Below are 72,089 nucleotides of genomic sequence, written 5' to 3' on the forward strand. Positions count from 1 at the left end.
GGTAGAGCGCTTGCCTAGGAAGCGCAAGGCCCTGGGTTCGGTCCCCAGCTCCGAAAAAAAAAAAAAGAACCAAAAAAAAATTAAAAAAAAAATCAGTGTACCATTTTTGGCTGTAGGTTTTAGAAATATAAATCAACATAAACAACATTACATTTTGTTTTCTTATGGCAGGGTAGTTAGTAAACGGCCAGCTTGTATAAAAGAAATAGCTGGACTAAGAGAGCTGTAGGAGTGGCTCAGTGATTAACAATGTCTACTTTTTTTGTTACAGAGAACCTGGGGTCAGACTACAGCACTCCTATTGGGCTACTCACAACCACCTTTAGCTCTAGATCCAGGTGAATGAATGCTAAGCCTTTGGCATCATTAGAAGTCTGGATACATCTTCACAACACATAATTGAAATAATAAAATAAATATTAAAACCGTCTTTAAAATATGACTAGGAAATCAATACAAATATAACAGCAGAGAAACTAATAAATCAATAACTTCTGTGGTTTCTTATTTGCAATACTTCAGTATGCCCATGGATGAGATAGGGGCTGGTAAATGTCTAATAAGTATGAATTACACCCAAAATCTTCATTTTTAGGTTTTCTTTTATTGAAATAATATCAGAAATCAATATATGGATAATATGACTCTACAGACAAAGTTCTTCATCATGATTTCACCCATGCTTCTTCATGAGAATGAAGTAAAAACAGTTAAGATAAAAATAATTTATATATGTTGAACATGGAAAGTATAGTATTTCTATGAAGCTATTAAGAAAATGAATTCTGGAGCTAGATACACAACTAAGGGGCTAAGAATGCTTGTTGAGATCTTAGAGAATATGTTTAGATGCCAATCCATGTAATATGTCAAGCATCCTTCAAATAACTTTAACTTTGGAAAAAGCAAATGCCTTCTTATTGTCTCTGCACACACAAAAGGACATGAATGCCTACAGCAATGTTAATAAGCAAAGAAATAAAAATCAGTAAATATCTTAAAAACTAATTTTTAGATTATAATATAGTGGAATCACTCCCTTTCTTTTTTTTTTCTTAAATCCCTCCCATATATTTTTCTTCCTCTCTTTCAAACTCATGGCCTCTTTTTTCATGAATTGTTGTTTCATGCATATATATTCATAAATATATAAATATTTGTTTTATATATAATTGTATATATGTATGCATTTCATTGCTAAACATTGGGTGCTACATAACCAATTGATGTGGTCTTTCCTGGGAAGACAAATTCACCCGTTTTCAGCATCCTTTACTTGCTTGTAGTTCCTTGTATATGGTTGAGGCCTCTTGGCTTTCTTCTATGCACTTTAACATGTTTATTATGTTTTGTTAGTTTGTTTTTCCATGCTTAACACATGTCTAAGTAGTCACTCAACATAAAGAGCCATGAACAGTTGAGGCTGATCTTCGTCTTAAAATATTTCCACCCTCTTTTCTGCAAAAATACCTAAGTATTAAGTGTAGAAGTTGTTTTGTGTATGTATTTCCTAGGTCCTGGTACCACAACTCTGTCTTTGGTTGTCTTTTTCTGTAATGGTGTTTGTCTGTTGCAAAGAAAGTTCTCCTTCATGAGCAAGAAAAACTACACTTATCTGTGAGCTTAAGAACAAATGTTTAAAATTTAGTTTAGTGCTCTAGTTTAGTAAAGTAGTTGTTCTAGATTATCTTTCAAGACCAGTGACTTCACTAATGCTGAATAATTGGCCATATTTCCACTGTTGGGCAAGATTTCCTCTTATTAAGCAGCTGTGAAGTCCAAGTAGCTTTTGGTTGCCCCAGGAGTGAAAGATAAGTCACTATTGCTGAAGACTCCATGAACTTCAGACCCAAGATACAGAGCTCCTGAAGCAGAACTGATCAGAATGCCTCCTGCATGAAGTTTACCTTCCATGGTACCAAGTCATGTCATACAAGCTTTCACAGGAGGGAAGCAATAAACAATCCTACTTGGATATAATGCCTAAGAGCTACAACAACAATCAACACAGCATGATTGTGCTAATACTTGAATTTTATTTACATAAAACCTACCAAAATAAGTATATATATATATATATATATCTTTATGTGCATATACATGTGAGTGTATACATTATGTCAAGCCACAGCAATTGGCTGACAGTTTACAAACTCATTTGTCATTACCAAGTCTAGATATATATTATACACCAAAAGAAAATAAATACTTTAATTTTCATAGCATAACATTAATAGAAAAAAGAATCCTGAATGAATATGACTGAATATGATTCAATTGATCTAGGTCTATAACTCAGTTGGTACAGTAATTACCTAGCAGGTGAGAAGTCTTGGGTTCAATTCCCAGTAGATCAGATAATTGATGTGGTAATGGACACAAGTAATTCCAACACTCAGAAGACAGGAATATCAGAATGTCAAGGTTATTCTCTATTTCAAGGCAAACTAAAGTCTAACCTGGGATACATGGGACACTTTCTTAAAAATAACTAAACAAATAGATGGATGGGTAGATAGATTGAAAGATGATAGACAGATAGGTAGATGGATACATAAATAGATAGATATCAAAAGAAAGAAAATAACTATTGTCTCATTCCATTTACTTTAAACCATCATAAAGTTCTCCTTTACAACATTAAAAGATATGAGAAATGTAGAAAGTGATACAATTACGAAAGGAGATAAGTAGTAAAGAAGGTGTAATTCAAGATTGACCTCTATAATGGCAGACAAGATCTTTTTCATAGAGTATATGTCTCAGCTAGTATTTCTATTTTGCAAAAATGTGTGGAAGCATAAAATGAAGAATCATGTCCCTTTGTATTTTGTTTAAGGAGTAAATCAGAACGTTGCTAAAATATCAAAAATCTTGGAAAAATAAGGAAGTTATTGGCATTTATACCAAGTTGATTTTGAAATTCCATTTTATTCTGCAATGGGGATGAAGGCAGACTGCCCTTGTGAATGGATAAAATAGAGAAGAAAGAGAGAGAGAGAGAGAGAGAGAGAGAGAGAGAGAGAGAGAGAGCAGAAAACATAAAAGGTAATGTCAAGACCAAAACCAATAGAAAACATTCCAAGAAAAGTTTAAAGTCCATATGTTGCTGACAACTCATATATAGATGAGAAACCAATTTGCTTAGAAAAATGTGTTACTTTAGAACACAAACTCACAAAACTTCAAGATTGTCATTAGAATTCTAAAAAGGTATCAGTGCAGCTAAATCTAAATTGCCATATGTGCAGATGTTTCTGATGTTTATCCTATGCTGACTCTAATTTTAGTTTGTGATATTTCTTCTCTTCAGACAAAGCCTATGACGCTAAGTAAAGTTTCATAAGAAACACAACCTCTCAAGGTTCAAGCATATAGCATGGAAACCAAATCCAAGAACTCTGAAAGTTGAGGTCAATGGGACATCACTACATTTGGCTCCATGATTTAAATATAGTCCACATGATAACAATGCCAAGTCATCTTGTTGGATCTATTACAAAATTTCTGCACATAACATGATATCGGTCTAATTCTCCAGACTACTTGCCTTTGAATTCACTATGATTGCTACACTACCTACCCCCTTTATGCTTTTCATAAACTTATATCTAAGGTATTATATTATAGCACTGTGATAAGTGCTATATCAGTCTGCTCTACCCTTTGACGACAATTGCGTTACCAAGTACCCAGTTTTAAGTACATTGTGTTAAGAAATTTGACAGCTGAAGACTATCAATTTTAATGGAATCTCTCTAGGTAACACCAGTTCTTAACTCTGCCAAATAAAAGCGATGAATTCAGGAATATAAACATCTCCACTTTAGATAATAAATCCTTTATCCTCCTTAGCACTCAGAGAAAGGACACTTTATAAGGACTTGATAACTAAGAACATGCCCACATGGAACATGATAATTAAAAAATTATCTTTGTGAACTTTTTTTATTTAAGTCTATAATATAATTATACGATTTCCTCTCCCCTTTTCTCTCCTAAACCCTTCGGTGAACGTTTTCTTGCTCTCTTTCAAATCCATGGTGTCTTGTTTCATTACTTATTGTAATACATATTGGTACCTGTATTTTTATATTCATCTATTTACATTAATACAAGTGCTTATATGCATAGCTCTCAATCTAAAATCGTGGGGCCTTTATTTTACTACTAATTAAAGTATTTTGAACCTGACAATTTATAAACACTCAAACTCAAAAGTTTCCATTCAGAAATCCAATTTGTGAAGCAATTTTAGTGCTATTTACATAGGGTCAAATTTTCCTCATATCTTACATTAAAATTTTTATTTTTATCACACCAAAATAATTCAGGAAGTGTCATTAAGCAAAGTTTTGTATAAATATGATCAACATTAATATAGCCAAAGACTTATGATCTTGTAAATGAAAGGAGAATGCACATTATACTACAATTCAATGAGGTAAGGATGCTGGGATACAATTGCTTAAAACATAGTGTTGAAGTTTATAAGGTCTTGAGTGGTTCTTTCCTTCCTATTACCAATGACAGAAAATACAGGGATGGCCATTAAAGTAATTAAAGCAAATGTAGCTGCAAGTATAGTGGATCTTCAGGTTTTATGTCCACATTCATCTATAAACTGGAAGCAATGATAATAATGAAATGATGTAATGTGAATGTATTGGACCATAAAGTAAGCCCAAATATGCAAAGTGCTTAAAAACGTTCCTGGGATAAAGACTCGATGTTATTACTATATTTTATTGTTCTTGCAAGTCACCAGAAAGTTAAATGACATTTTAATGCTATAATTCCTGTCAAAGGTCAAAGTCTGTCTTTGATGATGAGCTTCAAAAATACCATGTTAAAAATGATATGCTAAATTATCTTGATATTGCTCTCCTGACCTTAGTCTGGTCAAGTAAAGTCATTTAAAAATAATGTTTATGTATCAGTAATAATTCTATTATATTGGAAAGAAATTTCTAATCCAAATTTGAATAGACAAAAATGTTATATATAGAATCCTGAGAGCTCAGAGGGGACAACTACTTCTGCCCACATTACTGACTCAAGAGGAATCAGCCTAGTGCCCTCTGTGCCCTCTGGGCACAGGGACCTAGGAGCAGTCAGGAGCAGGACCCTTCAGGTTTCGCCTATGCCAAGAGCTGAAAGCAAGTCTCCAGGAGCACCTACACCTGACAGCAGAAATAAGACCAACTCTTCTGCACCAAGCAACCTGCCTGGAGGCCTCAGGTCACACAGACTTACAAGCAACTCTCTGTTCCCAGATCCAGCTGAAAGAAAATAGGTCTACAGGCGTGCTGACACATGGTCCTACAGGAGAGTCAAGTCACTGTCAGAGAAAACAAAACAAGCTAAAACCAGAGAAAACATGATGGTAAGAGGCAAGCACAGGAACCTAAGCAACAGAAACCAAGACTACTTGGCATCATCAGAACCCAGTTCTCACACCAAAGCAAATACTGGATATCCAAACACAACAGAAAAAGCAAGATTTGTATTTAAATCACATCTCATGATGATGATAGAGGACTTTAAGGAGGACATAAATAACTACCTTAAAGAAATACAGGACAACACAGGTGAAATAGAAGCCCTTAATAAGGAAACACAAAAATCCCTTAAAATTACAGTAAAACACAACCAAATAGGTGAATGAATTGATCAGAACCATCCAGGATTTTAAAATGTAAATAGAAACAATAAAGAAAGCACAAAAAGGGGCAAACCTGGAGATAGAAAACCTAGGGAAGAGATCGGAGTCATAGATGCATACATCACCAACAGAATACAAGAGATAGAAGAGAGAATGTCAAGGGCAGGAGATACCGTAGAAAACATTGAAACACCCATCAAAGGTAATGAAACCATGAAAACCTTCTAACACAAAACATGCAGGAAATCTAGGACACGATGAGAAGATCAAACCTAAGGATAAATAGGTATAGAAGAGAGTGGAGACTCCTAACATAAAAGGCCAGTAAATATCTTCAACAAAATTGTGTAAGAACATTTTCTAACCTAAAGAAAGAGATGTTCATAAACATACAAGAAGCCTACAGCACTCAAAATAGATTGAGCCAAAAAAGAAATTCCTCCTGTCCCATAATAGTCAAAAGACCAAATGCACAAAACAAATAATATTAAAAGCAAAAAGGGAAAAAGGTCAAACAACATATAAAGTCAGACCTATCAGAATTACATTAGATTTCTCAGCAGAGACTATGAAAGCAAGAAGTTCCCAGGAAGACATCATACAGACACTGAAAGAACACAAATGCCTCCCCAGGCTACCATAACCAACAAAACTCTCAATTAACATAGATGAAGAAACCAAGATATTTCATGACAAAACCAAATTTACACAACATATTTTCATAAATCCTTTCCTCTAAAGAAAAACAGATATAAAACCCCAACACAAGGAGGGAAAATACAGCCTAGAAAAAGCAAGAAAGTAAATTCCTTGAAACGAAACAAAAAGAAAAGAGAAAGAAAAAGATAATTCCACCTCTAAATATGAAAATAACAGGAAGAAAAATCACTATTCATTAATCTCTCTCAACACTAATGGACTCAATTTCCCAATAAAAAGACATAAACTACCAGATTGTATATGAAAAGAGGACCAAGCATTTTGCTGCATACAAGAAATACACTTCAGAGATGAAGACAGACACTACCTCAGAGTAAAAGACTGGAAAAAAAACTTCCCAAGCAAATGTTCTGAAGGAACAAGCTAAAATAGCCATTCTAATATTGAATAAAGTCGACTTTCAACCAAAAGTAATCAAAAAAGATAAGGAAGGACACTTTATATTAATCAAAGGAAAAATCCACTAAGATGAACTATCAATCCTCAATATCTATGCTCCAAATGCAAGGATACCTACATTCATAAAAGAAACCTTACTAAAGCTCAAAGCACACATTGTTCATCACACAATAATATTAGGAGATTGCAACATCCCACTCTCATCACTGGACAGATCATGGAAACAGAAAAGAAGCAGAGACATAGGGGAATTAAAAGAAGTTATGAACCAAATGGATTTAACAGATATTTATAGAAAATTTCATCCTAAAACAAAAGAACATACCTTCTTTTCTGTGCCTCATTGTAGCTTCTCCAAATTGACAGTATAATAGATCAGAAAACAGGCCTCAACAAATACAAGAAGATTGAAATAATCCCATGCATCCAACTTTATCATCATGGACTAAGGTTGGTCTTCAATAACAACAATAACAACAGAAAGCACACGTATACATGGAAGTTGAACAATGCTCTACTCAGTGACAACTTGGTCAAGGAAGAAATAAAGAAAAAAATTAGGACTTTTTAGAATTTAGTGAAAATGAAGGCACAACATACCCAAACTTATGGGACACAATGAAAGCAGTGCTGAGAGGAAAATTCAGAGCTCTAAGTGCCTGCAGAAAGAAACAGGCGAGAGCATATGTCACCATCTTGACAGCACAAAACAGGAAAAAGAAACTCTAGAAAAAAAAAGAAGCAAATGCACCCAGAACGAGTAGAAGGCAGGAAATAATCAAACTCAGGGCTGAAATCAACCAAGTAGAAATGAAAAGTACTATACAAAGAATCAAAAAAAACCAGGAGCTGGTTCTTTGAGAAAATCAACAAGAAAGATAAAACCTTAGCCAGACTAATCAGAGGGCACAGAGAGTGTATCCAAATTAATAAATTCAGGAATGAATTCAGGAGACATAACAATAGAATCTGAGGAAATTCAAAAAATCATCAGATCGTACTACAAAAGCCTATATTCAACAAAACTTTAAAATCTGGAGGAAATGGACAATTTTTTAGACAAATACCAGGTAACAAAGTTAAATGAGGATTAGATAAACCATCTAAATCATCCCATAACTCCTAAAGAAATAGAAGCAGTTATTAAAACTCTCCAAACCAAAAAGAACCCAGAACTAGATGGGTTTAGTGCAGAATTCTATCAGACCTTCATAGAAGACCACATACCAATACTGTCCGGACTATTCCAGTATATAGAAAGAGACAGAGCGCTACACATTCCTTCTATGAAGACACAATTACTTTTATACATAAACCACACAAAGAAAGAGAACTTCAGAACAATTTTTCTTACAAATATAGACACAAAAATACTCAATAAAATTCTCACAAAGCAAATTCAAGAACACATCAAAATGATCATCCTACATGATCAAGTAGACTTCATCCCAAGTATGCAGGTATGGTTCAATGTGTAGAAATCTAGCAACGTAATCCACTATGTAAACAAACTCAAAGGAAAATCCAAATTAACATGTCATTAGATGTTGAGAAAGCATTTGACCAAATTCAACACCGCTTCATGATAAAAGTCCTGGAAAGATCAGGGATTCAAGGTCCATACCCAAACATAGTAAAAGCAATATACAGCAAACCAGTAGCCAACATCAAACTAAATGGGGAGAAACTTGAAACAATCCTAGTAAAACCAGGGACTATACAAGGCTGCCCACTCTCTCCCTCCTTATTCAATATAGTAATCAAAGTCCTACCCAGAGCAATTGGACAACAAAAGGTGGTCAAAGGGATACAAATTGGAAAGGAAGAAGTCAAAATATCACTGTTCGCAGATGATAAAATAGTATACAAAAGTGACTCCAAAAGTTCCACTTGATAACTATTAAGCCTGATGAACAACTACTGCAAAGTGGCTGGGTATAAAATTAACTCAACCAAACCAGTAGCCTTCCTCTACTAAAAAGATAAACAAGTTGAGAAGGAAATTAGGGAAAGGACACCATCAATGGAGGAGTTTTCCTCTTTTTCCACATCCTTGCCAGCATCATTTGTCACCTGAGTTTTTGATCTTAGCTATTCTGACTGGTGTTTGGTAGAATCTCAGGGTTGTTTTGATTTGCATTTCCCTTATGACTAAAGATGTTGAGCATTTCTTTATATAGTTCTGAGTCATTCAATATTCCTCAGCCGAGAATTCTTTTTTTAGCTCTATACCCCATTTTTATTAGGGTTATTTGGCTCTGTGGAGTCTACCTTCTTGAGTTCTTATCTAATTTGGTTATTAGCCCTCTATCAGATGTAGGATTGGTAAAGATCTTTTCCCAATCTGCTACATATGCAGCTGGAGCCATGGGCTTGTCAAAAAACCCAGGATCATGAAAACTATCCTCAAAAATAAAAGAACTTCTGGGGGAATCACCATCCCTGACTTCAAGCAGTATTACAGAGCAATAGTGATAAAAACAACAACAACAACATCAACATCAACAAGGAAACCAAAATGTATGGTATTGATACAGAGACAGGCAGGTAAATAAGTGGAATAAAATTGAAGACTTAGAAATGAAGACATACACCTATGGTCACTCAACCTTTGACAAAGGAGCTAAAATATCCAGTGGAAAAAACACAGCATTTTCAGCACATGGTACTGTTTCAACTGTAGGTCAGCATGTAGAAGAATGCTATTAAAAATGGGGTACAGAGCCAAACAAACAATTGTCAGGTGAGAAATATCAAATGTCTGAGAGACACCTAAAGAAATGGTCAACATCCTTAGTCATCATGGAAAAGCAAATCAAAAAAACCCTGATATTCTACCTCACACCAGTCAGAATGGCTAAGATCAAAAACTCAGGTGACAACACATGCTGGCAAGAATGTAGAGAAAGAAGAACACTCCTCCATTATTGGTGGGATTGCAAACTGGTACTACCACTCTGTAAATCAGTCTTGAGTTTCCTCAGGACATTGAATATTGCAGTACCTGAGGACCCAGCTATACCACACCTGAGCATATATTCAAATGATGCTCCAACATACAAGGACACATGCTCTGCTATGTTCATAGCAGCCTTATTTATAATAGCCAGCAGCTGGAAAGAACCCAGATGCCCTTCAACGGAGGAATGAATAGAGAAAATATTGTACATCTACACAAAAGAGTACTATTCAGCTATCAAAAACAATGACTTCATAAAATTCATTGGCAAATGGCTGGAACTAGAAAATATCATCCTTGGTGAGATAACACAATCATAGCAAAACACACATGGAATGCACTCACTGATAAGTGGATATTAACCCAAAAGCTCGAATTCCCCAAGATAAAATCCATAGATCACATGAAGTCAAGAAGAAGGGTGATCAAGGTATTCATAGGAGGGGATATGGAGATCAAATTTGGAGCAGAAACTGAAGGAACAGCCATTCAGAGCCTGTCCCATATGTGATATATAACCAAAACTACATAAGATTAATGAAGCTAATAAGTGCATGCTGACAGAAACCTGATATAGCTGTCTCCTGAGAGACACAGCCACAGTGTGTCAAATACAGAAGTGAATGCTAGCCGCACACCATTGAACTGAGAATAAGATCCCATTGGAGGAATTAAAGAAAGGATTAACAGTGCTGAAGGGCTTGCAACCCCATAAGAAGAACAACAATACCAACCAAACGTAGCTGCCATGGATTAAACCACTCCCCAAAGACTATACATGGACAGACCCATGGGTCCAGCTGCCTATGTAGCAAAGGATGGCTTTGTTGTGCATCAATGAAAGAAGCTCTTGGTCCTGCCCAGGCTGGACCCTTCAGTGTAGGGAATGTCGGGGGACGGGGTGGGTGGGAAGGGGTGAGTGATTAGGGTGGGGGGACACCCTTATAGAAGAAGGGAGGAGGATGGTATAGGGGGCTTATGTTCGGGAAACCAGGAAAGGAAATAACATTTGAAATGTAAATAAAAAATAACCAATTATAATGTATATAAAATAAATACATTTTTTTCTAATTCAGCACTAGCAAAATCAAAAGATTAAATTCTCAAATATAAAGCATTTTGTTCCAAAAGACATTATTTTAAGAAAACAAAGTATACATTTCTTATCTTTGAATCATAAATATTGGCTTCTTTAGAGAAAAACATAAAGGTTAAAATACAAGTTGATTAATACAGCAAATACGTGTTCATCACCATCAAATTAAACTTACATAACATACTTTTAAGTGTAAGAGTTCCGTCATCAAGATGGTGTATTATAAATTAGTCTCTACATCATATTGGACTTTAAAAATATTTATGTGTATGGGAGATGTGCCTGCATATGTGTGTGTGTGTGTATGTGTATGTGTGTGTGTGTGTGTGTGTGTGTGTGTGTGTGTGTGTGTGTTCACAAGAGTATTTGTGGCAACAGAGGCCAGAAGAGGGCATTGAATCCCCTGGAACTCTAGTTTGAGACATTGTCAGCTGTTGTGTGTTCTGGAAATTTAACCCAGCTGCTCTGTAAAAGCATTCAGTACCTTTAGCCAGCCCCATTTTATCACTTATTTTTAAATTGACAAATCACTGATCTTCAATGAAGTTAGGTCTTTTCAATCATGAAATCATTATTTACTGTGAGTTTCTAAAAGCTTTGCAAAGAGTTGTAACTTTATTTCTCACCAACGAAATTATATGTACATAATGTAAATAAGTCATGTCAAAGTCTAATAAGGTTCAGCGACACAGGTTTGTCTTCTATGATATATAACTGTGGAATATATAATGGCTTTGAATACATGAAGACATACTTTGTGCTTATATAGATGTCAAATATGTTTGGCTACAAAATTCATGAGTAAGCAAAAGTGAATACTAGAACAACAAAATATTATTATCTACATCAGATATTTTCCTATGCCCTCGAGTTGATGTTATTTTATTCCTGCTATTCTTGAGAAATTCTGGTTTGGTAAGATGGTTTAAAGAGAGTTGATAGGATTAATCTTCCCTCTTAAATATGAGTGTAAATAATTATTTTATAAGGCAGTGCTTTGAATCCAAACAAGATCAAAATGTAGCTAAAAGGATTTTGTAACCAGGAATTCAATTTTAATTGATTATCACCACTGCTAATATTAATTTATCAGGTAATTCATGGGGACAGAAATTTTGTTACAAAAGTATTGTTGGAGGATCAAGTACCAACATTTCATTACATAGTTTAACCTTGTGTTTGATTTCTTTTATTTTCCCTAAACATTTTTCAAATAAATATTATATTAAGAATATTAATCCAATCAGGGTTGCTTTAGATCAGGGAAGTGATAGAATATTACTGCAGAACACTTGTTTTAGCCCACAAGATTACTTCAACTTAATCATCACCACCTAGGGACTAGGAAGCTGATTTTGCATGCATCTGGGTACAGTATCATATTGCTACAACACTGATTAATAATCATAGTTATGAGGACATGACTAGATATATTTACATCTAGGTGCTAGTGGAAAAGGAGGAAAAATGAATATTTATTACATTTAGCTTGCCTTGATTTGAAAAAGGTGTTAGTTAATATCACAAACTATATGGGGGACATTTCTGAATACTCTGATGTAAAAATAAATTGTATACTTTGAGTCTCTGTGGTAGAGGGCACTGAAAAACATCAGAGGGCTAATAAACTTGGCAATTATATATAGAGAAGGCCTCTTCCTGAGGATAACTGTCCATCTCTTTCCTCCAGTACCTGTCAGTTGCCAATAAGGAAGAAGGGAGAGTCCTGAACTTTCTCCACTCTACACTGGGATGACGTTGGCTTGCTCGCATGTAGGTCTTACATATGCAGCATCGGCTATTCTGAGATCTGTGTGGCCTTCCAGGATCAGTAAGCGCGGCTTTGCACCAGTCCTGTGCTCTCTGTGGCTCTAAATTTTAATAAGGAAAAACATCTTTAATAATAAATAAGATACCACATACATACCCAATTAATATATTTAGTCTTAGATGACTTTAAACCTCAAATTCAGGAAAAAATATCGTCAAATGTTCTTAGTGTTTCAATCCAAGGAAACTGAAGAGCGTTTCTCTAAAAAGAAGTGATCAATAGAGCAATTGGGAGAGCACTTGAATATACTCCCCTGACAAAATAAGGAAATGAGAAGATGTCACTTTCCAGAATCATGTCAGTAGCATTGTAAGGCCAATATAAAGTGTTTTCTATACCAATTATTTTTCTATAGAGAATATGTGAAATAAAAATGATAGAATTTATCTTTTACTATGAGTCAAAAATGAATAGGACTGTTCCTCGTTCTTTTACCTTTACTTCTCTTCTCTGACACACACACACACACACACACACACACACACACAGACTGTATTTTCAAATGCAGGAAGACACTGCCCTGAATGGACTCTTCCTTTGTGAGCCTGAAGTAAATAACTCAGACTAAACAAGCAGCAGTAAGGTCCCACACTTGAGAAGAGACAAACAAAAATATTGAATTATACTTTGCCAAATTTCCCTGGAGTATGTGAGCATCACAATTAGGTAGTGGACTGATTTACTAATTATGAGACAGACAGCAGAACTTGGGAGAGTGAGTTAAAGGCGAAGTGGGACTGAGGAGAGAGGGAAACACTGAGATCAGGGAAGGTGAAAGAGAGAACATGATTTATTATATAACGTGGTAATTATTACTAGTCAACTATTGAAAAAGTCATCAGTATAATCAACCAGTAAATAATATACAGACAATTATTCGATAGTCACTTAGAGATAATAATTACTAAAACAGAAATTTGTCATTTAATTACGTTTCTATTTTGTGTATTGAAGTAATTATTATTTGACCACCACTACAGAATCTTTAAGATTTCTTCAAAGAGAAGCACACAGCACACTGAGGAAAATGTCAAAATCCTAGCATAAAAATGACTCACAGTTTAAATGGTTTTGTGGTTAACTTTCGCTTGTCTTTTTTAATTATAACCATTACAATTAGTCCATTTAATAAATACATTTGCCTTTTAAATTTAAGAATAATATTTATAGTAAATGCTTACTAAAGGTATATCAAACCTTACAGTGGTCTATAAATATTATTAATATTAAAGTTATTATATCTAGGCAAGCATAACTAGATGTTTTCTGTACTTTAGATGCTCCTCTAAATGAATGCTGAATTCAAAGTGGTGGGAAAATATAAAAAGATCTTAACTAGTCGTGCTTACATTCTAGTATGGAGAACAACCGACACTAGCATAATAAGATGCCAAAAGATGAGAAACTGGGGAAAACATGCTTTGTATTTAGAGGTGGAATTATGTTTGTCTGTCTGTTTTCTTTTGGTTTTGCTGCAAGAAGATTACTTTATTGCTTTTCTCTAGGGTGTAGTTTCCCTCCTTGTCTTGGAGTTTTCCATCTATTATCCTTTGTAGGGCTGTATTTGTAGAAAGATAATGTATAAATTCGTTTTTTTTTTCATGAAATATCTTGGTTTCTCCATCTAAGTTAATTGAGAATTTTGCTGGAGTTTGTGTTCTCTCAGGGTCTGTATGAAATCTTCCCAGGATCTTCTGGCTTTCATAGTCTCTGGTGAGACGTCTGGTGTAATTCTTATAAGTCTGCCTTTATATGTCACCTGACCTTTTTCCCTTACTACTTTTAATATTCTTTCTTTGTTTTGTGAATTTGGTGTTTTGACTATTAGGTGACAGGAGGAATTTCTTTTCTGGTCCAATATATTTGGAGTTCTGTATGCTTCTTGTATGTTAATGGGCATCTCTTTCTTTAGGTGAGGGAAGTTTTCTTCTATAATTTTGTTGAAGATATTTACTGAACCTTTATTTTGGGAGCCTTTCCTATGTTCTTTTTTGTTTGTTTGTTTTTGTTTTTTTTTTTCATTTTTCTTTTTTTTTCGGAGCTGGGGACCGAACCCAGGGCCTTGCGCTTCCTAGGCAAGCGCTCTACCACTGAGCTAAATCCCAACCCCTTTCCTATGTTCTATACCCATTATCCTTAACTTTTATCTTCTCATTGTGTCCTGGATTTCCTGAATGTTTTGGGTGAGGAGCGTTTTTCGTTTTACATTATCTTTGATAGTTGTGTTGATGCTTTCTGTGGTATCTTCTACCCCTGACATTCTCTCTTCTATCTCTTGTATTCTGTTGGTGATGCTTGCATCTCTGACTCCTGATCTCTTCCCTAGGTTTTCTATCTCCAGGGTTGTCTCCCTTTGTGCTTTATTTATTGTTTCTATTTCCACTTTTAGATCCTGGATGGTTTTGTTCACCTGTTTGGTTTTCTTTTCCTGTAATTCTTTGAGGAATTTTTGTGTTTCCTCTTTAAGGGCTTCTACTTGTTTACTTGTGTTATCCTGTATTTCTTTAAGGGAGTTATTTATGTCCTTCTTAAAGTCCTCCATCATCATCATAAAATGCAATTTTAAATCTAGATCTTGCTTTTCTGGTGTGTTTAGATATCCAGTATTTGCTTTGGTGAGAGAGCTGGACTCCGATGATGCCAAGTAGTCTTGTTTTCTAGTGTTTAGGTTCCTGTGTTCCAGTTTGTCTCTGGTGTTTGCTTGTCTTTTTGTCTCTCACAGTGGTTTTACCCTCTGTAGTCCTCTGTGTCAGCATTCTTGTAGACTTGTTTTCTTTCAGCCAAATCTGGGAACAGAGAGCTCTGCACGCAGGTATGTAGTCACTCCTGGCAACTGGCTTTCAGCTCTTGGCACAGGCAGAATCTGAATGGTCCTATCCCTGACTGCTCCTAGGTCCCTTTGCCCAGAGGGCACAGATGGAACTAGGTGATTTCCTCTTGGGTTTGGAATTGTTCAACTTTTTTAAATCATCAAATATCTATACACGCTTGCTTCCCTTCAATGTGTGCCTTCTTGATGACATCAGACTTCATTTAACAAACACAATAAGCTTAGTGTCTGCTTCAGGTACCATATACATAATGCACTGGTGACTCTATAGGAGTCAGCTACTGCCATGGCATGAACTCTTTGTGCTCTTAGTACCAGGTGTGTGATTATTCTCCTTTTGCCGATGCTATAGATATGTATTAATTGGTCTTTGCCTTCTGTATAAGTGAAAAGAAAAAAAAAACACTTGTATGATGCATGTCTAATGCCTTTCAGGTCAATAGTATCTTCACTGCTTCTGTGAAGATTGCAGTGTAGTACAGAATAGCCATTAAAGGATTGCATAGTTACTCAGTAATGATAATAAGTCCCTAAATGAAAAGCAGTGGATTCTTATATGCCCACAGCTTGAACTCCTTAAGGAAGGACCATTTGCAAAGTGGAGTATAAGTACAGATTCTCACAGAGTGAAGAACATGGAGGAGAGACCAATAGAACTGAGTAGAAGAAAGAGTAGTTCTGCTTCCTGGAAGAGGCTGATTACCATTAGGATCACCTGGAAAAAAATACTCTCCAACCTTTGTAGCTGCATGTACTATATATAGCCCAAGTTTCCAGCTTTGGTTACCCATTACCCATTACACCTGCTGGAATGAGCTTCATATTTCTTAATCCTTCAGCTGATATCCCATTATGTAACCTCAGTAAGACCCATTGGTTCACCAAGGTGGAAATTGTTGTTTTCTGTACTTTTTCATGTGTCATCACTTCCCTTTGTGGGTGAGCACAGTGTGTGTATGTGTATGTGTGTGTGTGTGTGTGTGTGTACATGTGTGTGCGTGTGCATTGTGTGTGTGTGTGTGTGTGTGTGTGTGTGTGTGTGTGTCTATGATGTGTTTTGTCTCCCTGGGAAAAATCTGTCACGAAGAAAGAATATGACAGAGAAATACATAAAACCATGTAAGAACACATTGGTTAATTTTATTCACTTATTCAGAGGTAAGGAAACTAACATTTCATCTAAAAGATTTTACTGCTTGAATGAATTAATCCCTATATTTTCAACAGCTTAAAATTTCAAGATGAATACTCAAAAACCGGATTTATTTAAAAAGTATCTTTGTGTATCACATTTTCCCATGAAACAAGAAGAGAAAAATGTGTTTGTGGGCTCCAACAGCCAGATAATTTGGCATGTCTTATGAACTAATGTTTAGCATCTTTAGTATGTTGCATCAGAATCTAGACTAAAATCAAACGAAAATTTAAAACAGGCATTTGATTTACCCAGAATTTCTCTTTAAGTCTATAAATATCTGGAGTTACATAATAGAATATAATACTAGTCCAACATTTTTTGTAACAATTACATACTGTATTATGAACCACATACAAAGTCACAGACTATGAAGTATATGTTAAACTTACGTTCACAAAAATTGTCAATTTCCCATTCAAATTCTGAAAGGCAGGGTGTGACCATCCTGTGATTGTTTTTTTTCCTCTTCAAATAATGGATCAAAATGAAACAATTATGAGTGAGATTCAAGGACAGATGTACTACACTGAGATGAGCTTATACAAAGACACATAAAGGGAAAATTTAGTTAAAAGCAAAGAATTTTAAATAAATAGAGTTCACATCACATCTGGTACAACAAGTGCCTAAAAATCTTTGTTAGCTTCTTGTAGAACAAACAAATGATGAATCAATGTAGTTTTGGAGCCTTCTTTTATTGTTAGGAGACTTGGGCATAGATACCGTCTTCAACAATTTTATTCAGTAGCAACATAAAACCCTCAGAAGACTGCCCATTATTGACAATTATCACAATTATTTTAATATATGAAGCCAAAAATGTGTAGTATTGATGAAAGGTACAATTTACAAGCAACAAAACATAGCATGTGTTAATTTACAACCCAGTTTTAAGGTAAATAAGAATTTGATTATCAAAGTAATGATACCTACTACTGAGGTTTATAGTAAAACAAAGATTGAAAGTTTAAATCATGGAAAAATAGAGACCAACTTCTAATCAATCTTGTTGCCTTGTACATAACACACTTCTGTTCTGTTAAATGGTCAACTTAACAAAATGCCTCCTAAGTATGTGTTTATAGCCAGAGATTGGTGCTTCTTCCAACCTTTCTCAGAGAAGCTTCTTGTTATACTATTGGTGATCAATACAGACATTCTTGTTCAGTGTGCTAAGAAGAACTTACTGGGAGTACTCAGTCATGAATGTGATATCTATACATCCACTCACCCAAGCTCAGGAAGAATGGGAGGGAGTGCTCTGAAAATCATTTAGACAGGACATGACTATTGAGCAAATGAACTCGAAGCATCACTGGTTATTTACAGAAGCCTTACATGAGCTATGCTAAGACTGAACAAGTTAAAAATTTCAACATGGAGATATGAAGAGTTCCTGAGGTCTGGTCTATAGCTGAAGAGCTAGTGGCACTTGATAGTAACTCAAGAAGTATCAACTGCTATGTTTTTTTTAACAGCTTAGCAATTTACACAATACTCATATGCCTTTGGAAAAAATAATTCGACTTAGTGCATTAAAAATAAATCAACATTATGGAAGGAGAATATAAGGTTGGGAAGGAGATGAGATAAGGTATCCTGTGAGTAATTGAGGGAGAAAAGAAGGGATGGAGATGATCAAAATACACCTTACACATCTATGCAGTTTTCAAGGAATTAATCAAATAAACCTAAATTGTTGTGCAGCCTGGTATATGGACATATGGGAAACCACAATACTCACCAGACTAGGTAAGAACTTCTCCAACTCAAGGCCAACTAGAGAAAAAAGAACATGAATGAAAGAGTCTGTCTCAAAAGACTCCCCCCAAAAATGCTGAGTAAAAAACTATAGGTTTAGTGATAGTAAAAATATGATGATAAATAAAATATTTAAGTGGCTTTACCTGAAACATGTTTTGAATGCTATCATAAATCACTAGTACCCTATTAAAATTTAAGACAGAGGGTACTTGAATGCATCTTAGATGCCAAAGATGATATAGAGTTTAAGTATCAGTAAACATAACAAACTAGAATCCTACTTCATCCAAAGCAATTGATAAATAAAATGACCATTTTATATTTCATTGAAATATTTATCGAAATAATTTATGATTGTTCAAATCCCTATTTTATTGTGCATTTTATTTTTAGACTTTCTTCCTTTCCTAATTAGTTTTCTTAATTAACTTTAATACATTTTAATTAAAATAGAATGACGTCATTTTCCCTTTCCCTTTTGTCTCCAGCCACACCCACGTATCCTCACTCCAAACCTCCCATGCCTTTCCACACTTAAATTGACATCAAAATAATTTTCTTTTATTATTTTTATTGGTTCTTGTATTTATTTACATTTAAATGTTATCCCCAATCCCAGTTAAAATCCCTAACCCCTTTCATCCCTTCCCCACCCAGCCCCCACTTCTATAAGGGTGCTCCCCTTCCCACTCACCTCCTCTTGCCACAGTGTCTTAGAATTCCCATACACTGGGTTATCAGGCCCATACACTGGGTTATCAGGCCTCCACAGGATCAAGGGACTCCCCCACAAGATCAAGGGACTCCCCTCCCACTGATGCCAGATAAGGTCATCCTCTGCTACATATGCAGCTGGAGCATAGGTCTCCCCATGTGTGCTATTTAGTTGGTGGATTACAACCCATGAGTTTTTGTTTGTTTGTTTGTTTGTTTGTTTGTTTGTTTGTTTGTTTGGCGGGGAGGAGGTCTGATTGCTTGGTATTGTTGCTCTTCCTGTGGTGTTGCTAACCTTTTCAGCTCCATCAGTCCTTTCCCTAACTCCTCCATTGGGGTCTGCATGCTCAGGCCCATGGTTGGCTGCAAGCATCTGCATCTGTATTGGACAGGCTGTGGACAGCCTCTCAGGGGACAGCTTTATCAGGGTCCTGTCAGCAAGTGCTTCTTGGCAACAGCAATAGTGTTTAGGTTTGGAGTCTGCAGATGGGATAGATTCCTAGGTGTGGCAGTCTCTGGATAACCTTTCCTTCAGTCTCTGCTCCATTCTTTGTCCCTGCACTTGCTTTTGACAGGAGCAATTCTGTATTAATATTTTTGAAATGGATGGATAGCTCCATTCCTCAACTGGGAGCCATGCCTTACTAGATATGGTCTGTACAGGTTTTGTAGCTAATGTTATCCCTGTTGGGAACTTCTTGGATTGCTGGCATTTGGGATTTTCCAGTAGCTCTCCCCAGTTTCCCATCCTCCATAGTTTCATATCTCCATGCAATATCTTGACCCTCTATACTTTTCCCTAGTCCCCACTCACACATGATCCTATTTTTTTATTATTATTATTATTATTATTATTATTATTATTATTGTTGTTGTTGTTGTTGTTGTTGTTGTTTTTTTATGCATCCGTCTGTATTTGAAAATTGATACTTATTCTAATAGAACGAGACAAGTGAGCATCCTTTTACAGACAGAGTTAGGTCTAGAATTTGATGAAGAAAGTTCCTAATCGTAGAAAGTACACTAGATGTTTTATATGAGATACTTATAATGACATCATTTTTATCTGTATTGGATTTTTTATACATTTTAAATATTATCCGCTTTCACTATATTCCCTCCAGAAATGCACTATTCATCCCCTCCTCTTCCTGCTTCTATGAGGGTGCTCCCTCACCCATCCATCCACATACTCCCACCCACTTCCGCCCTGACATTCCTCTACACTGGGGCATTGAGCCTTGAGAGGACCAAGGGCCTCTCCTTCCACTGATAGCCTACAAGACTATCCTCTGGTACATATGCAGCTGGAGCCATCTCTGTATCCTTGGGATGGTGGTTTAGTCCCTGGGAGTGCTGAAGGTTCTAGTTGGTTGATATTGTTGTTCTTCCTATGGGGTTGCAAACCCCTTCAGCTCTTTCCGTCCTTTCTCTAACTCCTCCAATAGGGACCCTGTTTTCACTCCAATGCTTGGCTCCAAGCATCCACCTCTGTATTTGTCAGGCTCTGGCCTCTCTGGAGACAGCTCTAACAGGCTCCTGTCAGCATGCACTTCTTGGCATCAGCAATATTTTCTGGGTTTGATGACTGTATATAGGATTGGTCCCCCAGGTGGAGCAGTCTCTGGATGGCATTTCCTTCAGTCTCTGCTCCACATTTTGCCTCTGTATTTCCTCCTGTGGGTATTTTTGTCCCCCCTTCTAAGAAGGTCTAAGCCATACACATTTTTGTCTTTTTCCTTCATGAGCTTCATGTGGTTTGTGAAATGTGTCTTGAGTATTCTGAGTTTTGGGGATAATATCCACTTATCAGTGAGTGCATACCATGTGTGTTCTTTTGTAATTGGGTTTCCTCACTAAGGACATGTTCTACTTCTTTCCATTTGACTAAGAATTTCATAAAGTCATTGATTTTAATAGCTGAGTAATATTCCATTGTGTAAATGTACCATAATTTTTTGTATCCACTCCTCTGTTGAAGGACATCTTGGTTCTTTCGAGCTTCTGGTTATCATAAATAAGGCTGCTATGAAGAAAGTAGAGCATGTGTTCTTGTTATATGTTGGAACATTTTTAAGTATATGCCCAGGAGTGGTATAGCTAGGTCCTCAGGAAATACTATGCCCAATTTTCAGAGAAATTGTCAGACTGAATTCCAGAGTGGTTGTACCAGCTTGCAATCCCACCAACAATCGAGGAATGTTCTCTTTCTCCACACCTTCCCCAGTGTCTGCTGTCACCTGAGTTTCCGATCTTAGACATTCTGACTGATGTGAAATAGATCTCAGAGTTCTTTTCATTTGCATTTCCCTGATGACTAAGGATGTCAAACATTTCTTTAAGTACTTCTCAGCCATTCGATATTCTGCAGTTGAGAATTCTTTCCTTAGCACTGTGGCCAATTTTTAGTTAGTTTAGTTGATTCTCTGGAGTCTATCTTCATGAGTTCTTTGTATATATTAGATATTAACCCTCTGTAGGATGTAGGATTGGTAGAGGTCTTTTCCCAAGCTCTTTGTTGCCATTTTATACTCACGACAGTGCCCGTTGCCTTGTAGAACCTTTGCAATTTATGCAGTCCCATTTGATGATTCTTGATCTTACAACACAAGCCATTGGTTTTCTGGTCAGGAAATTTTTCCCAGTGTCCATGTATTCAAGGCTCTTCTGACTTTCTCTTCTATTAGTTTCAGTATATCTGATTTTATGTCCAGGTCCAACACCCACCTGGGCTTGGTCATTTTACAAGGTGATAAGAATGGATCAATTTGCATTCTTCTACATGCTGACCTCCAGTTGAACCAGCACCATGTGTTGAAAATGCTCATTTTTTCCCACTGATGGTCTTAGCTCCTTTGTCAAATATCAAATGACAATAGGTACCTGCCTGTCTCTATACCAATACCATACAGTTTTTATTTCTGTAATACTGCGGGAGATCAGGGATACTGATTTCCCAGAAGTTCTTTTATTGTTGAGGATACTTTTTGCTATCCTGGGTTTTTTGTTTTTCCAAATAAATTCGCTCTTTCTAACTCTATGAAGAATTGAGTTAGAATTCTGATGGGGATTGCATTGAATTTGTAGATTGCTTTTGGCAAAATGGGCATTTTTATTATATAAATCTTGCCAATCCTTAAGCATGGGAGATTTTTCCATCTTCTGAGATCTTCAATTTCTTTCTTCAGAAAATTGAAGTTCTCATCATATGGTTCTTTCACTTGCTTGGTTAGAGTCACATGAAGGTATTTTATATTATTTGTGACTATTGTGAAGGATGTCATTCCCTAATTTATTTCTCAGCCTGTAAATTTTTTGAATAGAAGAAGGCTACTGATTTGCTTGAGTTAATTTTATATCTATCCACTTTGCTGAAATTGTTTATCAGATGTAGGAGTTCTCTGGAGGAACTTTTTGGGTCACTTACATATACTATCATATCATCTACAAATAGCAATATTCTGACTTCTTTTTCAATTTTTATCCTTTGACCTTTTGTGTTGTCTAATTCCTCTGACTAGGAATTCAAGTACTATATTGAACAGGTAGGTAGAGTGTGGGCAGTCTTGCCTAGTCCCTGATTTTAGTGTTATTGTTTCAAGTTTCTCTCAGTTTTGCCTTATGTTGGATACTGGTTTGCTGATATTGCTTTTAGTAAGTTTAGGTATAGACCTTGAATTCCTGATCTTTCCAAGACTTTTTTTTTTTTGGTTCTTTTTTTTCAGAGCTGGGGACCAAATCCAGGGCCTTGCATTTGCTAGGCAAGCGCTCTACCACTGAGCTAAATCCCCAGACCCCCAAGACTTTTATCATGAAGGGGTGTTGGATTTTGTCAAATTCTTTCTCAGTATCTGAGAAGATCATGTGATTTTCTTTCCCCCTTTGAGGTTGTTTATATAGTGGATTATGTTGATGGATTTCCATATCTGGAATGATTTCTGTGTCCCTGAGATGAAGCCTACTCGATCATGGTGAAAGATCGTTTTGATGTGTTCTTGGATTTGGTTTGCAAGAGTTGTATTGAATAGTTTTATAATGATATTCATAAGGGAAATTGGTCTGAAGCTTGTTTTCTTTGTTGGATCTTTATGTGATTTAGATATTTGTGTAATTGTAGTTTCATAGAACGAATTGGGTAGTGTTTCTTTTGGTTCTATTTTTTGGAATAGTTTTGAGAGAATTGGTATTAGGGGTTCACTGAAGGTCTAATGGAATTCAACAATAAAACTGGGCCTTTTTGTTGTTGTTTTGGTTTGGTTTGTTTTTTTGTTTGTTTGTTTGTTTGTTTTTGTTGGAATACTTTTAATGACTGCTTCTGTTTCTTTAGGAGTTGTGGGTATCTGTCTAGAAAATTGTCCATTTCATCTAGATTTTCCAATTTTATTGAGAATAGGCTTTTATAGTAGGAGTTGACAATTTTATGAATTTCCTCAGTTTCTGTTGTTATGTCTCTCTTTCATTTCTGATTTTGTTAATTTGTATACTGTCTCGGTGTCCTGTGGTTCGTCTGGCTAAGGGTTTATCTATCTTGTTAATTTTCTCAAAGAAAAAGCTCTTATTTTATGTTGATTTTTTGTAAAATTCTTTTTGTTTCTAATTGGTTGATTTCAGTCTTGAGTTTAAATATTTCCTTCAGTGTACCCCTATGGGGCATATTTACTTCCTTTTGTTCTAGATTTCAGGTGTACTTTCAAACAGCTAATGTATGTGCTCTCTCGTTCTCTCTCTCTCTCTCTCTCTCTCTCTCTCTCTCTCTCTCTCTCTCTCTCTCTCTCTCTGTGTTAGAGGCACTCAGACCAGAACTAAGAGTTTTCTTGTTAGCACTGCTTTGTGTTCCAAAAGTTTGGGTATGCTGTCCTTTCATTTTCATTAAATTCTCCTTTTTTTTTCATTTGGTGGAATTTATTCATTCATTCATTTTTTATAGTTCTTTTTAAATTTTTATTAGATATATTTCTTTACTTACATTTCAAATGTTATTCCCCTTCACGATGTCCTGTCCATAAACTCCCATCCCCTCCCCTACCCCTCCCCCATACAGTATTCCCCCCATACATCCCCCTTACTGTCCCCCCATATTCTTCTGCACTGGGGGTCCAACCTTGGCAGAACCAAGGGCTTCCCCTTCCACTGGTGCCCCAACAGAGCTATTCTTTGCTACATATGCAGTTGGAGCCCTGGGTCGGTCCATGTATAGCCTTTCCATAGTGGTTTAGTCCCTGGAAGCTCTGGTTGGTTGGCATTGTTCTTATGGGGTTGCAAGCTCCTTCAACTCTTTCAATTCTTCCTCTAATTCCCCCCAAGGGGGTCCTATTCTCAGTTCAGTGGTTTGCTGCTAGCATTGAACCCTGTATTGGACATGTTCTGGATGTGTCTTTCAGGAGAGATCTATAGCCGGTCCCTTTTAGCATGTATTTTTTTGCTTCATCAATCATCAATCTTATCTACTTTTGGTGGATATATATATATATATATATATATATCTCCCACATGTGGGGCAGACTCCGAGTGGGCATTCCTTGATTCATTGCTCTAAACTTTGCTTCCATATCCCCTCCTATGAATATTTTTCCCCTTTAAGAAGGAGTGGGAGCATTTGGATTTTGGTCATCCTTCTTCTTGAGCTTCCTGTGGTCTGTGGATTGCATCTTGGGAATTTGAGCTTTTTGGCTAATATCTACTTATCAATGAGTGCATACCAAGTGTGTTTTTCTGTGATCGAGTTACCTCACTAAGGATGATATTTTCTAGTTCATTCCATTTGCCTATGAATTTCCTGAAGTCATTGTTTTTGATAGCTGAGTAGTACTCCATTGTGTAGATGTACCACATCTTTTTTCATCCACTCCTCTGTTGAAGGGCATCTGGGTTCTTTCCAGCTTCTGGCTATTATAAATAAGGCTACTATGAACATAGTGGAGCATATATCTTTTGTTGTATGTTGGAGCATCTTTTGGGTATATGCCCAGGAGAGTTATAGCTGGGTCCTCAGGAAGTGGGATGTCCAATTTTCTGAGGAACCTCCGGACTGATTTCCAGAGTGGTTGTACCAGATAGCAATCCCACCAATAATGGATGAGTGTTCCTCTTTCTCTACAGCCTTGCCAGTATCTGCTGTCACCTGAGTTTTTTATCTTAGCCATTCTGATTAGTGGGAGGTAAAATCTCTGGGTTGTTCTGATTTGCATTTCCCTGATGACTAAGGATGTTGAACATTTCTTTAGGTGCTTTTTGGCCATTCGATAATCCTCAGCTGAGGCTGTTTTGTTAGTTCTGTACCCCCATTTTTTAATAGTGTTATTTCACTCTCTGGAGTCTAACTTCTTGAGTTCTTTGTATATTTTATATATTAGCCCTCTATCAGGTATAGAGTTGGTAAAGATCTTTTCTCAATCTGTTGGTTGCCATTTTGTCCTAATGACAGTGACTTTTGCCTTACAGAAGCTTTGCAGTTTTATGACTTCCCATTTGTTGATTCTTGATCTTAGAGCATAAGCCATTGGAGTATTGTTCAGGGAATTTTTCCTAGTGCCCATGTGTTCGAGATTCTTCACCAATTTTTCTATTATTAGTTTAAGGGTATCTGGTTTGATGTGGAGGTCCTTGATCTACTTGGACTTAAGCTTTGTACATGGAGATAAGAATGGATTGATTTGCATTCTTCTACATGCTGACCTTCAGTTGAACCAGCACCACTTTTTGAAAATGCTATCTTTTTTTCATTGGATGGTTTTGGCTCCTTTGTCAAAGATCGAGTGACCATAAGTATGTGGGTTCATTTCTGGGTCTTCAATTCTGTTCCACTGATCTATCTGCCTGTCTCTGTACCAATACCATACAGTTTTTATCACTATTGCTCTGTAATACTGCTTGAAGTCAGGGATGGTGGTTTCCCCCAGAATTTCTTTTAATGTTAAGTATAGTTTTCGCTATCCTGTATTTTTTTTTTGTTATTTCAAATGAATTTGCTAATTGCTTTTTCTATCTCTACATTGAATTGAGTAGGAATTTTGATGGGGATTGCATGGAAGTTGTAGATTGCTTTTGGCAAAATAGTCATCTTCACTTTATTAATCCTGCCTATCCATGAACATGGAAGATTTTTCCATCTTCTGAGATCTTCCTCAGATCTATGACTTCTTTCTTCAGATACTTGAAGTTCTTATTCAGATCTTTCACTTGCTTTGTGAAAGTCACACCAAGACTTTATGTTATTTGAGACTATTATAAAGGATGTCAGTTCCCTCATTTCTTTCTCAGACTGTTTATCCTATGAGTAGAAGAAGGCAACTGATTTCTTTGACTTAACTTTATACCCTGAAACTTTTGCTGAATTTGTTTATCAAGTTAAGTAGTTCTCTGGTGGAACTTTTGGGGTCGCTTAAGTATACTATCATATCATTTGCAAATAGTGATATTTTGATCTCTTCCCTTCTAATTTGTATCCCTATGACCTCCTTTCGCTGTCTGATTGCTCTGGCTAGGACTTCAAGTACTATATTGAATAAGTAGGGAGAGAGTGGGCAGCCTTGTCTAGTCCATGATTTTAGTGGGATTGCTTCAAGCTTCTCTCCATTTAGTTTGATCTTAGCTACTGGTTTGCTGTATATTGCTTTTACTATATTTAGGCCTTGAATTTCTGATCTTTCCAGGACTTTTATCATGAAGGGGTGTTGAATTTTATCAAATGTTTTCTCAGCATCAAATGAAATGATCATGTGGTTCTTATCTTTGAGTTTGTTTATATAGTGGATTACATTGATGAATTTTCATATATTAAACCACCCCTGCATCCCTGGGATGAAGCCGTTAATTTCTTTTAGTTTTTCCTTGACCAAGTTATCATTTAGTTGAACATTGTTCAGCTTCAATGTGTATGCGGTCTTTCTGTCATTTTTGTTGTTATTGAAGACCAGCCTTAATCCCTGGTGATTTGATAGGATGCATGGGATTATTTCAATCTTCTTGTATCTGTTGAGGCCTGTTTTGTGACCAATTATATGGTCAATTTGGAAAAGATACCATGAGGTTCTAAGGAGAAAATATATTCTTTTGTTTTAGAATTAAACATTCTATAGATATCTGTTAAATCCATTTCTTTCATAACTTCTGTTATAGACTCAAATGAATGTGTAATGTCAAAAATTGAAAAGAACTGAACTGAGAATGTTTTAAAACTTGAAGCTTAATTTTTGAGAGTGTTAAGAAGTCATAGACCATTAAAATTGTTGATTAAAAAAACTCTAACTGCTACGAGTTTCCCCCAATAGTTGCATATTATGACATTTATTAGTCTTAGAGACTCACATTTTTTCTAGAAAAACAAGTAACCACAATTTAAGTTAGATGTGACCATTTCTTTAAAGTTTATTTAATAGTGGTTGTAAGGATTGATGCTCTATAGAACACGACAGGATGTGCCATGTCTTTCCTAAGAACCAGGCTGTTCCTTATCCACTCATGTGTCTTCAACTCCTGAACACTATAATTATAGCCCTTATAATGGAGACTTCTCCATTTCTTTAGACCCTCTGCCAATGCAGCTGCTTCCTTCCCTCAGCCTCATATAAACTGAGGGACTAAATGGGACAGGAATTTTCTCCCTTTTGCTTGCTTTTACATTACTTGTGGGACTCCTTCAATCTGACTACTAAGACCTCACTTTAGAGTCTTTGACTCCCTAGGTCTGTGTTAGATTCCAGGCATCTGCATTTCTAGCATGTTCCCAAAGTGAAACTTAGGGTGTTATTACCTACATACACACTTGAAGCATCACTGAATTAAAACCATGTTTGCCTTGAGCTTACTCCAAACACAGGGACATAGGTAAGGATGAAGTATTTCTCAATATTAAGCTTCTGGGTTCTATTGAATGCTTTGTTCAAGCTGTATAAATTTTTCTTATTAACCAGCACTTTTATTAGGCTCCAGATTCTGTAGCTTAATAATTGCTTTCCTTAAGCTCCCAGTCCTACCCCCCTAACAAGCTGACCTGAATCTTAAATTCTTAACTCTATGAAAAGAGTGTTTAATATTGTTTAGAAATACCTCTAAAAAGCATTATTGCAAGGATTTAAGCACTCTATCCAAAAATAGACTATTCACAGTATCTGATGTGGAGGGCCCTCATATTAATTGTTAATGTTAACTTTTGCTATATTATACTTCCTTTTACTCAGTGTACATAACATTGGTTTTGTGTACCATCAGTTAGAGTTTTTATTTAAAAATTAAAGGCAATTAAAGAGAAAACAGGTACTCACCTGTCTCTTCTAGTGAATTTATGAAGCAATACGTAACCCCTTGCCAGGAAAATGAAAAGCAGAAATGCATGTTTTTGAGAATTGCTGCAAGAGCAGAAAGATAAGACAGAAGACTCAATTCAAATGGGTCACTAAGGGATTTGTTAGTGGCCACAGAGTCATAGGAAAGGGACAGAAATAAAACTGTGCAAAGTCAATACTGTATAAAAATGAGACAAGAGCAGAATAACCTTACAAATAAAATTAACTTTTACTCCCAAGCATAAGGCTACTATTTGTAAATACAAGTTAAAATACAGTAAGAATTTAGAAGAGACACTTTCCCTCAGTGACAACTTTAGATTTCTAGGAATTAAAAATTATCTACATTTGAAAATTTTAACAAAAATAACTATATTCCCATCTCCTAGATAAAGTGACATTTTATTCCTATTTGAGTCATGAAAAGTAGTTGTACTTACTTGGGGGATGCTTATAATTAAATTTACAGCAACAATTTTGATTCTCTACTAAAACATATTGTACTTAGTAATATGTAAAGTTTTATAACATATGAGAAAGTATCATAAATCTATTATCTACTGTCCCTATCAAGCTGGCTTAGAGATAAAAGTAAACAGACAGATGGAGTTATTCTGAGTATGAAGAGAAAGTAAACACAGCATTAAATAAGATGTTTCTTTGAATATGTTTTGAATATGCTGTGGTTTGAATGAGAATGACTACTTGGTCTCCAGTTACTAGAACTGTGTAGGAAGGATTAGGAGGTGTTGTCTTTTGGGAGGAGGTATGCTTCTAAAGCTGAGGTTTGACGTTTCAAAGATTCACTCAATTCTCACTGTGCTTGTTCTCTGCCTCCTGTTTATAAAGCCATATGTCAATTCTCAGCCATTCCTGAAGTCGTTTTGTTGTGGAATTATGAACTTTAACCCTTTGGAACATATGTACAAATAAAGCTTCCTTTTATAAGTTGTCTTGATCAATATGTTTTATCATAAAAATAGAAAACTAAGACATGACCTATAATTCTTTGATAATTTGAAATTATGCTACCTAATGTATTTTTTCCTTTTTAATCTAGTGTATTTGACTAGCAACAAACTCACTACCTTTGACCTTGAAGTTAACTTTGAAATTCACATTTATTTAAAAGTGTACCATTTCACCAGTAATTGTCATAGGTGATTTAATCCTCCAAAATATTCAGATAAGCAATGTTAAATAAATCATCAAAGAACATAAAAAATACTTTTTCAAAAGCAAAAGACCATAGAAATGGTCACATACATACAAAGCTGTCCAACATCACTAATCACCATGGAAATGCAAATTAGAAACACCATGGGCTAGTGTCTCATACCTCTGAGAAGACTTACTATTTTCAAGTTAAATACGTTCAAGCATGTGTGGAAGGATAATATATGAATATCATTTGTGAGATTTTAAGCTAATAAACCTCTTATGGAAAATAATCTCTGTTTTACTCTAAAAGCTAAAATTAAATTACTACATGATCTAGCAAAACATATTCAAAACAAGTAAACTCAGTGTTTCCAAATGGCTGTACTTCATGATCACAGAAACAAGATTTAAAATAGCTAAGATATGCAAACAGCATAAGCATCCATGGAATGACAAAGAAAATCATGGGAGATGTGGTGCATACTCATGCATGTTTACATGTGTGTACATGTGTATATGCATGTGTGTACAAATATTCTTGATCTACAAAAGAAAGAAAATTTCCCTTTTGCAACACATAAATAAACATGGGTATGCAATTCTATGTAAAATATACCAGATACATAAAAATTGCATGAGCTCATACATGAAGCGTAAAGAACTCAAGTTCATAAAAAACAAAGATTCGGTTGACAGAGACTGAGATTTTGCTCAATGTGTTTTCGAGGTATAGCAAAGATAATTGGGGTTATATGAGTATTCCTTGTACATAAAATAGGAGAGAGGAAATCCATGTAATGCAGAAATAAAAATAAGTTATTGAAAGTGTGCTGGCTATTCACCAGAAAAAAGAAAGACGTGATAATCTTTAATGTTTGACAGTTAGTTAATAATCATCATATTCAAAATTAGAAAGTGCTGCTGCCTAAGCATGCATTTTTACGCTGGACATAAATTGTTTGAAATTCAGGGCATCTTGTCACTTCTGGGCCTGCTTAAGATGTCAGGTCTTATAATGGAGGAAGATTATATTTGTTTTGTATCCCACAAACCCAGAAGTACAGTGTGCCCCAGAGCCACAGGATACAAGGAAACTAATGGCTTTGTATGAGAATTATAAAGAATGTCTCCCCTGCATATGGGTCCTTGAATTATCCAACCAAAAAGCCTACAGGAAAGCCTAAAACATAAGAAAAAAGTAAAAACATTCAGACTGTAATATAGGCAAAGCTCCTCTAGTGCCCCCACTGCATTTTCACTGTCTGTTGATTGAGCTCCCAACTACCTTGTCTCATAACTACATTTTGAGTTCCATGAACAACTCTGGCCACTCTGAGAGCTGTAAATTATGCATTTTCCCTTTTCCTTCCTGATTGGTTGTTTCTGTTGTACTTATTGCCCGACCTTCACAATCAGACCCAAGTTGTAGTCAGGCCTTTCTTAGAAAAAGGGTGTTTTAGTTTTGTTCAGTCTTAGAAAATTTTAAATCTAAATTATAAACAAGGACGACTGAATCACAGCAGTATATTATGTTCATTGTCAAAAGTAAAAGGGGCACTGTTTGGAAATGGAATTCCCAAAGTTTCTTTTGATTGATGAATTTACACCTTGCATAGAGCTTCTGTTTTCAGACTTACCTGAGAACTGTATTTCTCTGGAGGGGTTGTGGAAACAGGTCTCTGGTTCTGCCACCAGCCCGTGCTGAATTTTTAACACGTTCCTAGGTGATGCTGAAATTGCTTGTTTGGAGAGTACATTGAATACCATTTACATAATGGATAGTGATTTTCTGTAGTACAATATAATGAAAGGAATAGCTACTGACTACTATAAAAATATGTTCTGTCCATGCTGTTTGCATGCACGGTGTTGTGTGTTAGTGTGTCATTTAGAAACCTTGACAATAAGTAACTATGTGATGTCAGGATATATAGTTTCCTGTGACTGCTGTATACCCTATGAAATGAAAACTAAACACAGGCTACTGAGAATTCAGTAAATTGGAGGACACCAATGCAGACAACAATTCCCAGGAAGCAGATTTGTCTGTGAAGACTAGTGGACTGGTTGAATGTAGTGGTGTGGACATGCTGGCTTGTGGCAGGTCCAGAGACTGGAGCCAATTCTCTGATATACCCACCAGTCTATTCCAACTTGCCGAGATTCATAACATTGTTCTGTAGAACTGTAAATCTTCTTGAAACTCCCACATTGAAACATCAATTAGGGTAAACTAAATCTGTGTTTCCAACCCATCATGACTCAGAGATACAGCATTCCAAATTTACCCAATACACAGTTATTTTGAAAGTAAACAAATGATGCAAAGACAGAATAAACCTTTCTTGGATGGTAATGCTCTACAAACCTGTGTAGAATTATGCTTTTAAGAGTTCATGAGGACCAGGGACCCTGCGTGGGACTGGTCTAGCCCTTCTCGCATACACAGTCATGTAGCTTGATCTTTTTTTGAGACTCCCAACAGTGAGAAGAGGGCTGTTTCTGGCACTTTGCAGGTTTCTGTACCTTTATCCTTACACTGGATTGCCTTGTGCCCAGTCTTACTGGACCTTCATATGCCATGTTTTGTTGATATCTATGGGAGACCTACTCTTTCCTGAATAAAAACAGTGAAGGAGTAGTTGTGGAGGTGTAGGCAGAGATAAGGCAGGGAAGAGAGGAAGGACAAGAAATTGCTATCAGCATGTAAACTTTTTCTTATTTATTTTATTTAATTTTTTAACATTTATATATTTTTACACTCCAAATTTTATTTCCCTCCAGGTCCACCCCTCCAGGCCAGCCACCCTCCCCTAACAGTTCCACATTCCATACATCCTCCCAACTCCTGTCTCCACAATGATATCCCCACTCCACCCACCATACTAGACCTAAACTTACTAGGGCCTCCAGTCTCTTGAGGGTTAGGTGCAACTTCTCTGACTAAACCCAGACCCGAGAGTCCTCTATATATGCTGCCTGGTTGCTGTGTGTATATGCTGCCTGGTTGGAGATCCAGTGTCTGAGAGGTCTCGAAAGTCCAGGATAATTGAGACTCCTGGTCCTCCTGCAGGGTTGTCCTCCTCCTTAGCTTCCACAAGCTTTCCCTAATTCAACCAGAGGGCTCAGCAGTTTCTGTTCATTTGTTGGGTGCATATATCTGCATCTGACTATTTCACAGGCTTGTTAGGTTTGCTGGAGAGCAGTCAGGATATGTCCTTTTCTTGTGAACACCCCATAGCCTCAGTAATGGTGTCAGATCTTGGGGCCTCCCCTTGAAGTGGATCCCATTTTGGACTTGTCTCTGAACCTTCTTTTCCTCAGGCTCTTCTCTATTTCCATCCCTGCATTTCTTTCAGATAGGAAGAATTATGGGTCAGAGCTTTGACTGTGGGATAGTAACCCTATCCATCACTTGATGCCCTGTCTTTCTGCTGGAAGTAGATTCAGTAACCTCCCTCTCCCCACTGTAGAGCATTTCATCTACTCTCCTCCCCACCCCCTGAGTCCTAAGAGTCTCTCACTCCCCAGGTTTCTGGTACATTCTAGAGGGTCCTCCCAACCTCCTTCCTCTTGAAATCACCTGTTTCCACTCTTTATGCTGGCCCTCAGGGTTTCAGTACTTTTTCCCCACCTAATACCAGATCATGTTCACCTCTCCCCCCATCCACATCCCCTTTCCCTCCCTTGTCCCTCCCTCCCTCTCACTTGTTGTTGCTTTCTTCTCCCTCCCAAGGGGACTGAGGCATCCTCACTTGGGCTCTTCAGCTGTAGAGGGCCGCAATAACATTCGCCACCACATGATGGCACTGGCTTCCACTGCGCCCCACGTGGAAGGCCAGGATAGCTTTCGCCATTACAAGATGGCGCTGGCCTCCGCCGCGCCAGCCGACTTCCTTTCAGGAAGTTAACTGTGTGCGCATGTGCAAGAGTGCCTTCGTGCCAGGTCTTTGCCCACTCTGGGGCGTGCCTAATGAGATCATGGGTAAGCAACCAATCAGGTGTGGATGCGCCGCGCTAGGGTGTATATAAGCCGTGCCATGCTGGCGCCCAGCGGCCCTCTCTATTATTAATAAAATATAAGCATTTTGGCTACAGAAGGATTCGTGTGTTCCCGCACATTCTTGCTGGCAAGAGGTCGTGCGGGACATTCAGCTTCTTGACTGTTTTGAGTTCTGTGGACTGTGTTTTGGGTATTCTGTACTTTTGTTTTTGGCTAATATCCACTTGTTAGTGAGAACATACCATGCATGTCCTCTGGGAGTGAAGCATTCACATTTTTGTCATCCTTCTTGAGTTTCATGTGTTCTGTGCATCTAGGGTAATTTGAGCATTTGGGCTAATAGCCACTTATCAATGAGTGCATACCATGTGTGTTTTTCTGTGATTGGGTTACCTCACTCAGGATGATATTTTCTAGTTCCATCCATTTGCCTATGAATTTCATAAAGGCATTGTTATTGATAGCTGAGAAATATTCCATTGTGTAGATATACCACATTTTCTGTATCCATTCTTCTGTTGAAGGGCATCTGGGTTCTTTCCAGCTTCTGGCTATTATAAAGAAGGCTGCTACAAACATAGTGAAGCATGTGTCCTTGTATATTGGAACATCTTTTGGGTATATGCCCAGGAGTGGTATTGCTGGGTCCTCAGGTAGTACTATGTCCAATTTTCTGAGGAACCTCCAGACTGACTTCCAGAGTGGTTGTACCAGCCTGTAATCCCACCAATGATGGAGGAGTGTTCCTCTTTCTCCACATCCTCGCCAGTATCTGCTCTCACCTGAGTTTTTGATCTGAGGCATTCTGACTAGTGTGATGTGGAATATCTGGGTTGTTTTGATTTGCATTTCCCTGATGATTAAGGATGTGGAACTTTTTCCAGGTACTTCTCAGCCATTCAATATTCCTCAGTTGGGAATTCTTTGTTTAACTCTGTACCCCATTTTTAATAGTGTTATTTGATTCTCTGGAGTCTAACTTCTTGAATTCTTTGTGTATATTGGAGACAAAGTTTGGAGCAGAGACTGAAGGAATGGCCATTCAGAGCCTGGCCTACCTGGGATCCAGCCCATATACATATAACCACCAAACCCAGACAATATTGCTGATACTAAGAAGTGCATCCTGACAGGAGCCTGATATAGCTGTCTCCTGAGAGACTCTTCCACGGCATGACAAATACAGAAATGAATGTTAGCAGCCAGCCATTGAACTGAGAATGGGGTCCCCATTGGAAGAGCTAGAGAAAGGATTGAAGGTGCTGAAGGGGTTTGCAACCCCTTAAGAACAATAATACCAACCAACCAAAGCTCCCAGAGACTAAATCATCATCCAAAGAGTACACATGGACAAACCCATGACTTCAACTGCATATGTAGCAGAGGATGGCCTGACCATATTTTTGTTTGGAGGAATGCAGATTTGTGGACTTTGGATTTGGACAGCATTAAAATGCTTAAAGTAAAATTTAATGGGCCATCCTAGTAGAGATATGGAAGACATTGGTACTGAGGGTTATTTGAACTCTGGAGATCATTTTTTATGATATTTTGGTGAAGCATGTTGCTGCTTTTTGCCCTCGTGCAGAGTCTGCCCGAGGCTAAGATAAAAAGATTTAGATTAATAGATTTGACAGAGGAAGTCTCAAACAACCTCATATAAATTCTGTTGTATGGTTACTAAAGTTCATTCTTGTGAAGAGCAATTTGATGAAAAGCATCAAGCACAGAAAAAATACAAAATGTATTATTCAAGAAATAAATGTAGTTCAAGTAATAAAAGGACACCAGGAAGTGAATGGAACTGAATCCTGTGTTCAAGGATGTAAACAGATTAAAGGACTGCTGATCTGATCTTAGGGCAAGAAAGAGCCCACCCAAGATAAATTTATCATTAATGCTTTTCTTTGATGTTTTTTCTTTTCTGGAAAAAGAAATCATTATGTCCTGATAGGAGTCACTTCCTTTTTATTGTTTTCATTTGGACTTTTAACCTGGAATGGACTACAATCTGGAAATGGAGGACCTAGGCCCAAAAATCCACACCTTGAGGATTAATGTCCATGAAAAGCTTAGGTCCAGGCATGATGGTACATGCCTTTAATCCCAGGAAACAGAGGCAAGTGGGTCTCTGAATTCAAGGTCAGTCTTGTGCAGAGCAAGTTCCAGGTAAAGCTGAGCTTGAATCCAGGCATGGTGGAGTACACCTTTAATCCCAGCATTCAGGAGACAGAGCCATCCAGATCTCAGAGTACAAAGTCAATCTACAGAGCAAGTTCGGTCAGCAAAGCTTAGGGAGTGAAGGAGCTGGAAACCAGAAAGGTGATGATAAATAAGAGAACTAGTGGGTCATATTGCAACTTCTGCAAGCAGCAGAATTTGGCAGCTTCAACCATGTGGCTCTGGCTTTAGAGTTAATGATACAAGGGAATACTGGGAAAATTGATGCTGGTTATTTGGGGCTAAAAATTAGTGGTGATAAATAAGATATCAGGAGGTGAAATCTGGGAAGTGCTTTCTGAGAGTACAAAGAAGTCATGTTCCAGAGATAGCCAAGGTTGTATTTCATGCTCTAGCTATACTTGGTAATATGTAAAATTCACCCAGGTGGTACTGGTTTTGAAGGCATGAAGAGGTCATGAAGAGCAGCTGGGGCTGGGCATTCCAAGAGGTCAGAGGAAGCCATTGGTGAAAGTGCAGCCTCAGACTTTGAATATTAGAGTTTTCACATTGTTGAGACTATTATAGACTATGAACTTTTGAAGTTGGACTAAATGTATTTTACATTATGCTATAGCTAGATATGGTCCCCATAGATTCATGTATTTGAACAAGCCTATGGGAACCTGGGAGTAGAACGTATGTTTTGAATATGCTTTGCCCGGGGACTGACACTATTAGGAAGTATAGCCTTGTTGGAATAGGTGCAATTTTGTTGGAGGAAGTGTGTGACTATGTGTGTGAGCTTTGAGATCCTCCTCCTAGCTGCCCAGGAGACAATTTTCTGGTGACCTTCAGATTAAGATGTAAAACTCTCAGCTCCTCCCTCCCCATGCCTGCTTGGACTCTGCCTGCTCCTGCCTTGGTGGTAATGTATTGAACCGCTTACTCTGCCCGCTAGCCATAATTAAGTGTTGTCCTTTATTACAGTTGCTTTGGTCACGTTGTGTGTTCACAGCTATGACAACCCAAATTAACACAGTTGATAATTTGAAATTGACACTCCAATGGTACTTAAAATTCTCCATTTTGTCTTCTTACTGTGTTTAAATATGTGCTGAGAGCCCTTGCAGGCTGAACACCTCCTTCACACCACAGAAGTTTATCCCTCTTGAGTTTTGCTTAAACAACTGTTCTGTTCAAGAGCAGCTCCTATTGCTTCATTTCACCTTTATTAATACGTTTAGTATTTCTTCTCCTAGATTTCATTCTTGGTTTCCTGAGAAAGCATAAACTCTAAGGGCATAGTAAAGAAATTTTTTTCAGTATATTTTACTAAAGCAAAGTAAGGTGGTACTTATAGCCACACTCATTTGCTGCCTTGGAAAACTAAGATCATGTTAATATAGCAAATACCTAAAGCAGAGAGAGTCTACTCTGAAGCCAATTGGTTATAAGGCCAAATCATGAATATTTATGCTTTTTGATTCAAAATTCACAAAATATTCATATATCAAAATAACATTTCTCAAGACTCAACTTGTATGGCCTTCACACAACTTGCAGATCAAGTGTGTAAACTGTCTCATGTGAGGCTTTGCCCTTTCAGTAGTGCAGTAAGGCCCATAAACTCTGGAGGCAGGGACTGCTTTTTGTACTTACAAAATTCTGAGATGAAAGTTGGAGGACCAAGGTAATATCCAATTCACATTTTTGCTCTGAGTTAAATGACTGATTGGGAGCCATCGTGTAATATACATTTACCTCACAAGGAGCTGAGGAGCTAAGGACAGCATGATGCCTGTGCCCTGCTCCCAGTCACCGGAAAAGTTCCTTCTGTTAGATACTATGAGAAAAACAACCATAACAGAGGTTCAAAAGCCAGTCTCAGTACAGTAGATACGATTTTTGTGATTATATTATATTTTTAGTAAAGGATTAAATAGTCAGATATCCAAAATAAATATGCATCTGTATCAGAAAGAAAAAAGAAGAATACTGAACTTGTAAAAGTTTCTTTTCACCCGGCATGTAGAAACAGGAGGCACACGAGCGTAGCGATCATGAAGATGAAAAGGAGAAAATATTTTTACTTTAGAGGTTTGGAAAAGCTGTTGAATAGGTTATAAGATTCTGGGGATTAGCATAGAGCTAATTACAGAACAGATTCAACCCTGTGGCAAATCTGTGACAATGATCCCCTTTAATTAAATATCAGGAAATGATAGGATTGACTTATTTGAAAAATAAACCTCAGGTGCATTAGGAAGAAAAATGAAAAGCCAGTTCTCAAACACACGAATAAATTCTATTAATGGTTGCATGATTTCTGTAATGGTAAGTACAAAGAAATTTTCTAAGCCATGATTTTTTTCTATAAAATATTAGGATTTATGATTATAAAATGTATTGAATCTATCTGTTTAAAAATATACTTTACTCTGTACAATTAACAATTGCTTCAGATGTGAACATTATAAATTTTTGAGTACTTCATAATATTTTGGTTTTAGTATAAAAGTTATCCATAGTACCTGTGCCTGTTATTTCCAATTAGGGAGTCAAAGAACACAAAGGGAAAAAAAGGAAATATTCAATGATATCCCATAAAAAGCCATGGCACCAGATTTTCTGAGTCATGGATAATTGCTTTTTATGTATTATAAATATAAAACTTATGATTTATACATATGTTACAACACATTGAGGAATATCCATTGTAACCTATGAAAATGGAGGGAAAGAATGGGATAAAAAAGATGAAATGTACAGAGAGACGAGGACATAAATTCTTAAAATTCTCCAGTTTTAAGGGGCCTAACAATAGAAGAAAAAATCCACAGGGAAGCAAGAAGCCCATATCCTAATATCCTAATGCATGATCCAGGGAAGTAAAACCTTTTTTAGCAGCACCCATGTCAAGAAACTGGGAATAACTGAATCCGTGCTTTAGGGAAAACGAGAAAGAGCATTTATTAAATGTAGCAACCTGGTTATAAGCAATTCTAAAAGGGAATTAGCATTTAGTGAGCATTTTCTGTTCTCTTTTGGAGGGTAGATGCCTTAAGAGCAAAATTTCTGTGGTTCTCATAAAACCTTATGAAGTAAGAAACTGACTAAGAATTATGTATGGCTATTCAAATTTCATTTTCAGGAAAGCATGAAAAACTTTCCCCAAGCCAACATACCAGAAAGGTAAAGGTTGGACAGTAGCTGCAGGATAAACTAAAATGTCTTTGCTCGAGGTAGGGGCAGGCAGAAGAGGAAAAGGAGGTGCTAAGAAGAGACGTAGTTGTCAGAAAGAATATGTCTCATCCAAGCAGGTCTTCACCTGAAGTCAGGGAAGACAATATAAAATGTGAATTCTTGTGTGATGTAAGAAATCCTGATAACATGTCTGATATTTTTTGTATAGCTATTACTGAATGTTTCTGAGATAGTACAAAAAAATGTTAACCAAATCATCTCTCTGTTTTAATTGTTTTGGTCTTAAAATGGAGAATCATCTAGAGAGGTGAAAGGGGCAAAATGTTAGTGAAAACTGTTTTATGGGTTAAGTGAGTGGTCCAGTTGAGAGGGCTTTAAGTAAGGATAGTGGGGCAAGTGCACAGGCTCAAAATGATTATGTAGCTAATTAAATAAAAACCACTTAATAGTGTGTTACTTTTAGAAAATTAGGCATCATTTGAAATCAGGTCTTATTAAAATAGATTTGGCATGTGTACCTGATTATATGAAGATGTTTTTACTGAATTAGAGAGCTAGAATGCATTGGAAAAGCATTATGATAAAAGTATTTGGTAGATTAATTCTTATAGCATCATTTAAGTACATTAAATACATCATTTAAATATACCAGTAAGCGTATGGAGGAGGCAGTTGACCTCAGAGTGTATAGCAAAAGAAATATCTGGACTGAAGATACAAATAAATCAATCTGCCAACAGATTATCAGTGATCTCTTGTAGGTTTTGTGATTTGAGAAAAATGTGTCTAAATAGTAAATCGATTTATTTATGGAAGTATCACAGTCTCCTTTCTAAAAACTTTCATGTTACATTAAGTAAACGTAAGCTTTGGGCTTTTGTCATGCCTCAATTTTTTTTTTATTAACTTGAGTATTTCTTATATACATTTCGAGTGTTATTCCCTTTCCCGGTATCTGGGCAAACATCCCCCTCCCCCTCCCCTTCCTTATGGGTGTTCCCCTCCCAACCCTCCCCCCATTGCCGCCCTCCCCCCATAGACTAGTTCACTGGGGGTTCAGTCTTAGCAGGACCCAGGGCTTCCCCTTCCACTGGTGCTCTTACTAGGATATTCATTGCTACCTATGGGGTCAGAGTCCAGGGTCAGTCCATGTATAGTCTTTAGGTAGTGGCTTAGTCCCTGGAAGCTCTGGTTGCTTGGCATTGTTGTAATATGGAGTCTCGAGCCCCTTCAAGCTCTTCCAGTTCTTTCTCTGATTCCTTCAATAGGGGACCTATTCTCAGCTCAGTGGTTTGCTGCTGGCATTCGCCTCTATATTTGCTGTATTCTGGCTGTGTCTCTCAGGAGAGATCTACATCCGGCTCCTGTCGGTCTGCACTTCTTTGCTTCATCCATCTTGTCTAATTGGGTGGCTGTATATGTATGGGCCACATGTGGGGCAGGCTCTGAATGGGTGTTCCTTCAGTCTCTGTTTTAATCTTTGCCTCTCCCTTCCCTGCCAAGGGTATTCTTGTTCCCCTTTTAAAGAAGGAGTGAAGCATTCACTTTTTGATCATCCGTCTTGAGTTTCATTTGTTCTAGGTATCTAGGGTAATTCAAACATTTGGGCTAATAGCCACTTATCAATGAGTGCATACCATGTATGTCTTTCTGTGATTGGGTTAGCTCACTCAGGATGATATTTTCCAGTTCCAACCATTTGCCTACGAATTTCATAAAGTCGTTGTTTTTGATAGCTGAGTAATATTCCATTGTGTAGATGTACCACATTTTCTGTATCCATTCCTCTGTTGAAGGGCATCTGGGTTCTTTCCAGCTTCTGGCTATTATAAATAAGGCTGCAATGAACATAGTGGAGCACGTGTCTTTTTTATATGTTGGGGCATCTTTTGGGTATATGCCCAAGAGAGGTATAGCTGGATCCTCAGGCAGTTCAATGTCCAATTTTCTGAGGAACCTCCAGACTGATTTCCAGAATGGTTGTACCAGTTTGCAATCCCACCAACAATGGAGGAGTGTTCCTCTTTCTCCACATCCTCTCCAGCATCTGTTGTCCCCTGAGTTTTTGATCATAGCCATTCTCACTGGTGTGAGGTGAAATCTCAGGGTTGTTTTGATTTGCATTTCCCTTATGACTAAAGATGTTGAACATTTCTTTAGGTGTTTCTCAGCCATTTGGCATTCCTCAGCTGTGAATTCTTTGTTTAGCTCTGAACCCCATTTTTAATAGGGTTATTTGTTTCCCTGTGGTCTAACTTCTTGAGTTCTTTTATATTTTGGATATAAGGCCTCTATCTGTTGTAGGATTGGTAAAGATCTTTTCCCAATCTGTTGGTTGCCGTTTTGTCCTAACCACAGTGTCCTTTGCCTTACAGAAGCTTTGCAGTTTTATGAGATCCCATTTGTCGATTCTTGATCTTAGAGCGTATGACATTGGTGTTTTGTTTAGGAAATTTTTTCCAGTGCCCATGTGTTCCAGATGCTTCCCTAGTTTTTCTTCTATTAGTCTGAGTGTGTCTGGTTTGCTGTGGAGGTCCTTGATCCTCTTGGACTTAAGCTTTGTACAGGGTGATAAGCATGGATCGATCTGCATTCTTCTACATGTTGACCTCCAGTTGAACCAGCACCATTTGCTGAAAATGCTATCTTTTTTTCCATTGGATGGTTTTGGCTCCTTTGTCAAAAATCAAGTGACCATAGGTGTGTGGGTTCATTTCTGGGTCTTCAATCCTATTCCATTGGTCTATCTGTCTGTCTCTGTACCAATACCATGCAGTTTTTATCACTATTGTTCTGTAATACTGCTTGAGTTCAGGGATAGTGATTCCCCCTGAAGTCCTTTTATTGTTGAGGATAGCTTTAGCTATCCTGGGTTTTTTGTTATTCCAGATGAATTTGCAAATTGTTCTGTCTAACTCTTTGAAGAATTGGATTGGTATTTTGATGAGGATTGCATTGAATCTGTAGATTGCTTTTGGTAAAATGGCCATTCTTACTATATTAATCCTGCCAATCCATGAGCATGGGAGATCTTTCCATCTTCTGAGGTCTTCTTCAATTTCCTTCTTCAGTGTCTTGAAGTTCTTATTGTACATATCTTTTACTTACTTGGTTAAAGTCACAACGAGGTACTTTATATTATTTGGGTCTATTATGAAGGGTGTCGTTTCCCTAATTTCTTTCTCGGCTTGTTTCTCTTTTGTATAGAGGAAGACAAACTGATTTATTTGAGTTAATTTTATACCCAGCCACTTTGCTGAAGTTGTCTATCAGCTTTAGTAGTTCTCTGGTGGAACGTTTGGGATCACTTAAATATACTATCATATCATCTGCAAATGGTGATATTTTGACTTCTTCATTTCCGATCTGTATCCCCTTGACCTCCTTTTGTTGTCTGATTGCTCTGGCTAGAATTTCAAGAACTATATTGAATAAGTAGGGAGAGAGTGGGCAGCCTTGTCTAGTCCCTGATTTTAGTGGGATTGCTTCAGGTTTCTCTCCATTTAGTTTAATGTTAGCAACTGGTTTGCTCTATATGGCTTTTACTATGTTCAGGTATGGGCCTTGAATTCCTATTCTTTCCAGGACTTTTATCATGAAGGGGTGTTGAATTTTGTCAAATGCTTTCTCAGCGTCTAATGAAATGATCATGTGGTTTTGTTCTTTCAGTTTGTTTATATAATGGATCACGTTGATGGTTTTCCGTATATTAAACCATCCCTGCATGCCTGGGCTGAAGCCTACTTGATCATGGTGGATGATTGTTTTGATGTGATCTTGGATTCGGTTTGCCAGAATTTTATTGAGTATTTTTGCGTCGACATTCATAAGGGAAATTGGTCTGAAGTTCTCTTTCTTTGTTGTGTCTTTGTGTGGTTTAGGTATAAGAGTAATTGTGGCTTCGTAGAAGGTATTCGGTAGTGATCCATCTGTTTCAATTTTGTGGAATAGTTTGGATAATATTGGTATGAGGTCTTCTATGAAGGTTTGGTAGAATTCTGCACTAAACCCGTCTGGACCTGGGCTCTTTTTGGTTGGGAGACCTTTAATGACTGCTTCTATTTCCTTAGGAGTTATGGGGTTGTTTAACTGGTTTATCTGTTCCTGATTTAACTTTGGTACCTGGTATCTGTCTAGGAAATTGTCCATTTCCTGAAGATTTTCAAGTTTTGTTGAATATAGGTTTTTATAGTAAGATCTGATGATTTTTTGAATTTCCTCTGAATCTGTTGTTATGTCTCCCTTTTCATTTCTGATTTTGTTAATTTGGACACACCCTCTGTGTCCTCTCGTTAGTCTGGCTAAGGGTTTATCTATCTTGTTGATTTTCTCAAAGAACCAACTTTTGGTTCTGTTGATTCTTTCTATGGTCCTTTTTGTTTCTATTTGGTTGATTTCAGCTCTGAGTTTGATTATTTCCTGCCTTCTACTCCTCCTGGGTGTATTTGCTTCTTTTTGTTCTAGAGCTTTTAGGTGTGCTGTCAAGCTGCTGACATATGCTCTTTCCTGTTTCTTTCTGCAGGCACTCGGCGCTATGAGTTTTCCTCTTAGCACAGCTTTCATTGTGTCCCATAAGTTTGGGTATGTTGTACCTTTATTTTCATTAAATTCTAAAAAGTTTTTAATTTCTTTCTTTATTTCTTCCTTGACCAGGTTATCATTGAGTAGAGCATTGTTCAGTTTCCAAGTATATGTGGGCATTCTTCCTTGATTGTTATTAAAGACCAGTTTTAGGCCGTGGTGGTCCGATAGCACACATGGGATTATTTCTATCTTTCTGTACATGTTGAGGCCCGTTTTTTGACCAATTATATGGTCAATTTTGGAGAAAGTACCATGAGGAGCTGAGAAGAAGGTATATCCTTTTGCTTTAGGATAGAATGTTCTATAAATATCCGTTAAGTCCATTTGGCTCATGACTTCTCTTAGTCTGTCTACATCTCTGTTTAATTGCTGTTTCCATGATGTGTCCATTGATGAGACTTGGGTGTTGAAATCTCCCACTATTATTGTGTGAGGTTCAATGTGTGTTTTGAGCTTAAGTAAGGTTTCTTTTACATATGTAGGTGCCCTTTTATTTGGGGCATAGATATTTAGGATTGAGAGTTCATCTTGGTGGATTTTTCCTTTGATGAATATGAAGTGTCCTTCCTTATCCTTTTTGATGCCTTTTAGTTGAAAATTGATTTTATTTGATATTAGAATGGCTACTCCAGCTTGCTTCTTCTGACCATTTCCTTGGAAAATTGTTTTCCAGCCTTTCACTCTGAGGTAATGTCTGTCTTTGTCTCTGAGGTGTGTTTCCTGTAGGCAGCAGAATGCAGGGTCCTCGTTGCGTATCCAGTTTGTTAATCTATGTCTTTTTATTGGGGAGTTAAGGCCATTGATGCTAAGAGATATTAAGGAATAGTGATTATTGTTTCCCGTTATATTCATATTTAGATGTGAGGTTATGTTTGTGTGCTTTAATTCTCTTTGTTTTGTTGCCAAGACGATTAGTTTCTTGCTTCTTCTAGGGTATAGCTTGCCTCCTTATGTTGGGCTTTACCATTTATTATCCTTTGTAGTGCTGGATTTGTAGAAAGATATTGTGTAAATTTGGTTTTGTCATGGAATATCTTGGTTTCTCCATCTATGTTAATTGAGAGTTTTGCAGGATACAGTAACCTGGGCTGGCATTTGTGTTCTCTTAGGGTCTGTATGACATCAGTCCAGGATCTTCTGGCCTTCATAGTTTCTGGCGAGAAGTCTGGTGTGATTCTGATAGGTCTGCCTTTATATGTTACTTGACCTTTTTCCCTTACTGCTTTTAATATTCTTTCTTTATTTTGTGCGTTTGGTGTTTTGACTATTATGTGACGGGAGGTGTTTCTTTTCTGGTCCAATCTATTTGGAGTTCTGTAGGGTTCTTGTATGCCTATGGGTATCTCTTTTTTTAGGTTAGGGAAGTTTTCTTCTATGATTTTCTTGAAGATATTTACTGGTTTTTGAGCTGGGAGTCTTCACTCTCTTCTATACCTATTATCCTTAGGTTTGATCTTCTCATTGAGTCCTGGATTTCCTGTATGTTTTGGACCAGTAGCTTTTTCCGCTTTACATTATCTTTGACAGTTGAGTCAATGATTTCTATGGAATCTTCTGCTCCTGAGATTCTCTCTTCCATCTCTTGTATTCTGTTGGTGATGCTTGTATCTACGGCTCCTTGTCTCTTCCTTTGGTTTTCTATATCCAGTGTTGTTTCCATGTGTTCTTTCTTGATTGCTTCTATTTCCATTTTTAATTCCTTCAACTGTTTGATTGTGTTTTCCTGGAATTCTTTCAGGGATTTTTGCGATTCCTCTCTGTAGGCTTCTACTTGTTCTCTAAGGGAGTTCTTCACGTCTTTCTTGAAGTCCTCCAGCATCATGATCAAATATGATTTTGAAACTAGATCTTGCTTTTCTGGTGTGTTTGGATATTCCATGTTTGTTTTGGTGGGAGAATTGGGCTCCGATGATGCCATGTAGTCTTGGTTTCTGTTGCTTGGGTTCCTGCGCTTGCCTCTCGCCATCAGATTATCTCTAGTGTTACTTTGTTCTGCTATTTCTGACAGTGGCTAGACTGTCCTATAAGCCTGTGTGTCAGGAGTGCTGTAGACCTGTTTTCCTCTCTTTCAGTCTATTATGGGGACAGAGTGTTCTGCTTTCGGGCGTGTAGTTTTTCCTCTCTGCAGGTCTTCAGCTGTTCCTGTGGGCCTGTGTCTTGAGTTCACCAGGCGGGGTGCTGCCCAAGGGCTCTCTGTGGCGGCAGCAACCAGGAAGACCTGTGCGGCCCCTTCCGGGAGCTTCAGTGCACCAGGGTTCCAGATGGCCTTTGGTGTTTTCCTCTGGCGTCTGAGATGTATGTACAGAGAGCAGTCTCTTCTGGTTTCCCAGGCTTGTCTGCCTCTCTGAAGGTTCAGCTCTCCCTCCCACGGGATTTGGGTGCAGAGAACTGTTTATGTGGTCTGTTTCCCTCAGGTTCCTGCGGTGTCTCAGGCAGGGGTCCTGCCGCTCCTGGGCCCTCCCCCACGGGAGCCCAGAGGCCTTATACAGTTTCCTCTTGGGCCAGGGATGTGGGCAGGGGTGGGCAGTGTTGGTGGTCTCTTCCGCTCTGCAGCCTAAGGAGTGCCCACCTGACCAGGCGGTGAGGTCTCTTTCCCACGGGTTCTGGGAGCAGAGAGCTGCTGCGGGCCGGGATCCGCAGGCGTGGGACCTCCAGCAAACACAGGAGGTGCCCGGTCCTAGATGAACTCTGCCTCTGTGTGTCCCAATCTCACCAGGCAGCTCTCTTGCAGCAGACAAGTTGGTCTTACCTGTGGTCCCGAGGCTCAAGTTTGCTCGCGGGGTGCTGCCCAAGGGCTCTCTGAGGCGGCAGCAACCAGGAAGACCTGTGCCGCCCCTTCCGGGAGCTTCAGTGCACCAGGGTTCCAGATGGCCTTTGGTGTTTTCCTCTGGCGTTGGAGATGTGTGTGCAGAGAGCAGTCTCTTCTGGTTTCCCAGGCTTGTCTGCCTCTCTGAAGGTTCAGCTCTCCCTCCCACGGGATTTGGGTGCAGAAAACTGTTTATCCGGTCTGTTTCCCTCAGGTTCCAGCGGTGTGCCTCAATTTTTATTATGAGAACAAACTTTTTTAAAGACTCGTAAAGAAATAAGCACTCATTTGTTATAAACTATGAAGTTAAGAACTAAAGACTAATGCTTCCAAATGTGAAATAACAGTCTGTGAAATAGTAGACTAAGAACTTCCCTCACAAGATAGTATGAGCCCAGATGAAGGGCCCAAAATTGTACGGCCATAAGAAAGGAGCATTAAGAAAGGCCATAAGAAAACTTAATCTGAGTTGTAACAGAGTGAGACTCATATTGAAGAATTGAACAAAGTCTGTTCACCTCTCCACAAAAACCAATCCAATCTATATTCCTTAAACTACTGCATTGAATTTTTCAGGTGCTCAGTAATGCATAGCATGAATTTAAGAGACTTACGAAGACTTTGCAAAGAAGACTAAATCAATAGCAATTAGGGAAAGATAAACAGAATGACTATTTGTCAGCATTATAATGGGAAGTGGTGAAAGATAATGTACCAGCTGCAGTTCAGAAACGAGGATAAGAAAATATTGTTTGAGATTGCTATTGGATGTGTACTCTTAGTTTGGCATATATCTGTAAATTCAAATATAATAAAACATAAAATCACTTGTGAACTCGAGGGTTCAGAGAAGCTGGCAATCTCAAATATCCATATGTGGGAAGGTTTTTCTTGTCTATATACATTATATGCATATACATATATATACATATATGTCTAGATACATAGATATGCGTGCACGCATGTGTATGAGTGTGTGTGTGTGTGTGTGTGTGTGTGTGTGTGTGTGAGAGAGAGAGAGAGAGAGAGAGAGAGAGAGAGAGAGAGAGAGAGAGGTTTTTCAAAAATAGCCTTGCGTCCTCTCTGAGGCAGAGAGGAGAATGGCAGATAGGTAATGGCCAGAACTATATTTCTACAGAGAAGAGCGTATAGAGGGAACATTGAACAAACTCTTGAACTGTAGAGAAAAACCAGTAGTTGCAGAGTTTGGATAGAAAATCCTGTGAACTGAAGCATCCTGGAATTTCAGAGAAGGAGGACTTTCATATTATATGTCACTAGGAACCAGAGAAGCCTGGAGGTTTGTAAATGTTACTTTTATTTCTTCTGAAGAAGTGATGAGATGAGAGTCGTACCCAAGTTGTGCAAATATACAACTTTGACTGAGCCCAGAGCTTTTCTTTCTCTGTTCTAACTATCCTTATACCTAGGCCCAGAATCTTCTATGCTCCATAAAATTTAATCTTCAAAGATGACTGTGTCAGTCTGGCTTCTCTAGACTTCGGACTGAATTTCTTTGCTTGATCCCATGATAATTTGGCCAATATGTTCTAATCTTCTGGCTTCTCCTCTCTCTCTCTGGCTTCAACTTCTTTTGCTGCATGAACTACACTTAATCGATTCAACTGAACTCCTCTCACCTGATTCACTGACTGAATATCTCTGCCTGTGCTACTCATACTGCCCCCTCTTCATGTGACTTGGGCGTATCCTATTTCTGACTCATTCTGTCAAATCTTTCTCTGATTCATCACTTTGCCGCTGGGTGAGATGTCACTTTCAAATATGGCTTCTTCCTTCTACAGAATAACCTTACCATCCTTGTTAAAGGTGAAAGGTGTGTACTAAAGGTGTGCTTGTAGTCTAGCTAGATCGTACCATAATCCAGGAAGTGTCTGCATTTCTGGCTAGATACATAGATTTAGTTCTTTGTATGTGATCGAGTGCCAGAGTTGTTATGTTTTTGAATTAAAATTCCTCCATGGAAGTTGGCGTTGGTGCTGGAACTGCTCATTCCACACCACAGTACAGACTCTAAATGTGTTTCCCAATGTATCAGTTGTCAGCTGGTATCTTTTTCAAATTCTAAATTGAGACTAATGCTGCTGATCAGTGAATTACATTTTGAGGATTAGAATTCCAATTAATTAGTGCTCTAATTCCAAGTAGTGCACTAAAATGATATGCTATCATCATATGTTTTATTAGGAGCTCTAGGTGAAAAGAGATACTCAGTAATGGTACTAAAGAACTAAAAGGGGATTGAAATAAGTGTATGGTCAATCCAATGCTTCTACCTTTTGTCCCTGCTTTTTATCAAACAGTAATACTGATACTGTTATTGCTATCAGTAATCTACTTGGGGTGGCTAGATTGTTTAAATTAGAAATTAGAAAACAAATGAATTAAGACTCCTTACTGTAAGTAAAAAACAAAACCTTACCAATTGTCATATGTGAAGATAATGTTTACTGAACCCTGGAGATTGTTTCACTGATGCCCACTGAGAATTTCATGGACTACTTTCATTTGGGACTGAATGAGACAGACATGGGACTGGGCAAATGTTTAACATTTGGGAACATTATATGATATATCTGAATTTACCCATCACAAGAACTGATACCTTTACAATAATTTCCTGATGGTAGACTTATAAACAAATCTTCCTTTCCTCTATTGTAGTTTTATTATTCAAAACAGTTCTAAAATTCAAATGTGTTTCAATTGTATTCACATCATGTCCCACTCCAAATCTTTACAACTCTAATTTCTTTCTCAGAAAATAAACAAAGACATAATCACAATCCTTCCCCAAACCAAGGAAATAAAATCAAACAACAGCATCCTACCAATACCCCTGCCAAACTATAACCAAATGAAAGTCCATAAAAAATAAATAAATAAACTGTGGAGTCCATTTATGTAGGGTTTTCATTCTAAAATATTTTGTAATAATAAACAAGAATTGGCCATAACTCTCATCCAAAACCCTTAGTATTTTGCTAATAATTTTGAATTGAGTTCTGTATTAAATCTCACAAAAATTTTAATGCATGAGTAGCCTATTTGTAAACACATGTATCATTTCTGGTGGGCATTCTTTTGCTAAATGAAAACCAAAAGCATATCCTATTATCTTTGTATTTAGGAAGCAGGTGATTTATGTCATAGTCACTGTCCTCCAACTCTCCAGCGCACTTGCTGTTCTAAAGGACACATATTCATGCTAACAGCAGAGTGTAATCACTCCTGTGTTACAGCATAGGCAGGTTAATGGGTCTTCAGACTTCATTTCGCACTGCATTTCCAGACCATCATAACTTCTAGACTTTCTCCTGTGCTGACAGTTTAATGTTTAAATAAGCAAGGAGCTAACTTTCTTTTATCTTCTAAACCTAGGACCTGTCTCTTAGAGCTATAAAGTTGACATCTTGATGTGTGTGTGTGTGTGTGTGTGTGTGTGTGTGTGTGTGTGTGATATATCTGGTGTAATGTCTAAAACAGCTGTGCTTGTTTACATTAAAGGCCTTTCAAAACATTTGTCTCTGTGTGTGTGTGAGAGAGACATCTGTAATCTTGTTAGTTCGAGAAAGAAAATAAACATATCTTTTTCTTCCTCTTTCTTCTTTTCAGCCCTATCTTTCTCTTTTTTCTTTTTCATCTCTCTTTTTTATCATTCCAATTTCTCCATTTTCTTCCTAGTCTCTTATTCATCTGTCGTACTTCCGAATAAGCTTAGGTGGTGCTCAAACAGTAGTTTCAACCTGCATCTGCTTTTATTCCTGTGAGACTTCATACACATATATCAGAAGTAAAATGTCATATATTTTATGCTTAACCAACTGGAGGTCAAAGAAGTAAATCACGGCACTCATGAAAGTAAAATGTTGTGCTCCCATTTGCCATTGCACTGGGAGCCCCTCACCTCCAATTACCAACATGACCTTCAGATGTAAACTGACCACTTTCCAGCAAAATTTATTACAATTGTCATACTGTAATGCAGAGTAAGAAATGGCATGGATAAAATATCTGAAGACAGTAAAATGATTTATTATAGCATCAAACAAATCAATTTTCTGCTTTACTGGCTTCCTTTACTCTTTTTTAGGCTTGACGCTACCAGTGGTTCATTTACAAAATTAAACTACTGCTTAAATGTGATGACATTTAAGAGTTCTTAATATAGGATAACATGCCTAGGGATCTAAGTATATCTTATGGAATAATGTTACAAGTGATAATTAACATTTCAGTTTTTATTAACAAGTGATTAGAAACTGTATGGTATTGGTACAGAGGCAGTTAGGTCAAGGGAATAGAAATGAAGACTCAGAAATGAATTCACACACCTATGGTCACTTTATCTTTGACAAAGCAGCTAAAACCATCCAGTGGAAAAAAGACAGCATTTTCAACAAATGGTGCTGATTCAAATGGTGGTAAGTATGTATAATAATGCAAATCGATCCATTCTTATCACCCTGCACAAAGCTCAAGTCTAAGTGGATCAAGGGCCTCAACATAAAACAAAACTAATAGAATGTAAACACTGAAACTAATAGAAGAGAAAGTAGGAAAGAGCCTAAAACACATGGGCACTGGGGAAAATTTTCTGACCAGAACACCAATGGCTTATGCTCTAAGATCAATAATTGAAAAACGGAATCTCATAAAACTGCAAAGCTTCTGTAAAGTAAAGGACACTGTCATTAGGACAAAATGGCGACTAAGAGATAGGGAAAAGATCTTTACCAATCTTACATTCAATTGAGGGCTAATAATCAATATATACAAAGAACTCAAGAAGTTAGACTCCAGAAAACCAAATAACCCTATTAAAAAATGAGGTACAGAGCTAAACAAAGAATTCTCAGCTGAGGAATGTTGAATGGCTGAGAAATACCTAAAGAAATGTTCAACATCCTTAGTCAGCAGGGAAATACAAATCAAAATAACCCTGAGATTCCATATCGCACCAGTCAGAATTGCTAAGATCAAAATCTCAGGTGACAACAGATGAAATCCACAGAGCACATGAAGCTCAAAAAGAAAGACGACCAAAGTGCAGATGCTTCAGTCTTTCTTAAAAGGGGAATAAAAATATTCATAGGAAGAAATACAGAGACAAAGTTTGGAGCAGAGACTGAAGGAAAGGCCCTTCAGAGAATGCCCTACCTGGGGATTCAGCCCATGTACATAAAGCCACCAAACCCAGACAATAATGTTGATCACAAAAAGTGCATGCTGACAGGAGCCTGATATAGCTGTCTCCTGAGAGGCTCTGCCAGAGCATGACAAATACAGAGGTGAATGCTAGAAGCCAAGCATTGAACTGAGAATGGGGTTCCCATCGGAAGAATTAGAGAAAGAATTGAAGGAGATGAAAGGGCTTGCAACCCCATAAGAACAACAATACCAACCAACAGAGTTCCCAGGGACTAAACTACCATCCAAAGAGTACACATGGACAGACGTACCACTTCAGCTGAGAATGTTGCAGAGGATGGCCTTGTTGGTCACTAATGGGAGGAAAAGCCCTTGGTCCTGCCAAGCCTGGATACCCCAGTGTAGGGGAGTGTCAGGACAGGAAGGTGGAAATGTGTGGATGAGTGGGGGAACACCCTCATAGTAACAGGGGGAGGAAGGATGAAATAGGGGGTTTATGGACAGGAAATATGGAAAGGGGATAACATTTGTTATGTAAATAAAAATATCCAATAAAAAATAAGGTTTGAAAAAAATTAAAGGTACACCTGGCCTCATCCTTAAAAAAATGTGAAGACATTTAAGAGTTCTTAGTATAGGGTCACATGCCTACAGATCTAAGTATATCTTATGGAATAATGGTACAAGTGATTATTAATATTTCAACTTTTATTAATATGGGGGAAAATGAATGATTACAAATTTTTCAGAGTGAATTATCAGTGCTCCACAATGCTTATGAATGACCATTCTTTGAATCCATAGTGACGAAGGAAATTAATAATCAAATCTACTATTGGTACCACTTCAGTTCTTTCTGTGTGATTTGCAGTTTCTATCTCGAAAAAAAGTGTAATTTCAAGAGAAATCTAGTAACTGTTTAATTACAGAAGAAGGGGCAAAGGTCAAGCTTGGACTGCCAGCCAAATTTGCCATTTCTATGAACTTAGGGCTCATAAGGAACTTAAAAGTCAGCAACTTTTTTCTACTCTTTATTTACAGATGAGAATGAAGCCCACAGATATAACATTTGTGGATTAAGACCAAATGATTCCTCTGATTTTAAGATTGGTCTACTACTCTACTCTTTATTCCAGGACCATCCTATGATTGGTTCATTTATTTAAGGAAATAAGTGGGCAATGCTGAAGACCTTATAATCCACCCAAGAACACCTTGTACTCAAAATGAAATGCTGTGTTGAGAAACATTGCAAAATTTCTCTTGGTTTTATTTTATTAGTTGTTTCTTATGAAAATGTATGTTGTGAAGTCCACAAGAAAACACAGACAAAAAGGTAAGAAAATAGTCTAAAGTGCTACAAGCAGGAATAATTTGTTTTACTACCCATTTTCAGAATTATATTTCATATAAGTGGAATAAAAATATGCTCACTACAATGAAACATAAAAGTAGATCACCATATGGAGTAAGATTTTTCGGGGGGAGAGAGGTTATTTTGTTTGGTTTGAAAGCAGGCTTCTCTTTGTGCCCTGATTGTCCTGTAAATATCCTGTCTGTCTCATGACCAGGCTATCCTTGAACTCACAGAGATCTGACCATCTCTGCCTCCTTGGGGCATAGATTAAATGTCTGTGTATCCTTATGCCCAGCTATAAGGGATCAGTTTTCAAGTCACTCTTTCCATTTCAACCCATTTCAGTATATGTGGTTGTCCACTATTTATAACTTTATAGCTGAATAAAACATTTGGTATATATTTCAGAAAAATTAAAAATAATTCACTAGATGAATGAAAATGAGAAAAAAAATCTGTGAAGTGCCAATCTAAAAACAAAAAAATATTTTAATCCAAATCTAGCAGTAAATTTATTAAATGTGAATGCCAATGCTTTATTATTCAATGAAAGGATTGTTAGTTTATTAAGGCTAAATTCATCTATATGGTGTTTTAAAATGTCACATATTAAACCAAAAATGAGTAGACTTGAATATTATTCATGGGAAACACACAAATGGTTAAAGATATATGGGCAAGTATACTGTTATAATGAAAAGATTATTAAGATAGTAATTATTAGAAGTAGATATGGGCATACATGAAAGTTAAATGTTCAAATGTTTAAAAATATATATGATATTTAAATTTGAATATGTATAATAACATTCCTATTAGGGCAGTGGTTTTCAACATACCTAATGATGTGATCCTTTAATACAGTTCATCTTATGTAGTGATACCGAAGCATAAAATTATTTTTCTTACAATTTCTTTATTCTTTTTTTGGATATTTTTTTATTAACATTTCAAATGTTATTCCGTTTCCCGCTTTCCTGGATATAAGCCCCCTATCCCCTGCTGCTCCCTTTCTTCTATAAAGGCGTTCCCCTCTCTATCCACACCCTCTTCCCACCCTGCTCCCGATATTCCCCTACACTGGGCGTCCAACCTTAGCAAGACCAAGGGTTTTTCCTTCAATTAGTGCCCAACAAGGTCTTTCTCTGCTACATATGTAGTTGGAGCCATGGGTCAGTCCATGTATAGTCTTTGGGAAGTGGTTTAGATCCTAGGAGCTCTGGCTGGTTGGCATTGTTTTTCTTATGGGGTTGCAAACCACTTCAGCTCTTTCAATCCTTTCTCCAATTCTTCCAAGGGGGTCTCATTTTCAGTTCAGTCGTTTGCTGCCACTATTCACCTCTGTATTTGACATACTATGGCTGGGACTCTCAGAAGACATTTATATCCAGTTCCTGTCAGCGTGCCCTTCTGAGCTTTATCAGTCTTATCTAGTCTTGGTGGCTGTATATATATGGCGCACATGTGGGACAGGCTATGAATGGCCATTCTTTCTGTCTCTGCTCAAACTCTGTCTCCATATCCCCTCCTATGAATATTTTTGTTCCCCCTTTAAAGAAGGACTAAACCATCCACATGTTGGCCATCTTCATCTTGAGCTCCATGTGGTCTGTGTATTTTATCTTTGGTATTTCAAGCTGTTGAGCTACTATCCACTTATCAGTGAGTACATAGCATGTGTGGTTTTCTATGATTTGGGTTACCTCACACAGGATGATATTTTCTAGCTCAATCCATTTGCCTATGAATTTCATGAAGTCATTGTTGATTGCTGAGTAGTACTCCATTGTATAGATGTACCATATTTTCTGTATGTACTCCTATGTTGAAGGGCATCTGGGTTATTTCCACTTTCTGGCTGTTATAAAAAGACTGCTATGAACATAGGAAACATGCGTCTTTGTTGTATGTTGGAGCATCTTTTGGGTATATGCCCAAGAGAGATATAGCAGGGTCCTCAGGTAGTAGAATGTAACATTTTCTGAGGAACCTCCAGACTGATCTCCAGAGTGGTTGTACCAGTTTGCAATTCCACCAACAATGGAGGAGTGTTCCTCTTTCTGCACATCCTTGCCAGCATCTCTTGTCACCTGAGATTTTGATATTAGCCATTCTGACTGGTGTGAGCTGGAATCTCAGGGTTGTTTTGATTTGCATTTCCATGATGACTAAGGATGCTGAGCATTTCTTTAGGTACTTCTCAGGCATTCAATATTCCTCAGCTGAGAATTCTTTGTTTAGCTCTGTACCCCATATTTTAATATGGTTTAATTTGGCTCTCTAGAGTCTAAATTCTTGAGTTCTTTGTATATTTTGGATATTAGCCCTCTATCAGATGTAGGACTGGTAAAAATCTTTGCCCAATCTGTTGGTTGCCATTTTGTCTTAATGACAGTATCCTTTGCCTTACAGAAGGCTTAGAGTTTTATGAGCACCCATTTGTTGACTCTTGATCTTAGAGCATAAGCCATTGGTGTTCTGTTCAGGGAATTTTTCCCAGTGCCCATGTGATCCAGACTCTTCCCCACTTTTTCTTCTATTAGTTTGAGTGTATCTAGTTTGATGTGGAGTTCCTTGATCCACTTGAACATAAGCTTTGTACAGGGTGGTAAGAATGGATCCATTGGCATTCTTCTACATGCTGACCTCCACTTGAACCATTACTATTTGTTGAAAATGTTATTGTTTTTTTCCATTGGATGGGTTTAGCTCCTTTGACAAAGATCAAGTGACCATAGATGTGTGGATTCATTTCTGGGTCTTCAGTTCTATGTCACTGATCTACCTCCCTGTCTCTGTGCCAATACCATACAGATTTTATCACTATTGCTCTGATACTGTTTGAGGTCAGGTATGGTAATTCCCCCAGAAGTTCTTTTATTGTTGAGGATAATTTTTGCTCTCCTGGGTGTTTTGTTATTCCAAATGAATATGCAAATTTCTCTTTCTAATTTGATGAAGAATGGAGTTGGAATTTTGATGGGGATTGCATTGGATCTATAGATTGCTTTTTGAAAAACGGCCATTTTTATTATATTTATCCTGCCAATCCATGAGCATGGGATATCTTTCCATCTTCTAAGATCTTCTTCAATTCCTTTCTTCAGAGACTTGACATTCTTGACATACAAATCTTTCACGTGCTTGGTTAATGTCACACCAAGTTATTTTAGATTATTTGGGACAATTTTGAAGGGTGTCATTTCCCTAATTTCTTTCCTGGCCTGTTTATCTCTTGAATAAAGGAAGGTTACTGAATTGTTTGAGTTAATTTTATACCCAGCAACTTTGCTGAAGTTGTTTATCAGGCTTAGTAGTTCTTTGGTGGAACTTTTGGGGTTACTTAACTATACTATCATATCATCTGTAAAGAGTGATATTTTGAATTTTGCTGTCCAATTTGTATTCCTTTAAGCTCCTTTTGTTGTCTGATTCCTCTGACTAGGACTTTGAGAACTATATTGAATAAGTAGGGAGAGATTGGGCAGCCCTATCTATTCCCTGATGTTAGTGGGATTGCTTCAAGTTTCTCTCCATTTAGTTTAATGTTAGCAACTGGTTTGCTGTATATGGCTTTTACTATGTTTAGGTATGGGCCTTGAATTCCTGATCTTTCCAGGACTTTTATCATGAAGGGGTGTTGAATTTTGTCAAATGCTTTCTCAGCATCTAAGGAAATGATAATGTGGTTTTTATCTTTGAGTTTGTTTAAATAGTGGATTTCATTGATGGATTTCTCTTTAGTGAAACATGCCTGCATCCCTGGGATGAAGCCTACTTGATCATGAAGGATGATCATTTTTACGTGTTCTTGGATTCAGTTTGCAAGAATTTTATTGAGTATTTTTGCGTCAATATTCATGAGGGAAATTGGTCTGAAGTTCTCTTTGTTGTGTCTTTTTATGGTTTATGAATAAAAGTAATTGTAGCTTCAAAGAAGAAATTTGGTAGTGCTCTGTCTGCTTCTATATAGTGGAATAGCCTGGATAGTATTGTTATGAGGTCTTCTATGAAGATCTGATAGAATTCTGCACTAAACCCATCTAGTTCTGGGCTCTTTGTTTAGGAAACTTTTAATAACTGTTTCTATTTCTTTAAGAGTTATGGGGTTGTTTAGATGGTTTATCTGTCCCTGATTTAACTTTGGTACCTGGTATTTGTCTAGAAAATTGTCTATTTCCTACATACTTTCCAGTTTTGTTGAATATAGGCTTTTGTAGTAGGATCCGATGATTTTTTGAATTTCTTCAGATCCTGTTGTTATGTCTCCCTTTTCATTTCTGATTTTGTTAACTTGGACACACTCTCTGTCTCCTCTCCTTAGTCTGGCTAAGGGTTCATCTATCTTGTTGATTTTCTCAAAGAACCAGCTCTTGGTTTTGTTGATTCTTTGTATAGTCCTTTTTTTTTTCTACTTGGTTGATTTCAGTCCTGAGTTTGATTATTTTCTGCATTCTACTCCTCTTGAGTATTTGCTTCTTTTCATTCTAAAAGTTTTTGGTGTGGTGTCAAGCTGTTGGTGTATGCTTTCTCTGGTTTCTTAATGCAGGCACTCAGAGCTATGAGTTTTCCTTTTAGCACTGCTTTCATTATGTCCCATAAGTTTAGGTATATTATGCTATTATTTTCATTAAATTCTTAGAAGACTTGAATTTCTTTATTTATTTTCCCTTACTGCTTTTAATATTCTTTGTTTTGTGCATTTGGTGTTTTGACTATTATGTAATGGGAGGAATTTCTTTTCTGGTCCAATCTATTTGGATTTCTGTAGGTTTCCTGTATGTTTATGGGCATCTCTTTCTTAAGGTTAGGGAAGTTTTCTTCTATAATTTTGTTGAAGATATTTACTGTTCCTTTAAGTTTGGAGTTTTCACTCTCTTCTGTAAGTTTTATCCTTAGGTTTTATCTTCTCATTGTGTCCTGCATTTCATGGATGTTTTGGGCTAGGAGTTTTTTTTGCATTTTATATTATCTTGACAATTCTGTTGATGTTTTCTATGATATCTTCTGCCCCTGAGATTCTCTCTTCTATCTTCTGTGTTTGGTTGTTGGTGCTTGCATCTATGACTCCTAATCTCTTCCCTAGGTTTTCTATCACCAGGGTTGTCTCCTTTTGTGCTTTCTTTATTGTTTCTATTTCTATTTTTAAATCCTGGATGGTTTTGTTCAATTCCTTTGCCTGTTTGTTTGTATTATCCTGTAATTCTTTAAGGAATTCTTTTGTTTCCTCTTTAAGGGCTTCTACTTGTTTACTTGTGTTGTCCTGTATTTCTTTAAGAGATTTATTTACGTCCTTCTTAAAGTCCTCCATCATCATGATAAAATGTGATTTTATATCTAAATCTTGCTTTTCTGGAGTGTTTGGATATCCAATATTTGCTTTGGTGGGAGAACTAGACTTTGATGATGCCAAGTAGTCTTGGTTTCTATTGCCTTGCTTTCCTCTTGCCATCAGATTTTCTATGGTGTTACCTTGTCTTGCTCTCTCTGACAATGGCTTGTTCCTCCTGTAGGCCAGTATGTCAGCTCTCCTGTAGACCTGTTTTCTTTCAGCCGGATCTGGGAACAGAGACCTCTGCTCTCAGGCGTGTAGGTTCTCCTGGCAACTGGCTTTCAGCTCTTGTTGCAGGCTAAAACCAGAAGGCTCCTGCCCTTGACTGCTCCTAGGTCCCTGTGCCCAGGGTGCACAAATGGCACTAAGCAATTTCTTCTTGGGTCGGGAATGTGGGCATCGAGTAGTGTCCTCGGAGTTCTCAGGACTGTCCACACTTCTAAGGGTCCAGTGCTCTCTCCCACGGGATTTGGGTGCAGAGTGCTGTTTGGTTCCGGTCAGTTCTGGATGCAGGCCAAACCCTGCAGATTCCTGCTGCTGACTGCCCCTATATTCTCGTATCCAGAAGCAGTATGCAGTTTCCTCTTGGGACAGGGATATGGGAAAGAGGTGGGCAGAAGTGGCAGACTGTCCTGCGGTTTCAGGATTATCTGAAATTCTGGGTGTTCAGCTCTCTGTCCCACGGGATTTGCATGCACGGAGCTCTTGGATCAGTTCAGATCAGTTCTGAGCACAGCCAGAAACCGGAAGTGCCCTCGTGTCCCAGAGGACTTCTCTTTTTGTGTGTCCTAAGTCCTCAGGCAGGTTGCATGGAGCAGAAAAATTGGTCTGACATCTGCTCTCAGATGTGTAGGCACTCCTGGCAACTGACTTTCAGCTCTAGGCACAGGCAGAAACCTGAATGGTCCTGCCCCTTACTGTGCCTAGGTCCCTGTGCCAAGGGGGCACAGATGGCACTAGGTAATTTCCTCTTGGGTTGGGAATGTAGGCAGAGAGTAGTCGCCTCTGAGTTCTCAGGAGTGTCAGCACTTCTGAGGGTCCAGTTCTCTCCCCAACGGGATTTGGGTGCAGGGAACTATGTGACAGGTTCAGTTCCTTCTTACAATTTCATAACTGTAATTTTGCTACTTTTATTAACAGTAAGATAAATATCTGAAATGCTGGATATCTGATGTGTGACCTTGAGAAATTTCCTTTTACCCACAAAGGGCTCATGACCCACAGGCTAAGAAGACTGTCCTAGGGGCAACAAACAAAACATAAATATTCAAGAATATGAAACAAAGTATATAAATCTATTACATAAGTTTCATAGTCACAGTTGCCAGTGGGAGAAGGAACTTCAGCAAAGGTATAGATTGTTGAATTAACTTGATGACAATAAAACGCAGTATATGCTGACAAAATTGTAATGATTTCATGCATGCAGCTGTCCTTCTATATTCAGAAGATGCTGCTTGTTTGTAGGCATCCACTGCCTCTGGGACTTACACTCCTCCCTCCTTCTGCTCCCTCCTCTGACTGAGCCTTGTGTAAGGTATATGGTTTAGATGTCTGTTCCCCTTGGTGCTGAGCATTACCATGATATCCTAGTCTCTTTGCCTTGGCCAATATGTTGAAACGTTAAATGTGATTGAACCTATTGCCTTTTTGGTAACAGTAAAGAGCCACAGAGATTTGTAGAGAGTTTTCTCTATTTGACAGCAGAGCAGACAATTTTAGTGAGGAAGCACCATGTTGATTCAGACACAGCTGCCACCAGATCACTTTTCACATTCTGCTTGTTGGATTTCTGCTTGTTGCAATTTGACAGTATTCTGTAAGTTTCATTAGCCTGTCTGTTTAATAGAAAACAAGCAATTCTATCTGTCCTCTAGATTAATGAGATGCTAAGTTTGAGCACATATTGTAACAGTGCTACTAAGTGTACAAGAACAGTCACATCTTCATAAAATTCTATGTTTCACCAAGCCTACTTCTAGTAGACCCGAGAAATATTCTAACTCTTACATTTGACATTTAGAGATGGAATCTCTTGGTAATCAGGTCACCTGACTTTTATTCTTCTAACATCTATGGAGACCAATAGAAAATGAGACGCTAAAACCCAGAGAATTTGATGAGGATAAGGAGCTTGCTGGCTACTGCTACTTCATCAAGAGCATGCTGTATGCAGTGCTATCAATTCACTAGAAAATTGCAGGGTGGGGAGCATAAGAAATCTCTTTTCTAGCACATTTGAGTCATTCCCACTGTCTCCAAAAATGTAACTGGGGAACGCTCAGCTATGCGCTCAACTTTCTGAGGTATTAAGCTTGGCTCATTATCTACAGAATAATTGCTAGGGAAATGTTGTCACAGTCCAAGAAACAGAAGCTCAGCACAGAAACAATTTCCCCAGTACTGCACAACCCCCATGTACCTGAGGTTTAGTTTTGGGCTTCATTACGGTGCAAAAAGACTGTGCTCCTGAACATGAAGTTAGCCAGAAATTGACCCTGGCATGTGCAAATACCTGTATGGTCATCATCTTGACACATATTTTTCCAATTGAGCACTGTTTGATATTTGATGATTTGAGATTTAGGTGATCCTTAAATGAAATGTGTAACTATTATGTCTCACTCCTGGGACTTCTTTAGCTTCTCCTTCTGTACTGCCTGCCTGTGTCCTTTCCCAAATACCCCTGTTGTCATTATTTTCATCTCAGAGCTCCAAGGTCACTTGAAGGCTTCCTCCCTAGTATTATAGATTATTCTCTTTACACTGAAAAAAGAAATGAGAAAGAACAATCTCACATAACATCAATAAAAATAGGATTACTAGAAAAGCACTCCAGACACAAGCTAATACACTGACTTCAAGGTAGGAAGAAAAGGTTTTCATAATATAGATTATTATACCAGTTTTGATTCCTGGAAACGTGGTCTCTTGTGAAATACGTTATATGAATTTTGTTTCTTATTCTAGGATGTGCTAAACATAAAATATGAAAATTTATCAATGTGATCCACTATATATAAACAAACTCCAAGAAAGACAATCATATGATCATGTCATAAGATGCTAAAAATCTTTTAACAAAGTCCAACACTGCTTCATATTAAAAGTCTTGGAGAGAACAGGACTTCAAGGCCCATACCTAAACATAAGAAAAGGAATAACCATCAGCCAATATCAAATTAAATGGAGAGAAACTTGAAGCAATCCCACTACAACCAGGGACAAAACAGGGTTGCCCACTCCCTACTATCTATTCACTAAGACATTTGAAGTTCTAGATAAAGCAATGAAACAGCAAAATGAGATAAAGGGGATACAAATTGGCAAAGAAGCAATGGTATCATTATTAGCGGATGATGTGATAGTACACATAAGGAACCCCATCAATTCCACCAGATAACTTCTACATCTGATAAACAACTTCATCACAGTAGCTGGATATCAAATTAACTCAAACAAATCAATAGCCTTCCTCCTCTCAAAGAATGAACAGGCTGAGAAAGAAATTAGGGAAACAACACTTTTCACAATGGTCACAAATAATATAAAATATCTTGGTGTAACTCAAATGAAAGAAGTGAAAGATCTGTATGGCAATAACTTCAAGTCTTTGAAGAAAGAAATCAAAGAAGAGCTTAGAAGATGGAAAGACCTCCATGCTCTTGGATTAGTGGAATTAATGTAGTAAAAATGGTCATCCTACATAAAGTAATCTAGAGATTCAATGCAATATCCATCAAAATTTCAACACAAATCTTCACAGACATGGAAAAAAAACAATTGTTAGCTTCATATGGAAAAGCAAAAAACCCAGGATAGTGAAAGCAATTCTTAACAATATAAGAACCTTGAGGGAAATAATCATCTCTGTCCTCAGCTGTATTACAGATCAATAGTGATAAACATCACATGGTATTGATACAGAGAGAGGGAGGTAGATCAGTGAAATAAAACAGAAGACCCAGAAGTAAATCCACACACCTATAGGCACTTGCAGCAGTGTGGGTTAGGGGGAAGGCAGAACCTCTAAAGCTTCCCAGAGACCTACCAGGTGAGAGGCTACCAGGAGTCAATCAGGATGACAGTTGAAGCAGGGGGCCATCCACCTACCTTCAAATTTTTTAACCTATACTTGTTCCTGTCTAAAGGAAATACTGGGACAAAAATGGAGCAGAGACTGAAAGAAAGGCCACAGAGATACCAGCTTAACTTGGAATTCGTCCCATGAGTGCACACCAAATCCTCGCTCTATTACTTAGGCCATATTCTGCATGCAGACAGGAGCCTGGCATGGCTGTTCTTTGAGAGGCTTTACCAGGAACTGACTGAAACAAATACAGATACTTACCGCCAACCCTTGGATTGAGGTTGGGGACCATTATGGAAGAGTTAGAGGTAGGACTGAAGGAGCTGAAGAGGAAGAACAACAGTGTCAGTTAACCTGCACTTCTCAGAGCTCCTGGAAACTAAGCCAAACATCCAGGTGCAGATATGGGCTAGTTTGTGGCCCTGGGCACATGTGTAGTAGAGGGCTGACTTGTATGGCCTCACTGGGAGAGGATGTGCTTAATCAAGTGGAAACTTGATATGGCAGGAAAATGGGATGCTGTTGAGGCTGAGGTTGGGAGTGTTTGGTTGGGTCGGGGAACACCCTCTCCAAGGCTATGGTTGGGGATGGGGAGATGGAATGAAGAACTCGGGGAGGGGGAAGTAGAAAGAGGGGCAACTTTTGGAATGTAAATAAATAAAATAATAAAAGAAAGAGTAATCAAAAGTACTTGAATATATATTAGAAATTTAATTTCTTAATATGTGAAAAACATTCAATAATTTCAAACACACACACACATATACATATATATATATATAATTTCCTGTCTTAGTTTTTCTTTATTTTGACAATGTCATGAATTATACAATAAAATGTCATTTCTACCCCTATTTACCATCCCCTTCCCCAATTTCTCTCATATGACTGAACATTCCATCTTTCTACATATATATATATATATAAACATATATGTGTATGTATGTTATATATTCGTGTGTTTGTGCATGTGTGTGTGTGTGTGTGTGCACATGCCCGTGTCTGTGTTTGTGTGTGTGTGGTGAATATATAGGCACATATCTTTCTAAGTCCAATTAGTGTTATTAATATGGGATTGAGGCCATCAAGAGAAGCATGGAAACTAGCACTGACCACATCCTCAATATTAATGATTCTCTTTCTCTTAGAAACTCTCAACTGCCAAGAGCTCATTAGTAAAGGAGATCCAATATAGGCTTTGACATTATGTTCCTCAACTATGCCAAGATGTGGTTGACTTGATCACATGTGTGTCTTTTTCAGGTAACTAGAGCTCCTATAAGTTCATGATTGGGATAACCATATCATGCATAGGCAAAAGCAGTTCAAGGCACTCTTCCCTTTCTTCTGACTCTTATATTTTTACCTCCTCTTCTGAAGTGGCCAGAAACTTGGTGGTTGTGGGGTTTGTCAATGCAATGCTCACAGTAATTAGGTAATGGAATCAACATAGATGTCTTTCAAACGATGAATTGAAAAGAAAAATGGGCCATTACACAAAATGGAGCATTCCTCTTGTGTCAGTAAAAATTTAAAAAATTAAATTTACATTTAAATGGGTGAAACTTGAAAATATATACTGAGAGAAGTAACTCAGGCACAAATAGATAAGACAAACAAGGTATGTTCTCTCTCATATATCTACTCTAACTTTAATATTTTGTTTCTGTGTACTTAACCACAAATCAAAGTCAGAATAATAGAGAGGAGACTTGGATGGGAGCAATTGGGTATTTCTTATTTACATTTCAATTGTTATTACCTTTCCCGGTTTCCAGGCAAACATCCCCCTACCCCTCCCCCTACCCTTATATCTGGGTGTTCCCCTCCCCATCCTCCTTCCATTACTGCCCTCCCCCCAAAAATCCCGTTCACTGGGGGTTCAGTCTTGGCAGGACCAAGGGTTTCCCCATCCACTGGTGCCCTTACTAGGCTATTCATTGCTACCTATGCAGTTGGAGCCCAGGGTCAGTCCATGTATAGTCTTTGGGTAAAGGCTTAGACGCTGGAAGTTCTGGTTGGTTGGCATTGTTGTTCATATGGGGTCTCAAGCCACTTCAAGTTCTTTCAGTCCTTTCTCTGATTCCTTCAACGGGGGTCCCGTTCTCAGTTCAGTGGTTTGCTGCTGGCAATCACCTATGTATTTGCCATATTCTGGCTGTGTCTCTCAAGATAGATCTACATCCAGTTCCTGCACAGCCTGCTTCATCCATATTATCTAGTTTGGTGGCTGTATATGTATGGGTCACATGTGGGGCAGGCTCTGAATGGGTGTTCCTTCAGCCTCTGTTCTAAACTTTGCCTCCCTATTCCCTCCCAAGGATATTCCTGTTCCCCTTTTAAAGAAGAAATGAAGCATTCGCATTTTGATCATCCATCTTGAGTTTCATGCGTTCTGTGCATTTAGGGTAATTCGAGCATTTGGGCTAATATCCACTTATCAATGAGTGCATACCATGTGTGTTTTTCAGTGATTGGGTTACCTGACTCAGGATGATATTTTCCAGTTCCATCCATTTGCCTATGAATTTCATAAAGTCATTGTTATTGATAGCAGAGTAGTATTCCATTTTGTAGATGTACCACAATTTCTGTATCCATTCCTCTGTTGAAGGGCATCTGTGTTCTTTCCAGCCTCTGGCTATTATGAATAAGGCTACTATGAACATAGTGGAGCATGTGTCTTTGTTATATGTTGGAGCATCTTTTGGGTATAGCAAAGTGGCTGAGTATAAAATTAACTCAAATAAATCAGTAGCATTCCTTTACACAAAAGAGAAACAAGCGGAGAAACAAATTAGGGAAACGATACCCTTCATAATAGTCCCAAATAATATAAAATACTTCGGTGTGACTTTAACCAAACAAGTGAAAGATCTGTATGATAAGAACTTCAAGCCTCTAAAGAAAAAAAATTGAAGATCTTAGAAGATGGAAAGATCTCCCATGCTCATGGATTGGCAGGATTAAAATAGTAAACATGGCCATTTTACCAAAAGCGATCTACAGATTCAATGCAACCCCAATCAAAATACCAATCCAGTTCTTCAGAGAGTTAGACAGAGCAATTTTTAAATTCATCTGGAATAATAAAAAACCCAGAATAGCTAAAACTATCCTCAACAATAAAAGGACTTCTGGGGGAATCACTATCCCTCAACTCAAACAGTATTACAGTGCAATAGTGATAAAAACTGTATGGTATTGGTACAGAGACACGCAGATAGACCAGTGGAATAGAATTGAAGACCCAGAAATGAACCCACACACCTATGCTCTCTTGATTTTTGACAAAGGAGCCAAAACCATCCAATGGAAAAAAGATAGCATTTTCAGCAAATGGTGCTGGTTCAACTGGAGGTCAGCATGTAGAAGAATGCAGATAGATCCATTCTTATCACTATGTACAAATCTTAAGCCCAAGTGGATCAAGGACCTCCACATCAAACCAGATACACTCAAACTAATAGAAGAAAAAGTGGGAAAGAATCTCGAATACATGGGCACTGGAGAAAATTTCCTAAACAAAACACCAATGGCATATGCTCTAAGATCAAGAATCGACAAATGGGATCTCATAAAACTACAAAGCTTCTGTAAGGCAAAGGACACTGTGGTTAGGACAAAAAGGCAACCAACAGATTTGAAAAAATCTTTACCAATCCTACAACTGATAGAGGGCTCACATCCAAAATATACAAAGAACTCAAGAAGTTAGATGGCAGGGAGACAAATAACCCTATTAAAAAATGGGGTTCAGAGCTAAACAAAGAATTCACAGCTGAGGAATGCTGAGAAGCATCTAAAGTAATGTTCAACATCTTTAGTCATAAGGGAAATGCAAATAAAAAGAACCCTGAGATTCTACCTCACACCAGTGAGAATGGCTAAAATCAAAAAGTCTGGCGACAGCAGATGCTGGCGAGGATGTGGAGAAAGAGGAACACTCCTCCATTGTTGGTGGGATTGCAGACTGGTTCAACCATTCTGGAAAACACTCCATAGTTTCCTCAGAAAAGTGGACATTGCACTACCTGAGGACCCAGTTATACCTCTCTTCGGCATACATAGTTTTCTTATGCCACTGAGATCCTGGGAGCCACAAATTACTATCTTTTTAAATGGCCTTAGTCTAGACATGTCACACAAATACAGCATGTTGCCTTTTATGCCTAGGTTCTTCCTTTTCATTCATTCAGAGTCATTAAAATTCTCTGCTATCCTCCCTATACACTGACTAGATTTTCCAGATAGAGGTGGGTGCCTCAAAAATTTTGTTCGTTTGTCAGTTGATAGACATTAGGATTCCTTTTCCTTATGCACAGGGCTGTTATAAACATGCTGATGCAGCCTTCGTGTGGACATGTGCTGTTATTTCTTGAATAGTATCCAGGAGGGAAACTACAGGTCACATAACAATTTTGTTTGAAGTCATGAAAACTGTCAAATAATTTTCCAGATGGATGATGCAAATATTCAATTTGAGCAGCACTACATCAGGGTACGTACATGTTCTACACATGTAGAGCATTCAAAGCTTCCAACTCTATACTTTCATTTATGTGTCTTGCTTTTAATCTTAATTCTCAAGTAAGCATGTAGAATGTAGCAGTACCACTTTATGGTTTTGATTTCCATGCTAATGATTAACACTCAGTAGCATTCTCCCACTCTTTCCTTTTATCTGCTTGGCATCTTAGAATCATCTTAAACAAAAAAAAAAATCCACACAACACTTATTTTTCTTTTATAACTAAATTATTGTAGTGTCCTCTTGCTTTAAGTTTTTAATTACAATGTGTCTATGCACACCTGTGCACATGCTTATATGCATAAATGTGCCTGTATATATTCATGTACAAGCTCATATGTGGAGGTCAGAATACACTTATGGAATAGCTTCTCTTATTTGAGCATGTGGGTCTTGAGAAGCTAGCTTATGTCATCTCACTGGCCATTGATCTGACTAATAAATCCTATCATTGTGTTTTGAGGAGACTCTATGCACCATGAAAGAAAAATTTCAGCCTATGTGTGTATGTGTATTGCAAAATTAACTCTATTTAGGGCGTATAAATATATTCTCTAGCAATACCTTTTAAAATTTGAGTACATTTTATTTTTCCAAACTGTCTCTAAGATGCTTTTTTCTAATTTATTGGTTCCTTGAGAATTTCATAGGATAAGTTTTAAATTCAATTCACTCCCCCCTACTACACTTTCCTACCTATAAAATAATGTCTTCTTTTATCACACAAGTGATATCAAATACAGTTAATGACACTCATATATTCTTGGATCTGTGATGTGTGTCCTTCTAATGGGGGATATTTTTGATTTTCTCAAAGCTCTTCTCTTAAAGGAAACTGATTCTCCATCTCCCATAAGTTATGAAGTGCCAGCAACTCTTACTTTGAAGTGTTCCAACTTTATGTTTGTATTTAGTCTTGCTTGAACTTGCACATGTTTTGGAAATGCTAAGTGCACTCTAAGATAATATGTGCACTTTTCCTATGCCATTCAGAAGATATTATTACCTTGCTATGTTAAACTATATCTGGCTCTTACACTTATCCTTCTCTCTCTTCTATGGTGAACTCTGAAACTTAGAAGGAAGAATGTGGTACAGAGAACCCATGTAGGGCTAAGCATTTTACTTTTGTGGTTGTTGTTGTTGCTGTTGTTGTTTGTATCTTGTCCATCTATGAGTTTCTGAGTTAATCATCATTTATTGGAAACAAGGCTTTTCTGATGGGAATAGAAAGATACATTAATATATGGGTATAATAATAAGTTCTGAGGAGTCCATTTAATACTTTGCCCACTTTCCTTAATAATTTTAAGGCCTATGACATTTCCACCTACAGGATAATATGTTTCTACTTATGGATGTGAACATGATTCTTAGAAATGTTTACATGAGTATAAGCAGCTGTAAGTGACATGCCATGCCAGGCCACTCATATTTTGGCTCACTATGTTACAGATAGGAAAGACACATGATTTTCAAAATGTAGGTTTTAATGTTGATATTTTACACTTTAAAAGATATTTGCCTGATCTGAGTTTGCTAGCATATAATCCACAATGTTTAAATTATCTGTAATCCATTTCAGGTTAACTGTTGGTGTTTGTAGTGAGAAAGATTATGCTTTAATGCCACTGACACTATTGCCATTATTGTCTTTATTTTATCAATTTTAATAATTATCCTGGTATTTGTTACTTGAATACATCTACATGTCTGGTTTTGCTCACCTTTGTGACTTATAGGTTATTTAAAAATGTGTTTACTCTTGGATGCCATTTTGTCCTATTGACAGTGTCTTTTGCCTTACAGAAGCTTTGCAATTTTATGAGGTTCCCATTTGTCAATACTTGATCTTAAGAGCATAAGCCATTGGTGTTCTGTTCAGGAAATTTTCCCTTATGCTTATGTGTTCAAGGCTTTTCCCCACTTTATCTTCTAGTAGATTAAGTGTATGTGGTTTTATGTGAAGGTCCTTGACCCACTTGGACTTAAGCTTTGTACGAGGAGATAAGAATGGATCAATTTGCATTCTTCTACATACAGACATTCAGTTGATCCACCACCATTTATTGTAAATGCTGTCTTTTTCCACTGAATGGTTTTAGCTTCTTTGTCAAAGATCGAGTGAACATAGATGTGTGGGTTCATTTTTGGGTCTTCAATTCTATTCTCTCTCTTTCTATTCTATTCTATTCAATTCTATCTCTGTACCAGTACCATGCAGTTCTTAATCACTATTGCTCTATAGTACAGCTTGAGGACAGGGGTACAGAGATGGAGATTCCCCAGAAATTCTTTTATTGTTGAGAATAATTTTCACTATCTTGGTTTTCTTGTTATTCCAAATAAATTTGAGAATTGCTCTTTCTAGCTCTATGGAGAACTGAGTTGGAATTTTGATGGGGATTGCATTGAATCTATAGATTGCTCCTATAAAAGGTGGCCATTTTTGCTATATTTATCCTGCCAATCGATAACCATGGGAGGTCTTTCCATCTTCCGAGGTCTTCTTCGATTTCTTTTTTCAGAGAAATGAAGTTTTTGTCACATAGATCTTTCACTTGATTGATTGGAGTCACTACAAAATAGTTAATATTATTTTTGACTATTGTAAAGGTTGTTATTTCCATAATTTCTTTCTCAGCCCATTTATGCTTTGCTAAAGGCTACTACTTTGAGTGAATTTTATATCCAGCCACTTGACTGAGGTTATCAGCTATACATGTTCTCTGGTGGAATTTTTGGCATCACTAAAGTATACTATCATATCATCTGAAAATAGTGATATGTTGACTTCTCCCTTTCCAATTTGTATTCCTTTGACCTCTTTTTGTTGTCTAATATTCTGACTAGGACTTCAAGTACTATATTGAATAGATAGAAAGAAAGTGGGCAGACTTGTCTAGTCCCTAATTTTAGTGAAATTGCTTCAAGTTTCTCTCCATTTAGCTTTATGTTGGCTACTGGTTTGCTGTATATTGCTTTACTATCTTTAGGTATGGGCCTTGAATTCCTGATCTTTCAAAGACTTTTAGCATGAAGGGGTATTGAATTTTTTCAAATGCTTTCTCAGCATCTAGTAAAATGATCATGTGTTTTTTCTCCTATGGTTTTGTTTATATAGTAGATTAGGTTGATGGATTTCCATATAGTGAACCATCCATGCATCCCTGGGATGAGGCCTACTTGAACATGATAGATGATCGTCTTGATGTGTCTTGGATTTGGTTTGCAAGAATTTTATTGAGTATTTTTTGCATCAATATTCATAAGAGAAATTGGTCTGAAGTTCCCTTTCTTCACTGGGTCTTTGTATGGTTTTGTTATCAGAATAACTGTGGCCTCATAGAATGCAAAACAGCAACCAACAGTTTGGGAAAAGATCTTTACCAGACCTGTATTTGATAGACGTCTGATATCCAATATGTACAAAGAATTCAAGAGGTTAGACTCCAGAGAACCAAATAACCCTACTAAAAATTGGGGAACAGGGCTAAACTTCCCCAACTGAGGAAACGTGACAGAAATGTTCACTATCCTTAGTCATCAGGGAAATGCAAATGAAAACAACCCTGAGATTCCACCTCATACCAGTCAGGTTTGCTAAGATGAAAAACTCAGGTGAAAACAGATGCTGGCAAGGATGTGGATAAAGACAAGCACTCCTCTTTTGATGGTGGGATTGCAACCTATTACAACCACTCTGGAATTCAGTAGGGTGGTTCCTCAGAAAATTGGACACAGTACTACCTGAGAACCCAGCAATATCACTCCTGGGCATATATCCCAAAGATGTTCCAACATTTAACCTTTTTTTTTTTTTTTCGGAGCTGGGGACCGAACCCAGGGCCTTGCGCTTCCTAGGCAAGTGCTCTACCACTGAGCTAAATCCCCAACCCCCCAACATTTAATAAGGACACATACTCTTCTATGTTCAAAGCAGCCATATTATATAGCCAGAAATGGGAAACAACCCAGATGTCCCTCAGCAGAGGAATGGATACAGAAACTGTGGTATATTTACATAATGAAATAATACTCAACTATTAAAAACAATGACTTCATGAAATTGGCAGGCAAATGGATGGATCTAGAAAATATCATTCTGAATGAGGTAACCCAGTCACAAAAGAGTACACATGGTATGTACTCACTGATAAGTGGATATTAGGCAAAGGGTTTAGAATACACACAATACAATTCACAGACCACCTGAAGCTCAATAGGAGGGACGACCAAAGAGTGGATGCTTCAGTCCTATTTAGAAGGGGCAACAAAATAATCAGGGGAAATAGAGGGTGGGAGAAACTTGGGAAGAAGAAAGGAGGGAGGAAAAGGGGTCAGAATCAGGTATGGGAGGAAATGGAGGAGATACACAGAGGATCAGGAAATTAAACAGACATGTGTAACAGTGGGTGTTGGGGACGTAGGGTAGCAACCAGAACTTTCCAGATTCCAGGAAATCAAGAGCCTCTCAGGGCCTCTTGGGGAGGACATTAGCTGAAATTGCCCATAAAGTGGAAGGAGAACCTAATGAGACCATATCCAGAGGTTAGGCATGGCCCAACATTTGAAGGATGGGTCCATCCCACCCATCTCCAAAACCTTAACCCAGAATTGCTGCTGTTTAAAGGAAATACAGGGACAAAGAGTGGATCAGAGACTGAGAGAAAGACCATCCAGTGACTGCCCCACCTGGGGAGCCATCTAACATGCAGACACCAAACTGAGACAGTATTGCTATGCCAAGAAGTACGTGCTGACAGGAACCTGATACAGTTGTCTTCTGAGAGGCTCTGCCAGATCCTGACCAATACAAACGTGGATGCTGGAAGTCAGTAATAGGACTGATCACAAGGACCCCAATGGAGCAGTAAGGGGTAAGACTGAAGGAGCTGAAAGGGCCTTATCTGACATCAATTGGAGGGAAAGTCCTTGGTCCTGTGAAGGCTTGATGCTCCAGTGTAGAGGAATGCTAGGGGAGTGAGACAGAAGTGGGTGGGTGGATGTGGGAACACCCTCATAGAAGCAGAGTAAAGGGAGAGAGATGGGATAGGGAGTTTGCAGAGGGGCAATGGGGAAAGGGGATCACATTTGAAATGTAAGTAAATAAAATATCCAATTTAAAAATGTTTTTACTTTCTGTATTTCCCCACATTTTTCAGGCATTTATCAATTTTAATTTATAATGAAGAGAAATTAATTTATAATTTTGAAATGTAATTT

Source organism: Rattus norvegicus, chromosome 7, assembly GCF_036323735.1.
Source record: "Rattus norvegicus strain BN/NHsdMcwi chromosome 7, GRCr8, whole genome shotgun sequence".
In the NCBI taxonomy this organism is placed as follows: domain Eukaryota; kingdom Metazoa; phylum Chordata; class Mammalia; order Rodentia; family Muridae; genus Rattus; species Rattus norvegicus.